The following is a 71,368-nucleotide window of genomic DNA, read 5'->3' on the forward strand; positions in this document are numbered from 1 at the left end:
GAGGTACTTTGAGACGTATGTATGTTTTTGAAAGTGATGGAGCTTTTGTGACTTTCTTCATCCTTTGATGAATGAAATATGACGAAAAATTCACAGATATTCTCTCCACTGTAACCTGGTGACGTCACACTTGCCCCGTTACCTTGGCTCACCCGTCTTTTAAAAGAGGTTTACATGATATAAAGTTCATTCTGATTGAACCGATATAAAAGTGATGCTGATTTAACATTCTGGATGTAAAAAAGCGAACGAGAACTCACAAAACGCTAAATTAACCGCTACAGTAGTTACTTTAGCAATTTCAAGATGTAAAACTAGCTGCTGTGGCGGTTGATTCAGCGTTTTGTGAGTTCTAGCACACTTTTTTACATCCAGGATGTTAAATCAGCATTACTTTTTTTTCAGTGTGGAACTAATATTAATTTTAATGATTTGGAGTCGGTCACTTTGAGACGAGCTTTTGTTAGTTTCTTCAACCTCTGATGAATGATTTGTGACGAAAAATTTACAAAAATTCACAATTCCCTTGATAATAAATTGTTAGCTAGTGACATCACACCTGGCCCCATTTGCTTGGCTCACCCGTCTTATGAAAGAGGTTATATGGTATGGGTTTTTTCCTGATTGGAATCAACGTTGAATTCGATGTTTCGAGGAGTCTGCCTCTTTGAAATGTGTGTTTGGAGAAATAGGTGTATAGCATGCCTCCCAAGCTCACCCGCGGGCTGATTATTGAAATTGATAGACAAAGCAATCGACAAAGAAGACAAACGACATTAAGCGATGCTATTGATGGAATCGGGTGGTTGGAATGACAAATAAGGCAAGTATTAGACTAACTAACAGCAACCAATAAGAGACCCTATGGTAAGTTTATCTTATCCCCCTCAGAACCCGTATCTCAACAATATGATTGCTCCATTTTCCCGTTGTCAATTTTGTCTATTACCTTGTCTACATCGACGATGTAAGTCGGCAATCACATTACTCGGTTTGCGACGTCGCATACTTTCTGTCATACTTTATTTTTTAAACGGAAAACTACTCAACGGCTATTCTTTAAAACTGCCGTGATTTTTCTTCTCCGTGCGAAGAAAATTCTGCATAAATTTCAAGGAACGATGTCAATTTGGTATTTCATTTGAGTATTTCAGACACCGCAAACGAGTTATGTGATTGCCGACTTACACCGTCGATATATTTTAATAATTAGCCAAACCGATCAGATGAACACTCCAACTCTATTGGTAAGTTCTTTCAAATATATTATACCTATTCATATCTGGTTTATAAACACAGTTAACTGGCAAAAACTAACCGCGTCCGTGTTGATGGCCGAGTGGCAAAGTTTTTCTGCTTCTCCCGCGTCTCAAAAGATCAAAGCTCGCGTGGGTTCAATGATACACCAGAAGGTCCAGAAGCTGCCTTTATAGTGGCAGGACAATGTGCCCACTCTAAACACCGTGTAATTTATCCGTCGCATAAAGGATTGTGTTAATTACATGCGCATATTTAGCTACTTGTAACGCGTATCACTGTAGAGGAAGAAACCTATTCTACCGTGCTAAGGAAAAACGCCGTATGAGCTTTCAGGCGTTGCCAAATTTCCCCTGACAAATCACTAATTTTCAGGAAAATTTTTGAATGTTTGTCTACCAATTTCTCAGATAATTTAGTTCGCAATTTTATCTAAAGATTCTGAAAATTTCAAGGAAAAATATTCATAACTTTCCTAAAAAATAAACATTTTATCGAAGGAAATTTGGCAACTCTCAAATGTTCATACGGCGTTCTTCCTTAGTACGGCAGTATTAACGGTGCTCCTTTCTGACATGACTTTTTTGGTGATCCTAAATTTTCTTTTTTATTCAACAGGATGAATGATAAGGTCGTCGTCTATTATTTGAAGGGTATTTTAGATGAAGGAGTTAGGAAGCCTTTTATGGAATTTTAAGAAAAACTCGTATCAAACTGAAGATCATGACACGAAGTTTTAAGCTTGAAAAGTGAGAAGGAGAAATGAGCTTCGGTGCGTCCAATATTTTTTCTAACCTGAGAGGAGTTCTGCTAGAAAAGATTCTTGCATGATGGCACACAATTTCCTGGTCCGTGATACCCTCCTTCGTGAAAGTGATTACAACTTAAAGGAGGTGCTGCTTTAAGACGGACTAATTCTTTGTTGAAGGATATGATTATTTAAAATGTTTACATCTTCATCAAAAGTCCTCAAAAAAACTCGTTGAAGTTGAGTATTATCACATGAAAGATGTGTTATCACATGTTCACTAAAAAAGAAAGCCATTCCTAAATATTATTTTTAGCAATTCTGTTTTCCTTAGGGGGCCGAACATGGTTTACATCTTGATTAAGGGACGTTTAAAGAGATCCTTGACATGGCAGCATAAAAAGGACAATTTTTGCTAACCTTCAAGTAAAAATTAAGCAGTTTAATTTAGGTAACGAATCCTTGCAAGGAATTATATGATTTGCCACAGTAGGAAGTACAACATATGGAAGAAAATATGCTATGACTTAGACAAACTTTCAGGTAGGTGCGCAAACCTACATAATATTTACAAAACTTGCGATATATTTTATTCCGCATTTTGTATTATTTGTGATAGTTAATGTAAGCCCTTGTAAGTATCCATTTCCAATGTTACAATGCTGAAATTTACTTGAAGCTGGCAAAATTTGTCCTTTTCATGATGTAAAGTTGAGGTTCTCTTGAAACGTCCCTTATACACAATTCAAGCCATATAGCGACGGTAAAAATCTCAAATCACGTACTTCGGTTTGTGACCATGGCGACGTCTTACTTTACTTTATTTCTTATATGTAAAACTACTCCAATGTCGATTCTTAAAAAAATCTCGCGATTTCTCCTCTCTGAGCGAAGAAAATTCTGTGAAAACTTCCAGGAATGCTGCCGATTTATTCCTTCTCACAAAAATGAAAGGAACGACTCCGAATGCGACACTGGAAAAAAAAAAAAACACATTGGATCTAGAGTCCAAACTCTTGAAAACATTGACAAGAAAAAGGACTCTTGATTCAATCAGATTTAAGCTTAAATCAAAAGGAAATCCGCTCAAATTAAGAGGCTTGGTTCTTGATCTAAGCTTAAATCTGATTGAATCAAGAGTATTTTTTCTTGTCGATGTTATTAAGAGTCTGGATTCTAGATCCAATGTGTTTTTTTTTCCAGTGCTCTCTGGGCGAAGAAAATTCTGTGAAAACTTCAAGGAATGCTGACGCTTTATTCCTTCTCACAAAAATTAAAGGAATAGCTCAGAATACGATCCTTACCCTCTCGGCAAGCCTGCAGTTACGAGGCGCGAATGATCGACCATCGATTTTTCCCCATTTTAAGCCATGGTAAATAATCGATTATTTAGGTGCTCGTTGCAAACACTTTGCTAATCGATACTTTTCCATAGGTTTAAATGGCAGATCAGCCTGCAATGGCGAGGCGCGAATGATCGACTATCGATTTTTCCCCATTTGAAGCTATGGTAAATAATCGATGTTCAGGTGTTCTTTGCAAACACTCTGCTTATCGATACTTTTCCATAGGTTTAAATGGCAGATCAGCCTGCAATGGCGAGGCGCGAATGATCGACTATCGATTTTTCCCCATTTTAAGCTATGGTAAATAATCGATTATTTAGGTGTTCTTTGCAAACACTCTGCCTATCGATACTTTCCCGTAGGTTTAAATGGCAGATCAATCGATATATCGCAAAGCACGTCACGCCACTGTTGAGGAGCGGCACGCGAAGAGCTGGTGCTTTGCATAATCTGGAGCACGACACGACGCACGCAAACGCAAACGCAGGCTTGAGACACTCGGAACTTGCTGGAAGCTCACTTCCGAAACGAACGCGTCACGCGTCACGTTCGCGACGTCGACGTCGACGCCCGCCCTCCGCACCCGGATTACATCAATCTGATCGGCCAGGACGAACAATGACATCGTCGCCGGCTCATCTGAATTGTAAATAAAGTAGAGGCAAATCGTAACCGCCACACATAACTGCTACACATATTCGCGTAATATTCACTGTTGCCGTTTCCACACCGAGAAAAAAACTTCGTGCGAGGGACCCGAAGTTTAGGCCATAATGGATCTCTGAAGTTTTCGGATTGAGCATCTGAACGCTTTAGGTCGAGCTGTCGAGGTTCGGATCACACGTCTGAAACTTCAGTTCTTACATCTGAAGTACTTCAGATGTGAAAACCGAAGTTTTTCGGATGTGAGAACCAAAGTACTTCAGATGTAAGGACTGAAGTTTCAGATGTGTGATCCGAACCTCAGCAGCTGGACCTGAAGTCGTGTTCAGATTTTCAATCTGAAAACTTCAGAGATCCATATGACCTAAACTTCGGATCCCACGCACGAAGTTTTTTTCCTCCGTGCACCAATCCTCTATTCAAATTCCTATATGAAGAGGTGAATACTTTTAAAATAAAACAAAAATAAAAAAATCCTCAATTTCCCTGCCCCAAGTAACAGTGATTGCGATAAGTTGCAATTTGATCGGAGAACGTATCGCAATTTTATCGACCTAGATTTATTGCCATATTATCTGATAAAAAATTGCGATAAGTTGCAATTTCATCGCTTGCAATAAAATCGCGATTGTATCGACGGCGATTCGTCGCAATATTATCGAACGGAAAATCGTAATAAATTGAGATAAAATTTCGATTTCATTGGACGCAATTTTATGGAGATAAGTTGCGACAAGATTAAGGATAATCGATCAGATGTAGATGATCCGAGCGATTTTATCGCAGAAAATCGTGTGAAAATTGCAACGTAATTTCAAATTATCGCGATTTTCCCGCGTTGAATAATGCTTCTTGGGCACGGGGGGAAAAGTGTGCATCATATTGAACTGGTGCTCAATATGAATCAAGCTTTTTTTAGAGCTTGTTTTCGAAGTTTGGTAACTTGTTTGGTCCAAGTTACCGAAGCAAAATTTCGGTTCAGCTTACCGAAATTTTGTCGGCGTAACCAGTAGTATGCTCAACGGTACAACTAAAATCCAGAAATAAGAGGGAACATCATCACGTCCTCTCATATTATCTTTAAGGGAAAGAATATGTGTATAATATATTGGGCCTTAGGAAGGTCACGTTAATAATAAGTCGTGACTTTCATGTCAAAATTGATTAAAAAGCATACATTGCCTTTCAGAGTCCGCGACTCTTGAAGGCTCGCATCGCACAGTGGATCGATACAATGGGAGAGGTCGGACAAAATTTGGAAACTTTAAAAGCTTATAACTCCGCCCATACAAAACTTTTAGGTATTAATAGTGATTTCATCGGTTTCTTCGTGAAATTTTCCTCTAGGAACACCCTTAAAATTTAAAACAAGCAGGAAGCTCCAACGCATTGGCGTCGGAGAGCGGCTCTGGGGGCAGTAGTTGTAGTCAAGAATGAGGGCCTAGACACATTTTGTCATTGATGTACAATCCGACAACTGTCGATTCATGTTTTGTAACTTAGCAGATTTACGTAGCCGGTGTATAAATGTGTATTGGGCTTTGATATGGCGAATACATGGCATTATCACTTGTTGTATACTTTTAATTTTGAAAGCTCTTTGGAGGTCCGCTTCCTAAAAAATCTCTGGTTGATAAGTCGTTTAGCGAGGCTGCAAAAAATTTGCATTTTTATATCTGAAAGTGTAGGTATTGGTTTTTTGTATAATTGTTTTTTTGGATTGCTGGAAAAGTAACGCATACTTCTATAATTTAGGACTGAGTCAGGGAAATATAAGGTTCGTTAAATAGTAAATATTCCTAGTACCGTGTGACACTATTGTTAACGAAAAGTTTTTGCAACTTGTCAAAGAGGTTGTTGAATGATCTTCGAATAACTTTTGATGAGCTAGAGGTAATGGTTCTATCTGCAGCTCGTGGACTTCTGTACGATATTGTCCAGAATCATCTAAATTTTCAAAAAGTGTCCGCTTGTTCGATACCCAATTTGCTCATTCATGCATACAAGGAGAAGCGCATGAAAGCTTTAGCAGACATTTTGGAGATGAATCAAGAATTAGATGAAGAATTTATGACTTAAATCACGGCACCTTAATCACGGGATGACCTTAATTACGGCAACTATTTATTGTCCATGAGATGCAGATGGTTCCATTTCCCTAGCTCATCAAAAGGTATTCGAAGATCAATTTCATCAGCCACCCGTACGAACCACGTTTCTAGTGACCCGTACTTGCTTCGCACGTATGAAACATACAATCAGAGAAAACAGAATTCATCTTACAATAATCAATAATCAGTACGACATGAATCGTTGCGATGTATAATACGACATTATAATGCGGCATTACTATTGTAATTCATTTTAATGGATTAGGGGCATTATAAATCATTATTGCCACGTCGGAATGAAATGTTGTAGACTGAATTGAAAAGCATGTTGGCAAAATTTATTATAAAAATAGTATAACATGTAGGTACATAACATAAAGGTAATACAAATTAAATGATTAGAGCGTGTATATTTCATTACATTATAGGTATATTACAATCATTTTTGTCATTGTTGGAAATTTTGATAGTTTGAATTTTGATAGTTGATAGTTGATAGTTTGAGAGTTGAAAATTTGGTTATTTTATTTAGTTAAGGTGATTCGATAGACGCCATATTTTGTGTCAGAATGGCATGCGACTTTTCCATCAATGAGCCTCTAGACAGGGTAAGAGCTGGAGGCTCTAAGCACATGAATCTGCATTAGAATTTCGCGTAGAATTCAATGGTACAAACGGGAATTCATGAAACCAACTAATAAGCGAGATATTTGCGTAAATAGACTGCGCATTTTTGTAAATCCCGCTCGCCTAATATACGAATGACGTCACATTTGTAGCCAATAGGATTGTCGCAGCGCTGCGCAGCGCCGACTGGGCATCGGCCATCGAAAACGTCCAACGCTCCCAACGCATTGACGTATATACGTCAATGTCCCAACGCCGGGATCGTAAACAAACGAAAATTGATAACAGGAAGGACCCAAGCACCCAAGCAACTCGAAATCTTTTAATTTTCATTAATTACAGTCCATGTTCGACTTCAAGAAAGCATTTGACAACCATTTTCCTCGTATTTTATAACCTGGAGCCACAGCCTATCGGCTCATTGTAATGTGCACTCTGAGAATCAGTTCCACAAGTCCAAACCCTGACATTCTTTTCTTTGACCATTCTATTTTCATTCTCGCCACAATTTAAGTGTTATGCAGTTTCTTTATCTAAAATATGTGGTCTTGAATTCATTCAGGAGTCAGAAGTTTACCTTTCTTTTAGTATTACAGCCCTTTGACCCCTCAAACTTCACCGATATGACCTCATGTAGTTCAGGGTTTCTCTGGCCCGAACCGAGTGATTACACATCTGAGGTGTGTCTCATGGTTCTTCAAATTAGCAGTTTAGAACTAAATTAGGGACTACAGTGACTCAGTGTTTGTTATCAGTGTCTGTTCTTTTTCGTGACCAATCTAGTGCATGCACTGTTACGCTATAAGTACAGGTATTATTGCTTTTTTCCTGCTGTCAGACCTTTTTCTTAAGCCTGCTGATTCACCACAGAATCTGCCCTAGTTGTGTAAATAATTTGGTGTGTAGTTATTGAGTTAATACCTCCTTGCGGTGATGCAAACTTTCTCAGATCCGTCATAAGTGGGTATTGCATTTAGACGATCACTCGGACCAGATGAAATCACTGCCCTAGCAGCTTCAAATTTATACTTTGATCTCTGATTCACTAATAAATAACACTTTATGGTGTCATTTATATTTAATCAGTTCAAAGCTAATTCGACAATGAATCATCAATGGACCGATCGAAAAAGGAATTTTCTGGTGCGTGCTACGGCTGAATCGACATTACTTACAACTCAGCTTTCGAAAGCATGAACCTTAAAAATATTCATCAGGAACTGGTACTTGGTAAGTAATAATTATGTTAGCACTCTCCTATTTCTGAAGAGATGTGTGTCCTGTAAATTTCAGAATATACTCTCCTGCCGTATATCTAAAGAGTAACACAACATCTCAAGTGGGTGAAGTTATAAAATTGTGGAAATTGGTCATATAAAGGGCTTTTCTGCTCGAAGACATGACTGAACCAATCTGAAAGCTGTGAGTTACGAATGATGGAGGGTCCAAGGTGTCTTCCCTGCTTTAAAAGATAAGGAATTGGCCTCAGGCCTTAAATGCTATTGGAAATTCCAAACATTGTGAATTCAAATGCACGCTACACTTCATCAATGAATATGGAAATTTGTCTCAGAGAAAATCTGATAAGACCATTCTGGTAGTTATTTATTCCTGGTTTCTTAATTTCAGAATTTTTGTATTCTAGTTATCATCAAATGCTAATCAACAGATATTGCACAAAACAGTTGCTAATTATTTGAGGATTCATTTCTTAATCAGTATGTTTTATGTGTTTCATGCAGCGACGAGCCTTACTGAATTTCATGAAATGAAGTGATCACACCTACTTACCTGCAACATAGTTAGATCATCCTCCAAGCGTTAAGAAAATATTTTTCCTCTCTTTTAAGAATTCAGGGCGAGTAAAACCTGCTCAACAAAAGTTTGTGTAAGATTGTTCCATTCAAAATCACCTAAGAATCATTTCAATGGTAAAGTTGCCAACGATTCCTATTGAAAGTCGTTTGGTTCACTGAATTTTTCAGGTACCGAAAGATGAAAGGATCTTGAAAAGTCATAGAATTACATCCCACCATGAAAACAAGTTGGGAAAAACAGTTCAGATTGACCAGGGATGACATTTGTAACATTTACTTCTCAAACCAATCTAATGGCCAAACATAGGTATCATTTGCAAAACGTGTAAATTACATATCCTGAATACATTGCTCAAACTTTCTACATCCAGTTCAGATTTTCAAAGGGAAGCAAGTCAGCATATTGTTTGAATTAATTACTGAATTTTCTGCCCATGTAGAGGAAAAATATCACATTTCAGAGATTTTGTTGAATGATTTTTTAATTGAGAAATTAAGAGGAACAGGAAGTCTGAAACTTTGTGAATTTAGGTAAGTGGTTTCCCAGTTTAGCCTTGTCATTAACATCCTCTTTTTGCCATGAATGATTATCCACAAACGTAAGCATACTCACACTAACTGTCCAACAACAGATCCGTATGTACCCTGGTGATACCTTAGTAACTTCAGATATCTTACCTTTTGAACTACTTGAATGGTTGAAAAATATTTTCACTTCAAGACGGATGGTCATGTCCTGATTGAAGCTTTCGAAAATTGAATGTAGTGTCGATTCAGCCATAGCACGCACCAGAAAATTCCTTTTTCGATCGGTCCAATGATGATTCATTGTCGAATTAGCTTTGAACTGATTAAATATAAATGACACCATAAAGTGTTATTTATTAGTGAATCAGAGATCAAAGTATAAATTTGAAGCTGCTAGGGCAGTGATTTCATCTGGTCCGAGTGATCGTCTAAATGCAATACCCACTTATGACGGATCTGAGAAAGTTTGCATCACCGCAAGGAGGTATTAACTCAATAACTACACACCAAATTATTTACACAACTAGGGCAGATTCTGTGGTGAATCAGCAGGCTTAAGAAAAAGGTCTGACAGCAGGAAAAAAGCAATAATACCTGTACTTATAGCGTAACAGTGCATGCACTAGATTGGTCACGAAAAAGAACAGACACTGATAACAAACATTGAACAAGAAAGCAGAACTGGATTGAGTCACTGTAGTCCCTAATTTAGTTCTAAACTGCTAATTTGAAGAACCATGAGACACACCTCAGATGTGTAATCACTCGGTTTGGGCCAGAGAAACCTTGAAGGTCTACATGAGGTCATATCGGTGAAGTTTGAGGGGTCAAAGGGCTGTAATACTAAAAGAAAGGTAAACTTCTGACTCCTGAATGAATTCAAGACCACATATTTTAGATAAAGAAACTGCATAACACTTAAATTGTGGCGAGAATGAAAATAGAATGGTCAAAGAAAAGAATGTCAGGGTTTGGACTTGTGGAACTGATTCTCAGAGTGCACATTACAATGAGCCGATAGGCTGTGGCTCCAGGTTATAAAATACGAGGAAAATGGTTGTCAAATGCTTTCTTGAAGTCGAACATGGACTGTAATTAATGAAAATTAAAAGATTTCGAGTTGCTTGGGTGCTTGGGTCCTTCCTGTTATCAATTTTCGTTTGTTTACGATCCCGGCGTTGGGAGCGTTGGACGTTTTCGATGGCCGATGCCCAGTCGGCGCTGCGCAGCGCTGCGACAATCCTATTGGCTACAAATGTGACGTCATTCGTATATTAGGCGAGCGGGATTTACAAAAATGCGCAGTCTATTTACGCAAATATCTCGCTTATTAGTTGGTTTCATGAATTCCCGTTTGTACCATTGAATTCTACGCAAAATTCTGATGCAGATTCATGTGCTTAGAGCCTCCAGTTCTTACCCTGTCTAGAGGCTCATTGGTTCCATTTTTTCATTTACTCATCATTTTTCTCCAATTTTAAGTTTCGCAATTCTGTTTTCAGGAGACTAAAGCACTCACTTATCAATTTGTATATTTATATTGAGTTAAGGGTAGAGACGTATTCCTCACCGGAATTGAGGAATGGAGGTGTTACAGTATGTCCGGCATTAGGTTCCATTTCGACATCAGCGACGATCAACGCTGCGATACTGGAAGCCAGTCTTCCGATATTAAATCCCTAGCGGGGAAGAAAAAAAATGCCTAGATTTCGCTAAAAATCCCTAAATCCCCAGATTTGCTCAAATATACTTAAAAAATCCCTAGATTTTGCAAAAAGCGCCATTTTTTTATGAAGAATCATGATGTCATTCGATGTAGCGATTTGCAATATTTAAATCTGATTGGCTCGTTTGAATTTTGGCGCTCTCTGAAAGCAGTGCTAATCCAGACCAATAAAATGAAAGAATATTAGTTGATTTCTTATTATTAACAGGTTGAATGCAGTTGAATGTCAAATACATCGAAGGACACAATCGTTTTAATTTCCGGCTTATTTGCGGGGAAAATAGTGTTGCCAAAAAGGCCTACAAAATATAGATGAAAAAATGTTTTCGATTGTCGAAGCTATAATTGAGGTTAAAAAGTTGATTTTTGGTAACTTTACCTCATCAAAAAAAAATCCCTAGATTTCCTGAAAAATCCCTAAATCCCTGGAAATTCCGGAAAATCCCTAAATCTAGGAATAAACCCTTAGACATCGGATGGCTGTTGGAAGCATTAGAGTCAACATTTGAAACGCTGCTGCAGAATTTGCCGGGAGTATAATCGAGTGTTGAAAGTCAGTAGAATTGAACAATGTAATAATTGCTTTCCGAAATAAGCGTTATAATAAAAAAACAACGAATCTGAACTGTTAATACTGGAACACACCTTCTGTAAATGTACCTTGCGAGAGATAAGTAAAAAAATAGATGTACTGGAGGAGAAGTGCTTCTCCACAGAGTTTGAAGAAGGAAAAAAAATGCCCAAATTTACTTACTTCAGCATTTTCGGCAAAATCACTGCAATTTCCGAACCTTTTTCTGGCCAGGGGCCAAAATTAAATGATTATGAAGGGCCACTTAGATGTTGTAGATAAAAATAGGACTGTTGAAAAAGTCGCCGTTTTCAATAAATATGTTCCCGGAATGGAAGAGTTAGGTTAAAAAATTTAGAGTTAAAAAATTCCCATGAGCCGAGTGCCGTAGGTTAAGGGCCCGTTCGCCAAAACTAATCGGAAGTGTATGAATGAATTGCTCCTTTTAAAAATCAAAACAATATCGAATTGCGATATATTACCTAGTTAAGATAGGGCTATGTCCTGTCGTAAGCGGCGACATACAGTCGATATCATTTCAATAATCGCCCCAATGGCCACGATAGTTGTTAGACGTTTACGGTTTCCCTGGTAACCTTTGTTTGCTATCAGCTGATATCGAGTAAATGACTAGGAAGCTCCAACCCAGTGGTTAAAGCTTCCTTAACCGCGAAAACTTTAAAATTCAAATTTTCAAATTTTGAACGTAAAGTACATTTTTTCCATCACGAGATAAAAGCACAAACAAGTTTTGAATTGTTGACTGTATCACCATGATTCCAAAAATACAATACACAACATAGCATTGACTAACAATAAAATAGTATGCAATAAAATAAAGTCATGACAAGGAACATAGCCGAAAATGGCGCCGATTCCCATCAACCAACGCGCGGTCTCTACAATGTAACATGCTGCATTGATACTCCCCAGCTGGGACCGTCCGGAATAGCAGCTCTAGTGCAAGCACCAGAGCCGCTAAAATGACGAATTAAACATCAGAATTTGCAGTTTTAGTTAAAAATGTTATGTTCGACCTCTATGATTGACTTGATCCACTGAGCGTCGGTTTTGAACGATGTGCCTTCAGCAAAGTACAAAAAAATAGTTCAAAAGGTTTTTTCAATGACATTTTAACATCCTAAAGACCTGAAAAAACTTAAAAAGGGGAATTTTTTTTGCGCACGACTTTCAAAACCACATTCCCGCTAGAGTCCCTGTAGAGAGAGTTGAGACAACGCGGCTTGTGGATGTCACAAACGGAAATAAAGATTACACAGATCGGGCGTTTGCTGTAATCTTTGATCAACCCATTCCCGAACTCCTGTCTCCGTTCCCCCTTTAATCCCATTTGTCCCTTTGCCGCACCTCCCATTCCCCGGCCCGGAGAATTTGCAAGGGTCTGAAATTTGATGAATTTCCTGTTTAAGTGGAATCCTCTGAGTGAACTGAACACGAAGATACCCTTGATTCATAAATTGAGCGATTATTAGAGGAGATATGACAAAATAACCGATTCTGCTAAAATACATGTGTTTAAATGGGAAATGCCGCCAGATGACGTCACAAGGCGGCGCATTTTCTCACTTTGAAATCAATTTTTCTCCAATTTCCCATGTCAGAAAAAAATTATGAAAAATATTGCGAACTCAGCTCATTAGGCACTTTCAGATGAAGCAATAAAAAAATTGCGTGCAAATTCTCTAATCTTTATTCCCGTTCGTGACACTGTGAAGGCCTAAAATACAGGAACCAATCAGAAACGGATTCGCAATGTCTTTACTCTCAGTGTAAAGGAACTCCAATCTCAACTATTTGGCAAGATATGACAACCTGCTACATGACAGAACTAGATTATGTCAATCGCTTCCTGCGCAGAAGTCGTAAGTCAGCGGGAATTGGCCCTGTTGTCGTCAAATTCCTCGAAAAAATCGTTCCTTGCTTGTAAAATGGATCGTCTCGCGGATAGATCTGGCTACGGCGTACTGGCCCGTGGAAGTGGCGTGTGGTATGAGGATAGCCCGCGAATTTTAAAGCAGGAAGACAATTGGCGTTGAGCGGGGGCCACACCCCCCGAGTTCGGCTCGGGCTTGGAGCCAGGTGCTTTCTTCCCGAATCGGAGACAATGAGCTTTCACCCGTGGTACATTCGCGAGTGTCGGCGGGGGCGGGGTTGGAGATGCAGGGAAGGGAGCGAGTTTGCTGCTTTGAAGTTGGAGTATTGCTAATCGACCATAAACTCACACACTAGTCGACTTCGAGACTTATGGCTCTGCAATCCGGATTGTCAGACTTAAGAACAGCGTTAAGAACATAATTAATTTCTTTTATTGAGTATTTAATATATTTTGTGTTATTTCACTGAAAAAAAACTCCGGCCGTGGGAGCCGCAATTACGGACTATACAGACATACCGTCCGTTCCGGGCTCAAAGGCCGAAAATCCCGGCTGCTGGAGCCGTAGCTTCGGCCTCTGAACCTGGAGCAATCGAAGCTATATACGCCTCCAGCAGCCGGAATTTCCGGCCTTTGAGCCCGGAACGGATGGTATGTCTATATAGCTCATAATTGCAGCTCCCACGGACGGAATTTTTTTCAGTGTTTAATAAAGAAAAATAATTAAGGCCACGATATATTACTAGTTGAATTAAACTACGAAAACTCTACTGTTTTGAGAAGAATTTGAATTATTTATTAGGAGATCGTACAAATTGAGTAAAAATAAAACAAACCAAAAAAGAAAACAATTTTTGGCTCGAAAATATCCGAGGCAAGCATTTAAGCATGATCCCGCTATATTTCGGAACAATATAGTGATAAACTTTATTTTAAACTTTACGTTTTTCATTCTCAACCTATCGCTCGCAGTTCGTTGGTCACTGCATTAATATAAGATCGACTGGTGCCGAACGGTTTTTGACTAACTTTTAATTGAATATGATATGCGAGATCCATGCTTGACTCATATACGTAACAAGGGAAAAGGATTTTATTATATAAACTTCTCGTAGAAAAACGTTGCCATCATTGGCTGTTACTTGTCACCAAACAACAATAACAAAGTTTTTAAGATGAAACTGCATCAAATCGAAACAAAGATTAATGGTTTGCACAAGCGTTTCCCTACTTGCTTGCTCCCTCGGTATCAGTTTGTGAAATGCCTCATTTTCGTTCAGCCAACGGAAAAGGCAATTCAATTGCTTATTGCACGATTACCCAGAGATTTAGTTCCTCGAAAGGTTTCATTTTCGATGAGAATACTTCATGGAAAAAACGAGAAAAGCTGTGTTACCCTAGTAGCACAACCCACCCATTTTATACGTGTGGTATGCATGTATATATACACTCGCTTCAGTCATGTTCGTGAGTCGGTCTAGCAATCCGAGATACAGTTGCCCGTAAAAAGTTGCCCTGGACTGAAGACATTTCGTCACCTTCCAGGCAAAGTATCACAAGCGCCATGCGACGTATAAAAATTTCCGCCGCCATTTTATTTCTTTACTGAGAAATTGTTGGTTGAATCTGTTTGGAAATTTCACTAAATTTTATCGGCAGCACAAAGAAAATTCAGTGAAATTTTCGGACAGCTTCGTTGAACAATTTCTCTGTAAAAAAATAAAATGGCGGCGGAAATTTTTAAACGTCGCATGGCGCTTGTGATACTTTGCCTGGAAGGTGACGATTTGGTCTTTTTATGAATCATCGGATGAGGTTATTTGAGGTTTCCAATCAATATTCCAGTAAAGTTATGAACTCTTATCAACAGATTTTCATCTTTCAGTTATTTTTCTGTCTAAGTTCCTTTTTTCCTTCTAAGTTACATTGTCTTAGCACAATAATGATAACGCCGTAATGCTGAGTTATTCTTTTTCGGACCTTCTGTCCTTTTATTAATAATATTTACTTGAAGATGGTAAATCCCACCTCTCTCCCGAGCGCGAATGGAGGTATGTGCGGGCCGGTCCTTTTGACCTGGCACTTTTGTCAGGTTCAATGTAAGTTTTTTCAGTCGGGAGAGCAGACCGGTGGGCAACCCATATCAGACCTCAGAGCTACCTGTCATTAAACTTAGCCCCGGACTGGGGAGGGGGGGCAGACTTTTCTCGGGGGTTCTTTCTGGGGATTTTCTGGACCATCTGTAAATAAGTCATTTTTATGTTTTTTCAAAATTTTTGAATTTTATCTCTTGTTTAAAAAACAAAGTTATTCTATTTCTGGACTTTGCCTTCTGTAAAGTCATATTTTCACAAAATGACCTCAGAGGTTATAGTTAAGGGTGCGCATGCTTATCATAGTGATTCCACCCAGTTTAGTTTGTACTTTAGGCCTTCCGGGTCGGGGTATCTGTCCGCCCCGGTTCCAAAGCTGTTATTAAAGTCAAATAAACGAAGCCCAATTGGGTAAAAAAAAAAAAATGTATATATATACTGGTTTATCCCACAAGCATTTCCCAGTAATCGGGGATCTTAACAGCCAATCTCCAGCGTGGGGGAACATCGAGCTAGTCACGCGTGGGAGAATATTCGAAGAATGGATTTTTGCGAATAATATAGCGATCCATGACGATTGCATGAAATGCGTGCCTTCGTTTCAACCACAAAGGCCAACGTGTCCCCGATTTGGTGATCTCTTCTCAAAAAATAGCCAAAAATATCGTGATGGAAGTGCTGAACGACTACTTGTTAAAGGACCACAGAGGCATTCTCATAACCTACAGAGAAATCGCTCAGATACCTCGGTTTCCATCTTAACAAGGGTCTGAGTATGTCCTACCACCTTAATATGATCCGAAAAAACGAAGACTGTGAACAATTACTTCAGATTAATTATGCCAAATGTAAATGGTCCAACTTTCCTCAAAAGCAAACTGATAATCCATGCTATTTTATCCATACTGTGGTGCGGCATTGAAATCTGGGCATCGTCCTGTAACAAAAAGAAGGACATTATTCTAATCAAAACAACGATTAGACCACTGAAAAGAGGACTAGGATGTGCTTACAAAACTGTAAGCAACAATGTTCTAAACATCATCACAGACTTACCGCCAACAGACCTGATGATAGAGAAGAAACTGCGGACGATCCAGAAACTCGAAGCAATTCAGAAATTGAAACGGACATCAATAGAAAGTGGAATGATAGATGGCAAAAGGAAGGAGCTAAAAACAAGGACAAGTGGATGCATAAGTTATTTCCCTCACTTCAACCTTGGATAGAAAAGACTCATGGAGACACTGATTTTTATCTCTCAATTTTTCTGAGGACATGTGTCCTTTAATGCATATCTCTTTAAATTTAAACTTGCCCTTATTTCGCAGTTCACAGTCACCTGAGCCGCATCTCTTTCCGAATTGAAATATGCACAGTGGAAGAATGCATGAGCAAGATTATTAATCTCTGCGCACCTCCACACCAACTTGACACCAAACTTTATTAAAGTGATACATCTTCATTCTTCGCGAGAGAACTTTTACTTCAGCCTTAAAAAAAATAAGGAATAAAATTCAACACAGTTCGACAGAGCGCGGATTCACGGCATCATGATGGACAAAGGACCACGGAGAAAGGGTTTTGGTTCTTTTATACTGGGTGGGACGTCATTTTAAAGACAAACATCCGTCGATCTCTGATTGGTTGCGAGGAGATGTGACAAAGCGACAAATATGACAACGGGACGTTAACTTATCGGGGAGCATGATCATAACGGTTGGTAACTGAAATATAGATAAAAATTATGTAAAAATCCCATAAGTCGCGAGATAAGTAAAGGAAGAAGTAGGTATGTACTTGGCTTTGACCCATCACGCCACAGGATTTGAGGGGCTTGGAGGACAAGGCGCATAAGTGCAGTTTTTACTATTTCGAGAAATACGCGTTAGAAGTTTCGAAATAACATGGCTCCTTATGGCGGAAAGAAAGTTCAAACTGACTTTTCGATGTTTAGAAATTGGAATTTGGGAGAGAATTTTTCACAAAACATGCATCAAGACTAGTTTTACTGGAATCATTCATAACTCAATTTTTTCAAAAAATGCACTTGCCTCGCCCTCAAAGCCCTTCATTTCGTCTGTAAAATCAATGTGTTATTCATATAAGTATTGACCATCAATTGTTGATGAATTTGTAAATTCTTTACTGAGGTACAGATTTACCTAGCGGTTATTCGCGGTGAATGAAGATTTTGGTACTACACCGTGCTTTCTCGTGTGTTATGCTATTCTCGTGAATGTCACACGCGGAAAAAAGTGAAATTGCTGCCTTAACGATTTTGTGCTCGGTAAACTTTGGTTACATAGTTCTGTCTCAAAACCATTTTCGTAAATTTTTAGGAACACTTTTTTTCTCCCTCTCTTTTCCCTTTCCCCCCTTTTTTCCTTCTTCCTTCTTTCTTTTTTGGCCCGAGGGGGGGGGGGGGGGGGATGCCACCACGGCCCCCCTGGATCCGCCACTGGGTGACACGCGCGACAGGCGCCAAAATACAAACATTGACCGATTTTAGAGACCTACAGGTTGGATTTTGTCCCGATAGAATGCACTTGACCCCTGGACTTCTCCGATCATCTACCCTCGTTTCTCAATCCGCGTATGAATAGTGGCGGTCCGGTGAGGACTTGCGGCGTTGATCATGGTCACTGCTAGCCGGCTGGCGTGGCGGTCGGGCGCAGCTCTGCGATAAGTTATTAGCTGCCCGAGGGCCCTGGGGACAGACTCAGGAGTCAAAGAACCCTGATGGCGTGGCGTCTCTGACGCAATGCAGCGCACTCTGCCACGCGATCTGGGCTCGAGTCTGCATCCTCCAGCTACAGTTAGCATTTTCCCAATCGCACCATTGAACCTGATTTGATCCCGCAGCTCCTCCACCTCTCCCACTGTTGCCATTTTGCTGGTGAATTGAACGCATTTAATCAAAGAAAAGAGACCCTTCGTTGGTATCTTGGCAGTGGTGGAAGCTTTTACTTTTGACGCACATGTGAAAAATACTTGAAAATTATACTTCTGGGAGATCAAAAAAATCAAGCAGATATTTTTAAGCTAAACCGGTCTGTTGTCATCGTGCGATCTGTGCACACGAAAAAAATAGGGTAGTCGACACAACCAGCGGGTAGTTAAAAATGAGCCAGCTACCGTTTGGTAGTTACATCAACATCCTCATCGTGTTGATGTAACTATCGAGTTAGTTGTGACCTCCACCGTGGTAGTTATTGTAACTACTGCACGGTAGCTGGCGCATTTTTAACTACCTGCTGGTTGTGTCGACTACCCTATTTTTTTCCGTGCACACCTCGTCAGGCGTCACTTGGCTTCCCTCACGAATAAAAAGTGCCTTCATTTTGACGATGATACCACGCGATGGCACCGGAGTGCGATAAGTTGCATTCTCAATTCTACCTTCAATCGATGCAGTTTTATCAATTTTAATTCTAATATCTCTACTGCCCTTTCCAGTGAGGGTTTACTGTTTCTGGCTCATTTAGGAGCTACATATGGGCCATTAATTTCCTTACGTAAGGAGGTAATTTCATGGATGGGCTAGAAATATTGATTCCTCGTGGAAACACGTAGCCAATCTCATGCCTTATTTTTACTCATACATCCATTCCATTTGTTCTATTTTGTCCAACCTGTTTCGCAATGAGAAAGAAAAGTCCGATAGAGATGAACCGTAGAATTTCAGACACATGAATCTTAAGCATCAAAAAAATACCTCATACATTGTTTGCGACATTTACAAGAGTATACTGTACATAATTACCGTAGACTCAGCGCACGCAAAGCAATACTAACATCACTGTATTACTTTCATTGCTCACTGTCTTTTTGGACACGACTTGGGTGTTGAAAAAAAAGGAAAAAAAGAGAAGAAAAACCCCTGGGAAAAGTGGCCAAAAATGTGCGTTACAAGGTATCAAAGTAGTGCCCGGCCCATACTATTATGTGGGAAAAAAATAAAAACCCCAAAAAATACAAATTTCAATTGGAGCTAAAATTTTGAGCTCTAATGAGTACCATTACAAGATTGAGCTAGGGGAGGAGAGTGTTCAGCTCGGGCAGAATGCATTGAAATATTATGCTGAGGTCGTACCGAGGGACCTATTATAGACCTATTTATGATATTTTAATGCATCTACAGGCGGAGCTGAGATCCCCCTCCCCCCTTAGTCTTGTACTGTTACTCAGAGCTCAAAATTTTTACTCTAATTGAAATTCTGGAACTTGTGTGGACCCAGCATTGTTTCATCACATTGAGTGATAATTGACGCTGAAATCTAGAGTCAGATTAATTTCCAGGGTACGTGCTAACAGTAATTTTCATCAGGGAAAGCAGGGATCGCGGTTATAGGACATTTCGTCAACGATTTTTTGTCAGCGCATCTGTTTTTTCCAGTAATTTACGTCCACGCGTTTTTTCGGCTCGGGAGTTTTTGTCCACGTGCCAGTTGAGACTCAAAGTTAATTGTCCCACATGTAAATACAAACGGCAATTGCTCACGACGTTTTTGGATGAAAATGTATAATATCTTGGAAGAATGAGGGTTTGCTTGTTTTTTTTTGTTTTGTCTGTTTGGTCCAACTGAGATTAATATATAGTTGAGAGTTTTGGTAAAAATGGGGGAGCGTCAATTCCATAAGACAAAATTCACTAAAACTTTCTACACCTCTTTGCTGTAACAGGACTTAATTATCTTTCAAGAAATTCCCACCTTCTTATACCTGAACCGGATAAACCTCTATATTTGCCTCAGCTAAAGGCGCTTAGATTTTTCCTGTGTACGATAAGTATCTTGATTTATATTGCGAGGAAAGATCTGTATTTTTAAAGGATGCCTGTCATTCTTAATACGTTCAATTTCGTATAATACTGTGCAACACTTCTGTTGTGAAATAGTTGCTTCAGGCGCCGCAGCACAGCGGGGCGGGCGGCCAGGCCGAAACGCGCATTGGCGCCTACAAACCTAAGTGGATACTTCAAGCATTGTGCAATGCGTGAAGTATCCACTTAGGTTTGTAGGCGCCATGGTGAGCCTCTCGCGCTGGCAGCACGCCGCTCCGCTCTGTTCGGCTTTAATATTTATACTCGCATAGTCAGCGTTTTTTAACTCATGATTTTGAAATGTTAGCACACTCCGCATTGATTATTCTCATTTAAATTGATGGGGAAAAATATGTATAAATTAATCAAAGGAGAATAATAATATAATGTGTGTTTTTTAAATATTGATGGTTCCGTGACAAATTTAATGATTTCCAAAGCACTTTAATTTTTTCTTTTACATTTTATGCTTTTATTGTGCTGCAGCAAGGTGTACGCGCAACGAAACGCTCAAAATTTGACGTATTTGACTGTAAAAGATCGATGTACAAATGGGTTAAAACTAAAGATTGCGTGCTTCTTGGTTTTTTTTCTCTCCTTTATTCATGTTTGCAGTTTCTGTCGGCACAACTGCGGCTCATTGAGATTAATGTCGCTTAAACGTTCACCAAAAATATGTCACGTTTTAAAAATATAAATGTTTTCAAAATGAAATAATAATTCCGTAGAGAAAAAATAAAAAAAAATAAAAAAAGTACCCATTCATATATAAGGTATATTGTACAATCAATATTTTAGGGATAGAAATAAAACCAAATATTCACCAATGACAATTTAAAAAAGATGATTAAAAAGGAGAAAGTAATAACATTTCATTTAGAAAATGAGCAACCATAACAACACCTCCTTCTCTCTCAATTTCTCATTTCCATATTGTCAATATAATTTTACAAATCGACTAAAATATAACGCTTGGACCAAGTCACTGTTGCTTATTTTACGTGTGGGCGTAAACTACTGGACAAGAAAGGTGCGCGGACAAAAATCGTCGACAAAATGTCCTGAAACCAGGATCTCTATCTTTCCTCCTCTCTCACTATCCGCATAATCCAAACTCTGGCGCTCTAAGCATGCGATTCGATTGTACTTGAAGCGAGTTCTCTGGATGTGTCCAGTCAAGCTTGATAATGAGGAGCCAAGGGGTGGCGTCCAGGTGTGATTTAATTTCATCCGAATGACCTCGCGAAACGCGGCGATTGCAAAATTTTCTAATGTGCAGGGATCGAGTGAGTGTACTTGCACTTCGTCGTTGAGACTTGGAATCAATCGCTCCAGGCTTTCGGCTCTAACCACATCTGACAGGGCCCGTAACCGTTTACGTCCATTGAAGCTTTTGCCGAGCCACCCGTTGCCATATTTGCACGAAAAATATTAATTTGAGCTTCGATCGTTCATCCGTAATTTGTGGAAAAGCTCTTGTTTGAAACTTCTGGCTCTGAGGACGAGCGTGTAAAAATTGAACTGATGTGATTTTATTGAATTTAAAATGTTACACTGCGTCTCACGGTTTCACCCTCGAAAACGAACCATCATACTAATTTTAGCTGTCACCATCGTTTAATAGTTACAGAGGCTTCCTTATCACAGTAAACGCGCATCTACGATCATACTTTTTAAATAAATACATACTTATTACCTCACGAGTCCTCTTAATTCCGTTAGTTTTTTTCTCTTTCTCTTCTCTTTTTTTGGTAGAAATTAGGCGTTAATAATAATTTTGAAAATGCCATCTCAATAACACTCACTCTCCTCTGAGTCTCTCTAGGTCTTGAAGAAGATCTGGCATGCTGATTTTATTCATCTTTTCGCTCATCATTCACCGAGGAAAAAAGATTGCTAATCTATAACACTGAAGATGCTAAACATTTACGATAACTTTCAATGCTGACTCAACCCCACCTGTGGTTCATTTTACATTAAAAGATGTAGACATTACGTCCTCCTGAGTATTTAAAGTCTACAGAAAATATAGAATTTCTCTGTAAGAAAATAAAATGGCGGCTGAAATTTTGAAACGTCGCATGGCGCTTGTGATACTTCGGCCGGAAGGAGACGACATAGACTCCCGCGCCGAATTACTCCTCGATTTTTAACAGTACATGGAAAAAAAACACGAGGTTGTCGGATGATATGAACATTTCCAATTAATTGCGGTAGCACCCCAATTAATTATGGTAGCACCCCAATTAATTATGGAAGTACCCCAATAAATTAGGTTACTAACCCAAATGTTGCGGTACTACCTTAACTTGAATTTCGGTACTAATACAATTAATTGAAAATGTCCGTATCATCCAACGAATTGGGGCAGTACCACAGTTTTAGGGGATAACCCCTGACACTCTTTTTTCTGTGTATGAAGCTGAATGCTCGACACCGGAAAAAAAAAAACACAATGGATCTAGAGTCCAGACTATTAAAAACATCGACAAGAAAAAATACTCTTGATTCAATCAGATTTGGACCGCGTTAAGCAGAAAGGAACCAAGCCACATCAGCTATTGCCAAATTTCACTAGGTTATTTAATTTTTTACGAGAGAACGTTTGTGTGGATTCCGTTGAATACTTTATGGAATTTGCTTCGTAATCCATTGAAATTTGCACGAAAATCCGCATAACCGTTTTCATGTAAAAAATTAAATTGCCCAGTTAAATTTGGCAATTGCTGATGTGGCTTGGTTCCTTTCTGTTTAACGCGATCCATTTAAGCTGAAATCAAGAACCAAGCCTCTTAATTTGAGCGGATTTCCTTTTGATTTAAGCTTATATCTGACTGAATCAAGAGTCCTTTTTCTTGTCAATGTTTTCAAGAGTCTGGACTCTAGATCCAATGTGTTTTTTTCCAGTGGATGAACAAATTTCACGTACTCAAAAAAAAAAAAAAAAAAAAAAAAAAAAAAAAAAAAAAAAAAAAAAAATTAATAGCGGCTCCGAATTGGCAAGCCCGAACAACGAGGACCCAACAAAGTGGACTGACCTGATCTGCCGTGACGGTGAAGAGAGCAGTAAGTGCATGCTGGGATGAGCCTCAAGACGCATAAAAGCATGTGCAAACCGTGGCTCATACAGACATGCACTTATACTGCTCTCTTGGCTGTCACGGGAGGAGAGTGCCGCGGGAGCTTCGCCTGCGCTTTTTCACTCTTGATCTTCCAGTTACCACCGACAAAACTCGATCCTTGCGTCATCGTCCGCACTTGGACTACAGCCGAGCGCCGCCCTTCAAATGTGCGCCCACCGCCCCACCCCCTCCGCCCCCCGCCTGGCTCAGGGGTAATGATCCTCGACATTACGCAGTTGCGATCGTAGATGCCACAGGGAATCGATGTTCGTAGACATTATCCTCGTTGATCGCATCAGAAGAGGTACTGTTCATAGTGCCTATCGTACGGGTAAGTCGGTAATTTTGGAGGTTAGGTCATGGAGCTTTTAGGGCCCAAAAGGAGCAGCCAATTTATGAACTCAAAGTATCCAGAATGATCTATTATTATACAACTGTTACGACCTGTCGTTTGTAAAGCACGCATTTGATTTAGTTTTTTCATGAATTTACTCATTTTTGCGAAAGGACACACACAATTATGAACATTCTTGGCATAGGTGCATCCAAGAGGGGGGAGGGGGCCTACGCCCCCCCCCCTTTTGTCCGATTAAAAAGTAGGAAGAAAAGAGAAGGGAGAAAACAGGAAGGAACGGTGGAAAGAAGGGAAGACGATTACATTTGGCAATTATTCGTCACTGGAAAAAAAAGTCGCTTGGATCTAGAGTCCAGACTCTTGAAAACAACGACAAAAAAAAACACTCTTGATTTAATCAGATTTTTGCTTGAATCAAGAGGAAATCCGCTTAAATTAGGAGGCTTGGTTCTCGATCCAAGCAAAAATCCGATTGAATCGAGAGATTTTTTCTTGTCAATGTTTTTAAGAGTCTGGACTCTCGACCCAAGCGACTTTTTTCCAGTGTGATCAAAACGAATTGATACTCAAACTGCACATTAAATGCTTGGAAAATGAAAAAAAATTCTGGGGGAGGCCCGCGGACCATCCTTGCGCCCCTCCCCCCTCATTCGAGATGTCTGGATCCGCCTATGATTTTTGGCCATCTTGGTTTGATATTGGAATCTGAAGGTTGGCAGCGGAACTATTTGGGTACTTTTCGTGTTAGAAGGTTGGATACCTTTTTAGGCCCTGAAACCTCCATATTTCGACGTGTCCATACTTTTCTAGTTACTTGAAATGTGTGAAGGAAAAGTGTCCGATTCATAAATATTAACTGTGTTTTACCTTTGTTGCGTAAAATGTATCCTTTCAAAAAATATTTCTTTTATTTCACCATCGATTTTAAAATTCAATGTTAGTAGGGTTGGAAGGGCCGTGAAAACCAAAAAAAAAGGACGTAAAATACGAGCAGCTTGCAGAAATCCACGCGTACAAGAAGATGCATGTGGGGCAATTAGGATTACCCTCTGGTTTATTATTACTTTGCGTAGATTAATGGTCATACGCTTACAGCTTTAATGCATTTCAATGTAACGAAAGGCCATTATTCAAAAGGTAATACATCCAATGTTGAATTGCAGCAGACTGCCCCTGGCTACTCCGCGGTGCGGTGCGGTGTACGTAAGTTCATTATCCTCAAGTCATCACGTGCGGTGTTGCTTATTTGTTTTAAGGCCTCTGGTTATTCCTACATTAACTAGTACACACAAGGTGAATTAAAAAAATGAGCCCGAGCTGTAAAAATAAATACTTTTATTTTCAATTTAAAAAAAGAGAAAAAAATCTCGCAAAATTTTACAAAGGGATGCAGGTAAATAAATAGAAATTCTCTAATGGCGTGAACCCAAAAATCAAAACACGGCGGTGGTGCACTTCGGTGGCGTGGCATGCTTTGCGATCTATCGATATTTCCCCATTTGAAGCTGTGGTAAATAATCGATTATTAAGGTGTTCGCTGCGAACACCCTGTTTATCGATACTTTTTCATAGGTTTAAATGGCAGATCAGTCGATATATCGCAAAGCACGCCACGCCACTGGTGCCCTTTGCGAGGAGAAATGTTTTACTTTTTGGAGCTGTAGATAAACCTTAAGCACACATCAAATGGCAGTTCCGTTGTGGCGTTTTTTATGTTTCTGTCATTTAGCCAATGTTCATAGAAAAATTTGTATCTTGTTCAGAAGTTCATTTTCAGACTTTTCGTTGTGTGATTTATTTTTTTCGTGAAATTTTGAAGAAAAAACGCGTATCGTTGTGCTTCAATTCATAACTTGTCTATACTGGCCCACTGTTTTCGGCTTGGACGGCGTTGTTCCCTAGAACGACATTACTGCCGTGCTAAGGAAGAACGCCGTATGAACATTCGAGAGTTGCCAAATTTCCTTCGAAAAAATGTTTAGTTTTGAGAAAAATTGTGAATATTCTTCCTTGAAATTTTCAAAAGTTCTAGATCAATTTACACACAAATTTAACTGAGAAATGAGTAGACAAATACTCAAAAACTGTCCTGAAAATTAGCGATTTGCCAGGGGAAATTTGGCAACGCCTAAAGGCTCATACGGCGTTTTTCCATAGCATGGCAGATTAGACTAAGACTCGCTGACCATTGTGCCAATTCGTCGTTTCTCCCACAAAAGAACGTAACTCCATTTCAATGTTGTCAAATTTCCCCGCGAAAATTGAACTTTGACCGGGAGAATTTTGAAAATTTCCAATCGAAAATTTCACTGATTTTTCTTCTAATCTCATGCAGTGATTAGACTTCCCGAAAAAAAAAACTGTGTAGGTACATGCGTATATGAAATTAAATTGTTTAAGTCAATTTTGCAACATTGTAATTGAGTTACGTTCCTTCGTACGGGGAACGACGAATTTACATGGCCACCACGTCACTATCCAACGCAAAGCAAGTTTCGTTATCATAACGATTCTTTCGGCACGCAATGCGGCAACAGGGCGTCCACTCCGGCGCCTAGTCTGATGGAGCGCCGGCATGGCTTCGACTTGGACACGTTTTCATTTTTTAACACTTAATGGGGCCTATCTAAGTCAAGGTGTACCTATCACACGCGAGTCTTACCAATTTACTTCTCCCATCGCGACGCCGCATCCACACGCAAATGTCTGCAGATTCCCCGAGCAAAACACAGCTCACGGTACATATCAGAGTCCGTAGCTGTCCAGCTTCGTTTAATAGCCGGTCGGCGTCGTCGTCGTAAGATTGGTCACGGCAGTGGAAACGCCTTCATTTCTGAATGATGCAAAAAGATTCACTCCTTCACTCTAACTATTATTACTGTTGTGAGCTGCACTAGAGTCCCTTTATACTGAGAGTCAAGACAACACCCCCTCATGGAGTCACAAACGGGAATAAAGAAATTGAACGTTTTTTGTAATCTTTGATCGCCCATTCTCAAATTCCTTTCTCCGTTCCTTCTCTCATTCCGTTTGTTCCTTGCCGAACCCGTGATTCCCTGGTCCATTCCAGATTATAATCTTTGCAATCTGTGAAAATGTAATCTTTATTCCCGTTTGTGACACTGTGAAGGCCTAAAATACGGGAACCAATTAGATATGGATTCACATTGTCTTGCGACTCTCAGTATAAAGGGACTCTCCGGTACCTCTCTTTGTTGGGGGTGGGAAATAATTCATATCTCGCCTCAGCTCATGCGTGAAATTTGTTGAAATTTTGACAACATGGCGTATTGATCATTTACTCTCTTTTATTAAAGTCAAAATTGTCCAATATTCTAAAAATAATTGAATACAGCGTTGCTAATTTTTCCCAATGTGCCGTTTTTTTCATTTAATCTAATGACATAAATACATCATTTTTGCGAAGAAAAAGAATAAAGTCAACCTACGAGATCACAACTTTATTTTTCAAATGGAAAACTACTCGACGTCAATTCTAGGAAATTTCCGTGTTTTTTTCTTCTCGGTGCGAGGAACACTTGTGAAAATTTCAAGAAATGATATTGATTTGTTCTCTTTCAAAAAAATTAAATGGAAGCGCGGAGATTTTTTGACACCACTTTTTTTTTAGGTTCACCGTCGATATGTATCAGGATCATAGGAATCATGCAACTTAAATATCATGAGAGCCCCTCAGTCCTGGACGATGTTACTTAATTCGACTCACATGTATATTCACGACCTTCGCAAAAGCGTGAGCCAATAAGTAAGAAAGTAGGTTTATACATAGCTATGTCAAAAGTGCGAAACCACGTATCTCCTTCGCGTTGTGTCAGAATCTCCGCTCCTAGTTTATTTTTTCGAATAGAAACAGGCTAACCTTATGGCTTGACATTTATACATACTATTTTGCTCATGGAAAAGAAAAATCAAGGAAGCTTTCAAGAAATTACGTCGAACAGTTTTTCACAGAAAAAATAAAGTATAGGTATGACAGTGAGTCTGCAGTGTCGCAAATGAAGATAAGTGGTTTGGTAATGGATGTACCGTCGAACGAATTCCGGAGAACTGTCGTCCTAAGCATAAACGCCACATGAGCTTTCAGGCGTTGCCAAATTTCCTTTGGCAAACCACGAATTTTCAGGGAATTTGAGAATATTTCTCTTCCGATATTTTTAAGGATTTTGTTTGTAATTAAAAAGTCTAGAAATACCTTCACTGAAAAAAAGTGAAGTTGATTTTAAATTCCGGGTGTAAAAAGAGTGTGCGGGAACTTACAAAATGCTGAATTACCTTCTACAGTAGTTACTTTAGTAATGTCAGTATGTCAGACTACCTGCATGCCGTAGCAGGTAATTCAGCATGTTGTGAGTTCCCGCCCACTTTTTTTACATCCAGAATGTTAAATGGATTGCATTTTGCAAAAAGGAACCACTAGCATTGCAATGTTGTTAAGATATTGTGCAACTTCTTTTGTCTTGGAGGAAAACCCCGATTATCCATAACAGTTTCTATTTTACTCGCTAAAAACTGTAAATTTAAGACAAAAATTACCATCTATATTTCATAGTTTTTCACGATTTCCGCAATTTTATTGCAAAAGATGAAGTTGCACAATCTTAGCATCATTGCAATGCTAGTGGTTCCTTTTTGCAAAATGCAATCCAAATCAACTTCACTCTTTTTTCGGTGAAGGAAAAAGATTCGCAACTTTTTTCAAAAATAAATATTTTTTTGAGAGGAAATTCGGCGACATTTAAATGCACTTACGGCGTTTTTACTCAGCACGGCAGAGAAGTCATGCAGGACCCAGCACGAAAGTCACGTGTCATGCGGACGGCAGGCTCTTCTCAGCTCGTAAAATTGTAACGTTAATGGCGAAAAATTACCCACCGAAAGAATAGACCGTAAAACCATCGCAGTGAATTGTGCGCGGCGAGTGTTGTGTTGCAACCAGGTGGATAATTAAAAAATCTGTGCGCTCGTGTTGTTTATTGACCGGAGTAACTGCGAGCCGGCACGCCAGAATCGCGTTATTCTCCATTGTGATTCGTGCGTCGGCATAACGCTGATTTACGAAGTTCGACAACGCTTCCACTGAAGAGGAGCAATCGTAATAAAACGAAAGAGTAAAGGGTGCTTGTTGAGTTTGAGCTTTCAAAGACAACCCGGTGGCGTTTTGCGATATATCGATTGATCGGCCATTTAAACCTATAGAAAAGTATCGATAGACAAGGTGTTCGCAGCGAAAACCTTAATAATCGATTATTTACCACAGCTTCAAATAGGGGAATATCGATAGATCGCAAAGCAAGCCACAGAGACAACCCTCATCACTGAGGGCTTTTATATCCCATGCCATTGCGAAGCATGTATGGAGCATTCCTCGAAAGGTCAAGTTTTATGATTGGCTGTGCTGTGTGCTGCCGTGCTGAGGAAAAACGCCCTATGAGTCTTCAGGCGTTGCCAAATTTCCCCTGGCAAATCACCAATTTTCAGGAAAATTGTCGAATATTTGTCTACCAATTTCTCAGATAATTTGGTTTGTAATTTGATCTAAAACTTCTGAAAATTTTAAGGAAAAAATCCATAAATTTTCTTAAAAAATAAATATTTTATTGAAGGAAATTTGGCAACTCTCAAATGTTCATGCGGCGTTCATCATTAGCACGACACTGTGGGTGAAATGAAAGGGCACCTTGCAACTCATGTCCAAAATACCCAATTCTGAAGTCCAGGCACAACGAGATGAGCATACTTTATCGTGAGCTGATGTTTCGTAAAGCTGACCACTGAATAGGCAATAATTCTAGCTGGAGCGCAATTCAGCTATGCATTCACGACTGCAAAAATGTCGAAGGAAATCGACAAGCCCAGCGTCCATGGAGGCTATTTCCATTGTAATCTTCCGTCAGATTCTTACGGCGCAATGATACAACTATTTGAACTCTCCGGAATGCGTAAGGTATCACGCCGCATTTGAAGGCGTTTTCAAAACAGCCAAGTTCCGATACCCGGATCATCGTTTTGCATAGTTCATATTATTTTGTTTTCATTTCTAACCACTTGTTTCTTCTTAATTCTCGTATAAAAACCACCCATTTGCTAAATACTATTCTAGCTGGAGCGCACTTCAGCTACGCATCCACCACTGCAAAAATGTGAACGGAAATCGAAAAGGCCAGCGTGCATGAAGGCTGTTGAAATTGTAATCTCCCGTCACATTCCTACGGCGCAATGATACAACTATTTGAACTCTCCGGAATGCGTAAGGTATCACGCCGCATTTGAAGGCGTTTTCAAAACAGCCAAGTTCCGATACCCGGATTATCGTTTGGCATAGTTCATAATTTTAATTTCATCTCTAACCACTTTTTTATTCTTAATCCTCGTATAAAAACCATCCAATTGCTAAATACAATTCTAGCTGAAGCGCACTTAAGCTATGCATTGATGACTGTAAAAATGTGAACGGAAATCGAAAAGGCCAGCATGCATGAAGGCTATTTATTGCAAATTGGAGACCGCAGGCCCTATGAGCCGGTTTTGCTGGAAATAAAGAACTTGTTACGACTTGATAAGAAATATTTAAAAAAATTCAAATTTCATGAAATTAACCAAGCCTGCATAGAACTTCACTTATAACCATCTCTGCCGTGCTAAGGAAGAGCGCCGCGTGATTGCCGCATTTCCTTCGACAAATCACGAATTTTCAGGAAAATTTCTAAATATCTGACTTCTGATTTTTCACGGAGGACTCCGTTCGTAATTGGATCTGAAAAGTCTGTATGAAAATTTCAAGGAAAAATATTCATTACTTTCTCTTTAATAATTTTTCGGAGACGACAATTCAGCAATATTGGCTCATACGGCGTTTTACTTAGCACGGCACATCTCGGGGTTGATCTTGAGGAGTGTAGTAAGCAGTCACGTTATTATTCAAAGAAAAAAGTACTCATTGCTCGAGCGGTCACTTCGCACCATCGCGCCTTCAATTTTGCAGATGCAACACGGACATACATCACCTACGAATAGTTGTATCTCTGCGCCGTCATCAACTCGCTTCCTTTAGCTTGCCGAATTTCCACATTCCGTTGGTTTCGTTTGTCTTCTGTAGAGGTGCTTCAAATTCTAAGTGAGCAATACAGCCGAAGATAGTCAGTGACGTATTCGAGCCTCATTTTTTAACATTTCCAACGAATACACACCTGACACGAATACACACCCAAATGACACCTCGATGACAGCATAGAGGAGTGTTGCAAGTTAACACCTCCTGCCTCCTGCCATCGCGCCTTCAATTTTGCACATGCAACATGGACATCCATCAAGTACGAATAGTTGTATCTCTGCGCCGTCGTCGACGCATGTTTAGGTGTCTCTTATTTTTGAAATATGAGCGAAGATAAGGGTAAGTTGCTCAAAATATGCTACGATGTGTCCAAAATTAATGATCATTTCGAAAAAAAAGAAAAGAAGTTATAAAAATTAAATTTCTCTCAAGGCCCTAAAGGGTCAGTGGTTCATATGTGAAAATCGGCATTTTGGCGAGAGTTGCCTTGTCAGGGAATTTTTTTTGTCGACAACCGCTGGAAATCCCAAGCAGGGCCAAATTGACACGACTATCTCTTCTGGGGAATTTAAACATGGTGGATGAAGAAGGGGAGGATGAGAAAGTTCCAGTATGTTGCCAAAAAGGTGAACATTTCAAAAAAAGTATTTTCTCCTTTCAAAAACAAAGAAATAAAATAGATAATGTTTCAAAAACTTTTAAAATCAATGTGCATACTTGAATACAGGTAAATTTGACCTGACTTTGGCCTCTGTATATATAAAGTCTTGGGCATCGAAGGGTTAACTGATGAAACGACAACATTCTTATCATTGAGGAGAGTTTGAATACCTACAGAAGTGTGATTCTTGCACTGCTGTGCTATGAAAAACCGCTGTATGAACATTTGAAAGATTCAAAATTTCCACTGATGTAAAAATCATTCCGGAAGAAAGGTACGCATTTTCTTCATTGAAATTTTCAGATCTTTTAGAATAAATTAAATTGCGAATAAAATTCCCTAAAGAATTCAAATACAAATATTCACAATTTGCCTTAATAATTCAAACTTTATCAGAGGAAACTTGAAAACGCCTGAAGTTTCATACAGCTTTCTTCCTCAGCATGTCAGTATACAAAAGCAAATGTGGAATAAATCACTCATCACTTGAGCTGAGATTCATTACATTATGGATAAGGAATTTAATTTTGATTTATGGACACAGCTGAACTGTATTAGACATGGGTTACCAAGAAAATAAATTATATGAATATTCTTCCAAACAGTAAAAAAATAAAAGGAGAGCAATTTAAAAATATTCGATTTATTTTTTTTGTTACTGATGATGGGAACATTTTTAGTTTTATCAGTAAGATTTGATGCCTGCTGCAAAAAATTAATCAATGATAAAAAACATTATTAATGAAAAAGAAAGAAGAAACGTTTTAATACCAACAATGATAGTTACATCCAACAGACTTAATACACATGGTTTGAAAAGGACAAAAGAAAAATAAGAAAAAAATTATGGTACATTGATTTAGCGGTAACTAAAGAACTCGTGACTTCATAAGAGGACAAGTAGATGCCCTAATTTGGACTAGAGAGAATTTTAGGCTGATGAAACTTATTAAACTTAATTATTAGACCTGTTGGTTTGAGCAAAACATTTTAGAGATGAGTATGTACGTTCCAAATTAAGTATTGTGAAAAATAAGTTCATGACACTGAAATCAATGATTTTTAAATACATAATAAGTTACATATTATTTGATTAATGTGAATCGGTGTTTATTGGAGAGACAAGTTCCATCATTTTCACGTTTTAGGATAATGGTAAAAAAGAGAGAAAAGGATACAAAAGAGAAAAAACAAATAAAAAAACGATGGAAAAAAAGGAAAGACCAAAAAAAAAAAAAGGATTAGGTCCTGACATGACTAGAGACTAATACACTAAAACTACACTGATGTTTGAATGTCTTACAAAAATTATAACTAGACAAAAAAAAATGGGAATACAGAATGGGAAATGATATGAGTGAGAGGACATGGCCTTTGTACAATAATTATTGCTAGATAGGAGAAAATATTGATACGTCGTGTGAAGTTATGGAAGGTAAATGACAGTCAGTTGATTCACCCTCTGAAAGAAACTATAATGAAAATTTAACAAGATCTCAAAATCTAGTTTCATTTTCTGTCAATCAAACTAAACTGGTCATTTGGGATAGCAATAGCGAACTTATAAAAACTAGCACAGATCATAAATGGCAAATATTAAGCATTTTAGTCCTCATCTAGAACGTTCAATAACGGAGGAAGACAAGGAGCTAGAAAAGAGTTGGAACAGAGAGGATGACGGAAAGAAAGTAGAATGTAAAGCTGGGCTGTAGAATGACAGGAGTATGCAGTTTGAGAACAAGCAATAGCAATTTTTTTTGACAGAAGTCTTTGTGACAGATCTCATTTTACATTTTATCATCTGTGATTCCTAATTCCAACAGAAAATACATATTTTTTGGTTTGGAAGCAATTTCCAGTATCAAAAAGTCAATTACGATGGTCAAGTTTCATAGAGAAAGGTTGAGAGGAGAATTTTAGAAAAATAAGAAATGGCAAGTTTTTGAACCACACACTTGAATTGATATTCATATGCCAGTAATATGATCTCCGTCCTTTGATTGTACAGCTACATTGTTGATATTTTTTTTAGATGTGATGCATGATTAATTTAGAAACTAGTGGTTCCCAGACTTCCTCTCTTCTAAGTCTTAGCAGACAATCACAAAACTTCGAACGGGAAACCAAAAATTGTTTGAAAGAGTATTTGAAAAAAGAAATGATGATTCTTTTTCATCCTTTTACTCATGCATCTATGCAGTAAAGGAACAACTCCTGATGAGATGTAAGGAACAAAAAAGAAACCTAAAAGCTACAGGACAGAAAAGAGCAAGAACAAAAAAATACGAGCAGACTGAACGGATGCACTAAAAAGCAAGCTAAGAGCGGAAAAAAAAGAACTGAAAAGGTGAGGTACACAAAAATATATTCTAATAATTATAGGTCCTTCCTAACCACAGTAATATGTTTACCCCGGATCAAAGTCTAAGCTTTAATCTCTTCAAAATTATTTTAAATTACAAGCAATTTTCAAGGTAACTTATTCCAGATACCCCAGTCTCAAATTATGGTAACACATTACTGACTTTCTTGAACCACAGCTAAGGAGGGTTCACCCTTTTCACAAAATATACAAAAGCAAGTCTTGAATTCAACACCTAAAATAAAGTTAGGTTTGAGTCATAATTAAAATTTAAATGGCACCAAAAATAACCCTGTAAGTAAAAAATGACTAGGTCAAGTCATAGAAACAGAAGAAACAGAGATGTCATTACATCACAAGACTTCATACTGCAGCTGCTGGTTGACTTCCATCAAGCCAATTAATGAGATTATGCTCAGGCATACCAACTGCGGTAAAATGGTCTTCGAGAAGAGTTTGAGAGAACTTTGTATGCATCGTTTGAGCTTCGCTTTCACGCGCAGAGTCATGGCACATTCTATACAAATCTGGGGGAAAAAATTAATACAATAAAAACATGTCAGTGATATAAATAAAGAAAAAGATGGTAATTAGAACGAGGAAAATATTGATACATCATGCACCATGTAAAAACTCAACCTCCAACTTGGAGACAGTACATCAAAGTCGTCTTGCTCTGTTTACGGGTGCGCCTGACATTCCCCTAAAAATCACTTTCCACTTTCGTTGTCCATCGAATCCACACCAAAGAAGTTTGCGCGCTATTAGAATGCAACAAAATATCCACAATCTTGATTCTTTAATTGATTTTTATTTTTACAATTAATGCCAACTGAAGACAGCTGATGTTCTATCGCACTCTAACGTGTAAACTTATTTGGCACAGACGCTGGACCTTTTCAACCTGTATTGCAATGATGCTACAAAATTCATGTTACGTAAGTCATTAAGTAGGTTAGGTTTTCGTGAAAAATTATGATGGAAAAAAGGGGGGGGGAAGGCAGCTGCTGAAAGACAAAAAAGGGATGAAAAAAATTGCAATATCTTGATTTATTAATTTATATGTCAAAATTAAGTCAAATTATGTTTGAAAACCTTATATAAAATTAAACTAGACACTCCTCGGACCTTTGTAATTCTTAAAAATTACTCTAATCTCTAAATTGGGCTACATCCATCCACTTCTCAGAGCAATTCATGGACAACACTAAAAGTATTGGATAAAAAGTCATTTAAAATTGCTCAACTACAGTACAGAAATGATCCTCCATCCATTTGCAGTAAACTAGTGTCAATTTAACTGTTCACAACAAAGTTCTTTTTCGGAATTTATTTTATTTCAACGAGTTGTTTTTCTTTGCAGGGGAAAAAAGATCTATGAAAGCAGCTATTCCTTTCACACTGCTAAGCAGGTCTGTAAAAAAAAAATTAAAACTTTAGATGTTGGGTAGTGAGGAGAGATTACCTTTTAAAATAGCCGAGGCCCATAACTGTACGTGGACATCAGGTATTTTGCTGGCAAGATGCATTGCAGGAGTCACCATATTCATGCTATCTCGGCTATTATGTAATGACAAATAAATATGGCCAAGCAAAACCAAGGAACAAGAGGTAAGTCTGTTCAGACCCTCTGCATCAGCCATGTTTAACATCTCTCTCAAGTACCTCCTGAAAGGAACAACAAAAAGTAGATTAAGAATTGAAAAATGAAATTCATAAAAGGCCTACATTTCTTTGAGTGATAACTACAGGTAAAGGTCATCCTGGAGAAAATAATATTGAGCCTAAGATCAATTTAATTCTCCTACAAGTTCCTGCAAACACAATATTAATTTTGTTAATAATCATTAGACACAAGTTATGATTACATAGATCAGTCAAGGTGATGTCATATCTCTGAATTACAAAGAGACTCACTAAATGATCTGTTCATGATTTCTCTTACTCACGATTTTCTCTCTCAAGCCCCATTCATCATAGACTGATTTTGACAACCCAAGAAGATATATTTTATGATATGTACGACCAAACAGTAACAACCCTTAAATGCAGCTAAGCCAACTTTACTGATCAATCTACAGATCACCTTATGCAGTAACAGAAATATAAGCACTCGGAAAGAATTGAAGGAAATCCACTTCTAAAAAGGATATATTCACATTATGAGACTTAAATAAGAGAGAAATAAAAGTAAATATAAATAAAAAAGTTTAGAGTCATTGTTACTGTCTTGTCATATTTCTTCGTTTGTTTTGTTATATCACATTCGACAATTTTTTTTAAACGGTGGCATGAGATACTCACTTTGCTTCATTATAGCGTGCATTGAAAAATGACTGAAAGCCTTGAACATAGTATGCTCCGGCCTGCAAACTGTGGGGTTGTTTTTTCAGCTGTTCTGGATCGATCCTTTCGAATAAAGTTGCAAAATCTTGCTCTCGCCTTCCTCTTAAGTATACTATTGCCAAATTTAGGTACACAAATGTCCATAGGTCTCGATCTTTGGATAACTTTGAACAGATAAATATGAACAACTTAAAGTACAGAAGAAATGATAAATAATCACACAGAAATCGAGATAAAATCTTAGATTTTGCCCCAAATGAAGGGAAGAAAAATTCTTAGAATTCTTAGAAAAGAAATGTCAAATGAGATAATAGTATCATCATTTTTGTGTGTGCTCATGTGTGTAAAATCTAGACAATATCCTAGATTTTTTAGAGAGATGTTCTTAAAAAGTGCACTGAGACCAGCAAAACCAAACTAATCAACATTAAACTATTTTCAAAATTGAGACTATTACGAGTACACCTACTTGCAGTACAGTTGAAAACTGCGCCTCAGCAGCTTCCATGCAATTCATGGACATTGCGTACAGTCCGAGCAGAGTGTGAAGTTGCGGCCTATGCAGCAACATTAGCCTCTTATTCTTCTGACACAATTGAACTGCTTGGGTCACCTCCCTCAGTGCCTCTGCTTTCTTGCCCATGACAAGTTGACACATAACCATATGCTCTAGCAAGTGTTGTTGAAACACTACCAGTATTGGTTTATCATCTGCGACTAAAACAAAATTGACAATTCAGCAGGTTTAATGGATTTGAAAATGGTTTTGAAATGGATCACTTTAAAATGAACAAATTTATGCATCAATGATACATGTTTTCTCGTCCGAATTTCAGATAGAATACATTTGTGCAACAAAAATTATGAACTAACATTTTTTGACACTAATTGAAACTTCATGCTCATGAAAAAAATCGTAATCTATTTCAAATAAATTGCACTTTGAGCGTAATAGTAGTCAATGTGGTGTAAAAATATGGCAACCTCAACATCCTCTCCTCAGCTCCGCTGTTGCCTTGCTGTTTACACTTTGAACAACACAGGTCAGGAAAGGAATATTGCTCCACAGAGAGTTGTAAACTCTAAAAATACAAATTTTAAGAACATTTTTTTACAATTTTTACGCTGTCTTTTTATGTGTAAGGGAAACAAATCGACTTTGTTCCCAGTAAAGTTTACAGAAAACAAATTAGATTTTTCTTTTTGAGAAAATGTGTTGATTTGTATTCTTTTTAAAAAGTAAATATGAATGAAAATTCGTTTTTTCTGAGTTAAGCTGCAGTTAACATCAAATTCTTAATTCTCTTTAGTTGATTATGTCAAACTTCCTTGAAATTTACATTCATCATATGATGGACAGAACTGAAAAAAATAAACTTGCTCAATGTATTCATTCAGAGTGGTACAATTCGTCTCTTTCCACGTGACATTCAAATGCACGATTTTTAATAAAATAATTATTTTAATGATACATTAAATTTTATTTTTAATGTTATCCTTAGCCGATTTCCTGTTTTTACAAGTTTATTTCTGGATTTTGAGGAATTCTGATAACAGGAATTTTTTTAGACTAAACATTGAAATTAATCACATTGCATGGTATAAATAGAGCTTCTCCATCTATTTTGTGCTGACACAGTTTCTACAAGTTTGGAGACATAACTCTCGGAGACAATCAAAGACAAAACAAACTTACACTTCAACTTCTCTATTTGTGAGCGAGCTTTGTTGGTATACTCCAGAGCTTTGTCCATGTAACCTGCCTGCATACTATGCATGACTATAATTAAATAGACAACAACGTACAAATGACCTTTCGGCATCCACAAAAAAGTATCTCCCGTGTTAGCGCCACAAATTTCTGAAATAAAGAAATATTCTACTTTAAGTTTGAAAAAATTATCTAAAGAATGATCAAATTATGCATGTCTAATTAGCAAGAGGAAAAAAACAAGTACACATTTTAAGCTGCTGAATCTTCCACCTTCGTAAAGGGTTACATTATGAAGAAAAATTATCCTAAAAGTAAAAACGAACTTCAGGATTTTTTTTTAAAAAAAAAAATGGCAACTTCCTTCCGAAAAAGTATGAAAAATCGAAGGAATACCTTTTATTCGTTGCGCACAGAAATGTATGCCAAAAGAAAACAGAAGAGGCACAATTTTGTATGATTAATGAAGAAATCCAATACTGGTAACTATGTAGATTAGAGCTTGAAACAAAACTTGCTCATTTTTTTGTAAATAATAACACTTTCATTGCCAATTCAGACATATCTTTCTGTTCGTCATCTTGGACTGGAGCATTAATTATGACCAGCACTTTGAACAACGCATTTTCATCAAGTTGCAGTAAAATATAGATACAGTCATTGGGTGCTCCAAAAACTGATTATAGAGCCCTAATTACAAATATAACTAACAGGAGGTGCAACAATTTGCCAAGCCCGTGGTTTGAGGTATTTAAATCTCGCATGTTTTTCTACCTTGAAAAGAACATGACTGCAAAAACACGTTCGAAGTGAACAAATTTAACTGAAACTATTTTTTTGCATTAGGCATTGGTATTTGAATGAAACATGAATTGTGCTTCAAAGAAACACTGGAAAAAAACGTAGGGCTGTACAGTACACCTACTTTGGACTATATTGAGAACGTATTTAATATTTTAGAAGGTGCTCATTACTTTGGGCTCAAAACTGCTTACCTTCATCTGTTGGCCAGGACGGAGACATGATTGATAAAATACTCTGTTGAAGTTGCTTCAAACAGGGTTTAACACTCTTGACTTGTCCTGCTGCTAAAAACCAGCATACCTGAAGGAAAAATAGACAAATTGAAAAAAAGTTGAGACATCATAATGTATGAAAAGAACTGTAAGTGGACTAACCCTAACTTATGCACTTGCTTTCCATACGACTAACAAATGGGACGACAGTAAAAAAAAAATGCCATTGGTACTGAGCAATATTGGGGACCTTGCCCCTTGAACATGAGTCCACTTTTTCTTCCGAAAACTTAACCTCAATATATGACCCTATAAACAGCTATCACACGTACCATTCGACTGTACAATCAATGACATTCTCTGCCCATGCCCGCACTGTCAACTAAACAGTCGGAGAATGTACGTGTGATAGCTGCTATTATTTGCATCAGTTAGAAGAGACAATTTTTGACAGTGACACTGGGACACCATGATGACATCGTGTGCCAGCTCCGGCTTTTATGGACAGCTTTTGTTTGAACTAAAACAACTGAGCCCTTGAGACAGGGAAGAGGTTGTAGCCTCTCTGATAGCCTCCAAAATGGTTTAGGATGTAAGCCAAAGTCTACAGAATGGGACAGAAATCTGCAAGATGATTTTACGGAAAGGAGAAATAGGTACCTGCAAAACAAGAAAGAAAACACGAAGGTATTCTTTTTGGTTCTGGTTTCCTTGCCAATTGTCAATCAGCATTCCCGACTGGACCAACAATGGATTCACATCATTTAACTTCTTTTCTGCAAGGAGCAGCTGAAAAAAAAAAAAAACAAATTAGAATGAATTTGACCAAGGCTAAAAATATAAATTAAATCAAGGAAGTAAAATTCAAGAGATTGAGACATGTTTGGTGAATTTCAAAAATTGATGGCCAAATGCGAGAAATGCATAAGTCAATTACAATTTCTAAAAATCTCCTATTATTTTTATTTTCTTGAAGAAAAACCAATCATTTGTTCTTGCAATGTTGAGTGATTTTTTTGGATAAGTGAAGAAAATTCACAAAAAAATTTCAATTGAAACTGTTGGTTTGTTTTCCTTTGAACAAGTAAAACAAGAGCAGAGACTTTCAACCTTCCGATCTGCAATACACATTTTCCAACTTTGTTCATTGAGGTTTAGCTTCCATTTCAGTAATTTCCTAGAAAAGGAAATTGAATGAAGCCTTCTCTGCATTCCTTTAGACATGACTTTACATGTAATCTTTTTACATATTATTACGTAAAGCTTCTCAACAATTATTGCATGTGAATTAACGAGGACAAGAACCATTATTTCCTCACTAATGAGTTGAATTTGGAAAATTGCAATACGTTCATTTTCTTCTGCATGAAATGATAAAAGGGGTACATATATTGACAGTGAAACGGCCAAATCACGTATCTTGTTTGCGGTGCTTATTTTAAGTTCTCTGCTGCAGCATTTTTTTAAGGGGAAAAAAATCAATATGATTTCTGGAAGCTTTCACAGAATTTTCCTTGCACAGAGAGGAAAAATCATGGCAGTCTTCAAGAACTGCCAATGAGTAATTTTTCATTAAAAAAATTAAATATGAAAGGTAGTCTACAACGTCGCAAATTGAGATACATGGTTTGGGGATTCCAGCTATAGTAATTCTCACTTTCATATGCTGTCTTGTGATCCATTGCAGAAACCGAGAGAGCATTACAGCATTCTCTAATTTATTACATTTTTTTACTATACTCCATGGTTTTTTACTAATTCAAAACAATTTTTCAGAAGTACAAGGCATCAAGGAAATAACGAATAGTTTCATTATTTTCTGAAAAATTTCTTTTGCATTAAAAAACTAGGTTTACTCAATTCGAGGACATCTTACCATACACCTGCTCAATAGGAACAAAATTCTTGTGTAATGAGCCGATGAAATGTGGGCATAATCAACACCAACTCCTAACAAACTGCAAGCAACTTCATAATTCTTCTCAGTGGCATGGATTTGCTGAAATAAGTAAAAATACATTAATTACGTTCTTGGTAAAAAAAAAAAAAAAAACAGACGAAAGGCAATTAAGGAATTTCTTCACTTCCTCGAGAAAACAGGAGAGTTTGGCACAGGAGTGCAGAAAGTTCTTTGCCTTTACATTGCTATCCACAGAAGACTAAATGCTTTTTCATTTTCTTCGTACTTCACCATTTTTTTGCATAAAAGAATGCGCTACACAGTTTCCTTTGCAAAAATTAATGGGCTTAGCAACCTCACCTAGTTTCCTTCTAAAAAATAATGTTTCTAATAGTTTCCTTGACAAAACGTAACGCATTCATAAAAAAATAAGATTAAACTTTAAGAAAGAAAAATCCACAATGCCCTCTATCACAATTTTTCTCTTATCCATGGCTTCACTTTTCTTTCAAGATCCACTGATTGAGCACTTTCTACATTCATGGTTTGGCATGTACTTGCGTGATAATAAATTAATTTTTGAATGGATGGCTGGATGAAACACAAAAAGAAACTTCATACCTAGTGCTATTGCCAAAACTTCTTACATTAGAGCCTTCAGCGGCAGAGTCGATTCTGACAGAGTGGCAAAGTGACCGAGTGCCCTATGAAAGTAACTTGGTGATACATAATAAATTAAAAGCAAAAATAAACTTACAGCCAGCTGAAATATTAGTCGACAATGCCAATAAATGCAATGTTGGGAAAGTTCAATAGCTTTGCGAAGAATGGGTTTTGATAAGTGTGATTGATTCTGTTGCTCATAAAGGTCTGCTAGTATGCTGGCTGCTTCAAACTTCACATCGTCAAATGCATTGATACTCTGAGATGAAAACCACTGAAACAATAAAAAAAAAAAAATAAAATAAAAAAAATAAAAAAAAAAATTGAGACTTCGATGTTCTGAGAAAATTACAGAAGTGTGGAATAATATTTGTTGGAATTGATGAGTTCCTCGGAAAAGTTTTCTAATTAATGTCACATCTAGTTTTAGAGGTTTATTTTGGCTACCTTTGGATAGAGGTTTTGGAGCTTGTGCTGGATGGGTCAGAGAACTGATATCTAAACATGTTTGTTGATCAAAAGTAAACAACCATAAACTTATACGATGAGAGGTCATATGCTAGTGATTAATTTGTTTCCTTCTTGCTTGATTCTTTCAGAATGATTTATAAAATACATATTTAATATTCGACAGACTCATTGCAGTTTAGTGTAAATGTAACCGATTGTAAGATTATTATTTTTCCTCGATGACTAACTTGATGACTACCCTTACAGCAGGTAAGAAAAATCAACATCTGAAGAACAGGGGTTGAATCGGACAGGGAAACTCGAGTTGGCGACTCCTTATACCTTGAGTATATCTGAGCAATATGTACCTAATAGAATCATAAGGTGCATTGTTGAATTAACTTGTTCGATTCAATTTGTTTTTTATGTTTGTAAACGCAACTCAATAATCCCATCTACATCCAAGATCTTTAGGCATTTGGTAAAAATGTTAAACTTTCATATGTTGTCACCTTCCGGCTAAAGTATCATAAGCGCCATGCAACGTTTAAATATTTACGCCATCGTTTTATTTCTTTACAGAGATTGTCTGATGAATCTGTTTCAAAATTTTACTGAATTTTATCTGCAGCACAGAGAAAATTAAGTGAAATTTTCGGACAGCTTTGTTGAACAACTTCTCTGTAAAAAATAAAATGATGGTGGAAATTTTTAATCATTGCATGGCACTTGTGATATGTTGGCTGGAGGGTGACGATGTAAGCACACCAATCATCAGGTAATTCTAACGGAGTTCAACATTGCTTAAACGGTTTGGAATCAGGTAATTCCCTTCCCAAACGGACTTCACTTTACTTAGACAATGCATTTAAAATGATGCATGGACAAAGTGGGCGATGCAGAAAGCAGGGAACTCACGGCTTGCTCAAGATGATGTCGGGCTAGATCGATGTTCTTCGTGTAAATGAGTAGAATGTTGCCGAGCTGGAGATGAGTGCGGGCCTCAACTCTGACTGGTGGTTTAAATGAAAACACGGCTTGTAGACACTGTATAGTTAATTTAATATTAGGAGGTTCTGATCTCCGAAAATTTTCTGCTAATCCTAGCAGTGATAAGTACCAAGCGTCCTGAGAAGACGCTTTGGAGGACGCCATGACTAGTAAACACTGTACTCCTTGAGTTTCACATCACTATGAGAGCTTGAATCAAATTTTTTGCACTACATAGACTGACATTGCTCATTACAACTTGTAGGTACCACGATAGAATTGAATGAAACGTCGGCGAAAAGATAAGATAACAGAGCCGTCAGCGAAATCAAAATAAACAAATCGTAGACATTTTACAATGATGCACTTGTGTTGGAGTGAAACGAATTTATGAAATGATTTGGAATGGAGGTGGCAAAACGAGTTTGTTTCCGGCTTGCTTCGCCTTTTTTTTTAGGTATTTTTACTCTAGAAAACTTAAGATGTATGATTCTAGAAATTTACATTTATGGAAGATCATTCCAGTATGCTGAAAATCTTTAAAATTGCAACTAAACCCAAATTTCGCTCTGGCAAAGCGGCGCAGCTTGGTACTCAAACCGCGGTTCTTTTCAACTGGGGACAGTGGATTTTGGATTGTGTTCTGGCGATGATGGTTGAATTTTTAATTTCTACCGACTTATGGGTGCTAAAGTAAACGACGATTTGAAGAGGACATTTTCCAGCGTTTAAAGATTCCAGGGATAGGGATAGGGATTAGCCAATGATGGCTAACGCAGGTCAAAAGTGACCGGAAGCTTGTTAAAAACACGTGTCCCGCGCGTTGTATGGGGCTGGTACAATGGTGCATACGAGACACCGATATAAGTCTACAAGAACATCCTATGAAAAAAATCAGACAACCGATTGAAAAAAAAAAAAAATAAATAAATTAATGAAAAAGTCGAGTGTTGACACAGCAAAACATAGAATAGGTATTCGTGTAGTCTGGCCTCGTTTTTTACTTTTCTTCCGAATCCGCGCCACACCGCATTGGCAGCATAGAGCGGAGCACTGCGAGTTTACGCCTCGATCACCTCGCGCCTTCAATTTTTTAGAAGCAACACGGACATCCACCGAGTACGAATAGTTGTATCTTTGCGCCGTCATTAACGAGCATCCTTTCCTATGCCCTATTTCAATATTGCGTTGGTTCTCTTGCTTGGTCTTATTTGAGGTGGTAGCTGAAGGGCTACGTAAGGAACCGACGTGAAACAATCAATATCGATTCGATCAAGAAATAATAATACATAAAAAAGACAGTTTGGTTTTTATTTCTAGATTGAATCAAGTCGATCGAAACAATCTCGGTCAATCGCCCCAGTAAATTCAAGTAAATTACTCAATCAATGAAGTGAGCATGTATTATAATAATTATTTATTTGATTTATTGCAAACCATCTACATCCGTGACTTTCACGGGCTTTTTTCCGGTAATAAGCATAGGGAAAAAAGGGTTTCAGGACATTTTGTCAACGATTTTTTGTCCGCGCACCTTTTTTGTCCAGTAGTTTACGCCCACACGTATAGGTAATAAGCAACAGTGACTTGGTCCGAGCGTTATATTTTAGTCGGCATGTAAAATTATATTGACAAATTGGAAATGAGAAATTGAGAGAGAAGGAGGTGTTGTTATGGTTGCTCATTTTCTAGATGAAATGTTATTACTTTCTCCTTTTGCATCATCTTTTTAAATTGTCATTGGTGAATATTTGGTTTTATTTCTATCCTTGAAATATTGAATGCCTTATATATGTATACATACTTTTTTTTTATATTTTTTCTTTTTTCTTTACGAAATTATTACTTCATTTTGAAAATAAATTTATATTTTTAAAACGTGACAAATATTTGTAAAACGTTTTCCAAGCGACATTAATCTCAATGAGCCGCAGTTGTGCCGACAGGAACTGCAAAAATGAATAAAAGAGGGAAAAAAATCAAGAAGCACGCAATCTTTAGTTTTAACCCAGTTGTACATCGATCTTTTAGAGTCAAATACGTCAAATTTTGAGCGTTTCGTTGCGCGTACACCTCGCTGCAGCACAATTAAAGCACAAAATGTAAAAGGAAAAATTAAAGTGCTTTGGAAATCATTAAAGACACGGAACCACCAATATTCAAAAAACACACATTATATTATTATTCTCCTTTGATAAATTGATACATATTTTTCCCCCATCAATTTAAATGAGAAAAATCAATGCAGAGGGTGCAAACATTTCAAAATCCTGAGTTAAAAAACGCTTGACTATGCGAGTATAAATATTAAAGCCTAACAGAGCGGAGCGGCGTCCTGCCGGCTCGAGAGGCTCACTGGCGCCTACAAACCTAAGTGGATACTTCACGCATTGCACAATGCTTGAAGTATCCACTTAGGTTTGTAGGCGCCGCGTTTCGCGCTGGCCGTGCGGCGGCGCCTGAAGCAACTATTTCACAACAGAGGTGTTGCACAGTATTATACGAAATTGAACGCATTAAGAATGACATAGGCATCCTTTAAAAGTACAGATCTTTCCTCGCAAAATAAATCAAGATACTTATCGTACGCAGGAAAAATCTAAGAGCCTTTAGCTGAGGCAATTATAGAAGATTATCCGGTTCAGGTATAACAAGGTGGGAATTTCTGGAAAGATAATTAAGTCCTGTTACACCAAAGAGGTGTAGAGAATTTTGGTGAATTTTTTCTCATGGAATTGACGCTCCCCCATTTATATCAAAACTCTCAACTATATATTATTCTCCGTTGGACCAAACAGACAAAACAAAAAAACAAGCAAACCCTCATTCTTCCAAGACATCACCATCACCACTCCCAAGCTGCCTAGTCTCGGAGAGTTCTGAGAATTGAATCGGCTGGGGCAAGTCTGCGAGGTTAGTAAGATTGAAGGGATGATATATTTTGAAGATTCCGACTTCTGGGTGGATCTGAATCTGCCCACTCTTGAAATGGACCGATTTAAATACACATCCAAACCAAGCGGGCAGCCTGGAGCGGTCTAGAGCTGCCCAAAAATTGAGATCTGCCCAACAGTATAATATTAAAAATTATTTTCAGCTTTACTCCCGTGGTTGCACAGATGAAAAAGCGAATAATGATAGTTTTTCAAAGCGTGAACGGAGGCATGAGAATAAAATTAAACATAAATAAAAGAATATGTATTTCTAAACGTTTATTTGAAAATCAAATCAACTATTTGCACGTATTGTTGTAATGGATATTTGTCAACGTAACAACATCATTTTTTTTAAACAGAAGGAACATAGGAATTCAATCTCAAAATTAAGTGGCATGGATCATGGGGGAAAGGCTAAAGGCTCATACGGCGTTTTTACTTAGCACGGCATTATGCCGTTCAGTGCAACAACTCTCATTACTTGGATCTACGCATTTAACTAGTGTGTGACTGCATCAGATGTTGCCTCATTTCCCTTCATGTCTCATATTTTAAATAGGAAACGACGACAGATTCGGGCTGGAAATTTTGTAGGTACACCTTTAATTCACGAGAAATTCGTAGGACGTTTCCAGATGTCATGTCTTCGAATAACTTCGTAGGTTAAAAACAACATGAGGGGAAATTAAGCAATATAAAATTCCGTTATAGGCTTTCTCTCTCTACGGCGAATCCAGGATAGATGATTCCAGGTATCTATATCCCAAGACAAGTGCTCGACTTTAATTATTATCTGAGAAATAAAATAAATTGACTACCGATCACGTTTTTATTTTCGTTCGATTTCATGTCGATCGAATACATACCCTGTCGTTACATGCAGACTACCTATCATATTCTTTTTTTCTAACTGAACAATTTGCCTTCTATTACGTCTGCAGCAATTGTTGTTACGAGTGTGTTGTGCGTGCTGATTTCAGCCCATTACATACTTGACTCTCTGAAGGCGTTTAATGTGCGGAGGTAGAGCACCCTGTTGAAGAACAACATAAGCGAGATTGAATGAATTGCTCCATCATCCCCACTTCGTTCGTTCTCCGATAGACTGCGCTACTTGTGCACATAAAACGCCTTCAGAGAGTCAAGTATGTAATGAGCTGAAATCAGCACGCACAACATATTCGTAACAACAATTGCTGCAGACGCAGCAGAAGGCGAATTGTTCAGTTTAAAAAAAAAGAGTATAATAGGTTGTCTGCATGCGACGAGATGTGATGTATTATTCGATCGACATGAATCGAACGAAAAACTCAAACGTGAACCGATCAACACCGATTCAATGGACAAAATTAAATAAAAAAGCGGATCAAAATCAGTAGAAGCCTTGCATTTAAAATTCCACTACTTGCAATTAAACTTGCCTTACTCGCATTTACTATAAAAAAATCAAATTGCGATATCTCGGAATTAGGATCAGCCAAGATTTCGATTTTTCGCGATTTTGAGTCCACACGTACCAATAGACTCACCACCTGCAACCTGTTTTTGGTACAAACTCGTCCCATTTTTTTTGCTTCGAGACCACTGTGTAGTGTTGACTGACTCAATATTTTTCCCAACCTCGAAAGTGAGATTTTCCCCGGAACAAATCCTATGAAACGTCCCGTAGAGACAGAGTGTTACAAAATGCCAAACACTCCAGTTTCACCATAGAGTACATAGAGTCGTAATGTAATTGGGAGAGCTGGCGCCACTTTTAAGCATTTTCCATGTCCCGAATTCCGAGACTCCTGTGTGACGCCGGGTCACTTTTTCGATACATAATCGATTGTTTGCGTTACACGGGTACCGGCCATCCGATGACAACAACAACAACAACATCAAAGGAGATAGGAATTACCACGTATTCCACACCGCCATTTTGGATCGAAAATGTATCGAAAAAGCGACCCGAACTCGGCGCACACCGGGCTCGGAATTCGTCGAGCAGAACATGGCGCCAGCTCTCCCATTTACATTACGACTCTATGTACTCTACGAGTTTCACAATCCTGACGTCTGACTCTTTCCCGGTTCGTAAAAAGTATATGGAGAGAAAAGGAACGAGGAAATTTTCTAGATGCGGATGTGGAAAGTAGAGATGAAGTCTGGAGCTCGGAGGATGACCTGCTCGAATTCCATGTAGGACAGTTTCCCGTCGCCGTCCACGTCTGCTTCCTCGATGACCTTCTCGGCCACTTGGGCTATCTCCTCCGCGTTCAGCTCATTTCGCGTCAACAATTTCGTCGCCTCCTCCAAATCCCGCACGCCGATGTAGTCGTCACCGTCGAAATCTGCAACAAATCGGTTTGAGGCTAATTACCGCGAAACTGAAGCTGCATGGAAATGGCTTAAGGGCTTCCTATCTTTTCTGCACAAAGTACACGTGTGGTAATTTTTTCGATTATCGTTGCCGCACAAAATCTTCGCACAAATAATTTTCTGTAGTATATGGCAACGTCGAGGAAATTATGAGAAATATATTTCTTACCTTACTCAGCAGCCCAACAGGGATCGTCAGGGTCCAGATTTTGGTCCGTGAATTTTCCATTATTTTCATCTGCGTGCTTATACTTCAACTCCTTCTTAATTCTTGCTATTTCTTTCAGAAATTTTTGATCTAATTTGTGCGAAAATGATTTTTTGCGGCAACGATAGTCGGAAAATTACCATAAATGTACTTTGTGCGGAAAAGTTATTCTGCCGGCTTAAGTGCGAATCTCCGTGCTACCGTGCCATAGAGTACACAGAGTAAGAGTTGTAATGTAAATGAGAGAGCTGGCGCCATGTTCTGGTCGACGAGTTCCGAGCCCGGTGTGCGCCGAGCTTCGGGTCACTTTTTCGATACATGTTCGATCCAAAACGGCGGTGTGGAACACGTAGTAATTCCCATTTTCTTTGTTTACATCGGATGGCCGGGTCCTGGAGTATCGAAAAAAATTGATTAGGTATCGAAAAAGTGACCCGGCTTGAACAAGAGTCACGGAATTCGGGACCTGGAAAATGCTTTAAAGTGGTGCCAGCTCACCCACTTACATTACGACTCTATGTACTCTATGTGCCAGGCTAGAGAAGTTTCCATGAGACGTAGTCAAATTTTTAAAGGTGGATCACGAATTTCCGGGAAAATTTGTAAATATTTTTCTTCTGATTTTTCAAATATTTTTTTTTTTGTAATTTTATCGAAACTATGTGAAAATTTCAAGGAAAAATATTCATAACTTTCGTCAAAAATAAATATTTTTTGGGAGAAAATTTGGCAATATTCGGATGTTCATACGGCGTTTTCCCTTAGCATAGCAGCGAGGCGATGTTTCAAAATTACTTCCCCTGTTTTATTTTTCGAAGGAAAATGAGCCGATTAAATAGCTCGAAATTTTTACAGAATATTGTGCTAACAGGGAAAAAATTAGGGAAGCTCTCAAAAAATCACGTCGACTATTTTGCCAAAGAAGAAATAAAATGATAGGAAATGAAGAAAGGCATTCAACTTTCTCCTTAAATATGCTAGACTAGACTGGAGTTAGACGCAGGAAATACTGCTTAAACTAACTGGAATCTGTCTTCAATCGAGAGCAAAAATCTTAATTTACTGGTCACGAATCTAAAATAATCCTCCATATTGGGGGCGAACCTACCGTAAATTTTAAAAGCGTAATAAACTTTTATATTCCTCGGCGCTTGCTCGCTGAAAACCGATAACATGTCCAGGAAGTCCTCGAAGGTTAGATCCCGGATCCCATCGTCTGTAAAAACTTCGCAAATTCGACGACGAAATGGGTTCTCCTGGAACCATAATTGTGAAAAAAAACCATGTATTTACAGTTTAGAAGAGAGGCTTTATAAACGTTTTAAATCCAACTGCATGTAAACATGATTTAGTCCATGCATGCCGCCCAATAATTTGACTATCAGCACTCGGCCGAGATAAAAATGAAAATATTTTAGACAAATCACTCTAAAATATGAAATATGAAAAGTGATACAAAAATGAGTACTTTTTCACTATGTTGTAGCATACTGCACAAGTCATCAGTCACAGCAAGTCAGTCATACAAGTAAGTCATCTAACTATAATCGATTTTCGAAAAAGTTTAATCTGTATAGAAAATAAGAGTACTTTTTCCACAACCTACAACTCAAAAAAGTTTTTGGTTAAAAAAAAGTGATTTTCAGAAAAAATATTATCTAATATGTTTGATGTGGTATGTCTTCGGTAAAATCTTTGTCAAGTTGTGATACGTGGCTTTTACTATATTCACAAGCATGAACCAAACCCATTAAATCCTGTTATTTAGGATATTGTAGAATGTTTTCTGTCGAATACTCAAATTCCATATTTTACTATACTCGTTGGAAAAAAATTGTTCTTGGAAAAAGTTACCATTTAGAACCAAGGTTCCTTTTCATGCAGCCAACGAAAAGAAAAAATAATGGCATGAATCCATGTATCTATGAAATCACAATTTTCGTACAATGCTGTAAAGGGGCGTTTTTCTTGAGACATTTATAATTTATTCAACACTTCATGGTTCATCGTAATTTAGTTCAAACAGTTACTTGTTTAATCAACATATCATATCAAACGCACGCTCTAAGAACAATTCTTTCTACGAATAATAAGACCAAAAATATCACATTTATCGATGCCGTAACTGGTAAACCTGCACAAGGAACAACTTGATCTGTTTTCTGGATGACGGTGCCAATATAGTTGCCTATCTACATTTTGAAGGCGCCGCTGATTCGAGAAACGGAACAACTCTGCCACGAACTGGCTTCAAGAGATCGGCTATCTTGCTCATTGTATGTAAGTACTGTACTGAAAAAGAGTGCATCAAAAGATCATTTTGTGGAATATTTCGGTTTTTTCGTGATACACCAGCAAACTGAATGGAAATCTTTAATACCTTAACCCTTGGATGCCCAAAAATTTTTAATTTTTCGCTAGGTTCTAAGACGGGTCGAACTGACCCGTATTTAAATACATTGATTTTGATAGTTTTTGAAGTACTATTTATGTTATTTCTATGTTTTCAAAGGAGGAAAATACGTTTCTTTAAATGTTAACCTTTCCACTTGTGCACTGGCTCTTTATCACCTCCCCTTTATCCTCCATATCCGATGTCCAAATCGCGAGACTACGTATTTCCATTGCGGTCCTTCAAAACCTCTGTTCCTTTTTAATTTTTTCGAAGAGAAATAAGTCAAGTATATAGCTTAGAATTTCTATGGAATATTCTACAGATAGAGAAGAAAAATCGAGGAAGTTTTCAAGAAAATATATTGACTGGTTTTCCAAAAAAAGAAAAAAAAAAAAAAAAAAACTCAAGTATGATAGGAAGTTTGTGACGTCGCAAACAGAGATACGAGATTTCGCACTTTGGCCATCGATATATAAATCCGCCAGAAGAGGTAGTTGGGCTCGGGTCAATATAACTTGCGGCTGCAGGGATTACTAGAGGTAGTCATCTAAGGGGAAAAAAATCCTTGACACGACCCAACTCTCGCCAAAATAATAATTTTTAGTCGTGCGTCCTTTAGGGAGTCTGAGAGACCTTTAACATGTTTTTACTTTTATTTCAAAATGATTGTTGATTTTGACACATCTTAGTATATTTTGAGGAAAAACCTTAGCTTTTATAAAATTTCAAAAATAAGAGGCACCTCAACGCGCATTGATGACAGAGCAGAGATATAACCAGTCGCGCTTGATGGATGTGCAAGTTGCATTGGCAAAATCGGATGCGTTAGGCGTTCACTCGAAATGCGCCTAGTGAGGTGTCGCTCAGGAAAAGTTAAAAAAAACGAGGCTGGATTGCGTCTTTTCTATCTTTGGTATGTTGCTCACGTAGCCTTTGAGGCACCACTACAAAAGTAAGAGAACCGAAAACAACATAACATCGAAATAGAGCTAGGGAAAGGATGCGCGTTGATGACGGCGCAGAGATACAACTATTCGTACTTGATGGATGACCGTGTTGTATCTGCAAAATTGAAGGCGCCATGGCGCAAGGCGTGAACTTTCAATGCTCCACTCTATTCTGCTAGTGAGAGGGCGCTCGGATTCGGAAGAAAAGCGTGAAAACGAGGCCGGAATACATCTCTTCTATCTTTTTCCTGTGTTGACACTCAATTTTTTTAAATTGGATGTCTGATTCTTTTTATGGGATGTTTTTGTAGACTCGTCTCTGAGATTTGTATAAGTATGTACCAGCCTTATATAATCTGCGAGGCACGTGTTTTCAGCAAGCCTCCGGTCATCTTGACCCGGCTTGGGCATCTAAAGGACCAGTTACGCGATCAAATTGAGCCATCAAACTGGAGCTCTGATTGGTGGAAAAAGACCTGAGGTGAGGATACGACCAATGAGAGGCCCAATTTGATGACTCAATTTGATCGTGTAACTGGACCTTAAGGGTTAACTTTTCCTTTTTCCCTTTCGAAAGAAGAGTCCCTCAGACTTCGGTGCGAGATGATACCACCATGATACGAAGCGATGGTCTACCTTTAGATGAGAATGCGGTGGCAACTTTGATGAACATACACATTAATTTGGTCCTTTGATATCTGTCAAGCATGAGATATCTAAGATTTTGGTATTATCTTTGCCGTTTCTTTGTTTTTTTTTCGAATGAAATAGCATCTTTGCATTATACTTTCCAATCTTACGAATGTCCTTGAAAGAAACGAATTTCTTTGAAACTTGCAATGAAATATTTGTGGCTAAAATGCTTGATTTTTCGTTTTTATTTTTTATTTCTCCAAGTCATATGATGTAAAAGAATACACCGTCACTTTACAACACTTTATTTACCCTTCAAGTTTCAACTTAGTCAAGAATATTCGACTTGAAATGCAAACATGTTTTTTTTTTCCTTCTCTTCAAACAAAAGGAATAGAACTGATACAATAACTTAGTGAAAGGCGGACATTTTGAAACATGACAACCGCAATAGTTTTTTTTTTCAATTTTTAAATACATTTTTGGTTTGACAATTGGTAAAAAGCAACTTTTTTGGTGTGTCTGGGATGTTTTGCACACTTTTAAAGTATCAATGTGGGGATTCAGGCTTCTTTAAAAAGTAACATGGACGGATCAAAGTCGTTGCAATGGCGTTGTGTGCTTTACGATTTATCGATTGATCTGCCATTTAACCCTATGGAAAAGGATCGATATGTTTATCGCAACACACCTCAATAGTCGATTCCGCACCATAGCTTCTAACGGGAAAATATCGATCATCGACCATTCACGCCTGCCACTGGTCGGGTGAACCAATGAAACTCTTTTTGGAACCATGCCAATGATTTTCATGAAGAACATGGCTTGCAAAGCACTCTCTGTGCAACTTCATTAACGCACTTGCCACAATTGATTCTTTACGTTAAGGGCAGAGGTTTAGAAGTTTATTTCACTTGGAACAGAACCAACGGATTCACTTTTTATCACTGTTTAAAACCGCCTTGATAGCGAAGCGAGCAGTAAGTTCATCTCTGTATGAGTCATGGTTAGCATGTGCTTTATGTGTATCGAGGTTCATCCCAGCATGCACATACTGCTCTCTTCCCTATCACAGCAGAAAATTGCATTAAACTTTCGATTAACATTCTTCGCATCAGTTTAGCACTTCTGTGGTAGGGGAAAACGCCGTAAGTCAATTCGAATATGCATGCCAAATTTCCCCCATGTAATATTTGTTTTTCAAGGAAAGTCATAAATATTTTTTTTTGAAATTTTCAGATACTTGAAGTCAAATTGAGAATAAAATCCTATTTAACATTGAAAAAAATTCACAATGAATTTTTTCAAACATTTGTATTTTTATAACAGAAATTTGGCAACAACCGAAGAAGCATACGTCGTTTGTCATAAATAACAATTTGATGGAAACTAGATTTCGACAATTTTGGTCGTTACTGCTCTATGAAGCAGAATTTACCTGTTAGAAATGTTCGATGCCCATAGACGCGTTCATACTTTTTCCATGGCTAAGTTCAGGCAGTAATGAATACGTATTCATTTTTTCCTTCAAAATACTTAAAAAAACAAGATATGAGCTCTTATCGTTCCGTCCAACGCGTATAGTTTTTCCTGGTTCCCTGTTCTGTTCCGGTGGCATTGTGTCTACGCTAATCTCTCCACGGTCACCTCAGTGTTAACGTTGACGGAAAATGTAGATTTTTCGAGGCATGTGCACTAATGCATGTGTGCATGTGCATTAATGTGCACTCGCAACTGCGGTAATACAACTCAAAGCGCTGATAGGTGCCGCCAGATAAAGATTTTCTACTTATTTCATCGATTTTTATTAAATTGTTGAATGAAACAGTTTAAGTTATAATAAGTTAGAATATTCATCCGGAAAGATGTGCGATCACCATGAAGGAAGAACAAGGAGATAGGTATATTTTTTAGAGAAAAAGAAAATGAAAAACCGAATTGGCCATATTTTCGTTGATCAATACCTACTCACATAAAAAAGCTAAAAATTAACAAAATTAAATTTAACTGGTTACCAATGGCTAAAATCCGAATGGAAATAATGAATTCGTAACTGAACTTGAGTCGTAACGATTTGCCATCATTCAGATCTTTCAATTTTTTCTTAAATTAACTACACAGCGAAGGTGAACTCACAGAAACGCCCGTGCTATGATTGCATGTGTACTTCAAAGTCTCTTTTCGGAGAGGATCCAGTGGATATTTTAGAAGAATTTTTTAAAGAATAATTCAAACGAATTAAGCAAATTGAATTGCATTAATGAATTAAGAATAATTAATACATTAAAAGAAAAAAATTACAAACGTCGCATAAATTGTAAAAGAAATATTTATCTTGGACGCTTTCTATTCTCGAATGTAGAATTGGTCAAATTTGTCTCATACTGACGTTTTATTTTTAATTTTTTTTTATCATCAATATTTTTCTCATTTTTTTCTTGCGCGTGAATGTTAAAATGATGAAGGTCTCATTAATTATATGCGTCAATCATGACCTAATTCCACTATCATTCTTTAAGCTCTCTGACTTCCAAAATTTTCATTTTTTCGCTCCAGTTTAAGAGGAAACATCTATGGAGCGAGTTCTACTGTTTTGAGCTTTTGATATTAAGGACGAAGTTGGTATAAATACATAAAACCATTGCGTACGGATTCTTGAGTTGAGAATGGTGAAGCAAGTGGCCTCTAATTTCAATAAATCAAAACTTAAAGAAAATAAGTGCTAATGACACATGTCTCTTATCAGCAAGGTTAGGTTCACACGTATTTTTTTCAAGTTTTAATTATTATTGGAGCCTGAAATAAAATCTAGAATTATGCACGATTGAACTGAATTTTACTAAAAAGAACCAATAGTCACATTTTAGGGGAGGTAAGTAAATCAGCAAAAAGTTTTGAGTTCAAACTACCACTGATTTTTACCTATCAAAAATTTAAATTTATGTAGTTTTCCTTTTTACTTCATTTATTTTATTCTCTATTTATAGATTGTAATGTTCATAGTATTGTAAAATTAGCCAGTAAAAAAGGAGTCGGTAAAAAAAAAAAAAAAAAAAAAAAAATCCTAGTCAAACAAGAATATTTTGAACGCAAAAAGGTCTTTAACTTAACCTTTAAAACTCTCTGACGGAGAAATAAAACTTCGAATCTCTTTTTCTCGGTTTGACCATGACGTGACTTAATTGTTTCCTTCCTGTTAAACTCAGTTTAATGTGAGCATGAAGATGAAAATATTTACCCTTAGCTCAGGAAGCTGTTCCACATAGCGAGTTGGTATCCCGATGGTTCTTGGCTCATCGTGGGTCATTTGTTTTGGCACAATATCCGGGCACATGTCTCTGAACCTCTTAAATACTCTAAAAAAAAGGAATATATATATTCTTCTCAGATAAATTAAGTAAATGAACTAATAAGCGTCGGTAGATATTAGCTTGCTGAGATGACTCGCAAATTAATTTTCGTGGTTTAAATAATAATCAGTGATCGAACTCCACTTTAAAATTTTCGAACCCATTGAGTGAAGGAATAATTTTTAGGCATCATCCTAAATTTTCGCTTGATTCCTTCATCTTTTCTAACATGTTTCCATGTGTTTTTCGATCACGCACTGAGAGGTTAACACTCAATAGACTTTGTAGTTGTGTTCCTAATAAAGGTTTTAAAAAAAAAACAATCAAACAACACTGTTCTTTCTCAACTTGAAGCCATTATTAATAAATTATATTGGGTGAAACTGCCTGCCTCCAAACATCAAAATATGCCTGAATGCGAAAACACGTATCTTAATCGAAACGTTTTACAAAATCTGATTATGTTTTATTTCCTTCAATGAGAACTAATGAAACTTTTTCATCGCAATTCTGTAAAGTTTTTTTGGAGTGAGTGAAGAAAATTTACAGAAAATTTCAACAGAAACTGTTGATTAATTTTTCTCTAGAGCAGTGCATTATGCGCCAGGATCAACGTCGTAATCTGAGTTATGAATTTTTTTTAATTCAGCCATCGATATAGCAATTGTTCAACATAGATTTAAATGGACGAGTCCCTGTGTTGCCGATTTTTGAGAATCGCCATTGTATTGAACGAGAATGATATGATGCCAAATGTAAAAACTAAAAGTTGTTTTAAGTGTCAGTTATTTCCAGCCGTCCCATTTACAAACTAGACTGCAAGTAATGAAAATATACCTGTGTAGAAAAATGATGGTCGGAGAAAAAGTTACCTTAAAATTTCTTTCCGCGTGAAAAAGGTGCAATCCTGCAAAAAGAAGCGACAGAAACATTGAATGGAGGTATGGCTTTCAAACGAATTATTAGCGATGCACGCTCAATTTTGTCGCACAGTGTATTAAAGCATTAATGTAATCATGACATTGATAAATAAAGATATAGCGCAGATTGCTTGATGACATATCGACGGTGAAAGTCGGCAAACACATAACTCGTTTGCGGTGTCTGAAAATCTCCGCCTCTACGTCATTTTTTAAAGGAGAGCAAATTGACATTATTTCTTGAAATTTTTGCAGAATTTTCTTCGCATTGAGAAGAAAAATCATGACAGTTTTAAAGAATTGCCGTTGAGTAGTTTTCCATTTAAAAAATAAAGTATGACAGGAAGTCTGCGACGTCGCAAACCGAGTTATGTGATTGCCGACTTGCACCGTCGATACGCATAATTTTTTTACAGCCACAGTCACACAGGCCAAAATAACCAGCTAAATATACCAAGTTTGACAAAAACGCACATAGTTGTATTTTGAAAAAAAAAAAAAAAAAAAAAAAGTATAATATATTAAATCAGAAGATACCTGACGGGAAATGTAGCCATAATGAAGCGCTTTGCTATAAATGAAGTGATAAAACAACACAAGAAGGTATTATGGCTACATTTCTCGTCAGGTATTTTATGATTTAATAAATTATAACGGACTAATCCAACCCTCTCATGAAACTAATTAAATCACAGTTGGTTACTTACCTGGTAATTTTCGAGTTGTTGTTCAGTGAAAGTAATTACTTGATTTCCCATCTAATGTGTTCAAGTGAACAGTGAACTTATTTTCTCGTGAAGAAGTTTCTGGAATCGCATAGGATAATGTGTCACCGCCCAAGGATAAAATAAAAGTAAGTATACATATTAATGGAAAAATTGCAATATTACTTGTTAGCGGCATCAAGCGAATACTCGAAATAACAAATATCTCGTAATCCTTTATGGCCTAGGCATTCGGATTAAAAAAATTGTCTCACATGTAAAAGGCCATGGTCAGTCTACTCCACTATTTATACATTAAATATTTTAGAATAACTTCAAAATTTCAGAGAATTGTTCCAAAATAAATTTTTCAAAAATTAAATCAGCAGAGAAAATTAGCGCTCTAATACGCATGGAACAAAATAACACCCAAAAAAATTATAAAATGAAGTTAGCACATCTTCCTCCCTGCCTGTATCAAGGTGGGAATAGATATATTAAGCGCTCAGCCGATAGGCGGCGCTTTTTGATTTCGATTTGCCACTAGAGCTCTAGTATAGTAGGGCGCTCAAGCGGTCAAATGGCGCACCAACTCATCGATGCACGGAACGTCATTTAGGAAAATTTATTTTTTGATTACCTCATAATAGCTCTGTGAATACGATTAAATGCAAATTAGCGTGAGAAATAAATAACAGTCCTAAAACTCTCTTCGCTATGCGGTTTATAGTTATTCTATAATTACTTTCGAAAGTTCAAGATGCGCGTTCTGATTTCCGAAAACTTTTCCACCGGTGATAACTTTATTCGGAGACCTTAGTAGAATTCGCTTACATCTAGGTTATGTGTCTTTGACTTATTTGTCTTTGGCTCTGGCGACGGTAGGTAGTTGTTACGCGTTTACGGTTTCCTTGGTAACCTTTGTTTGCTATCAGCTGATGTCGAGTAGTATGACTATAGGAAGCTCCAACCACGGCATTCTTCGAAAAAAGCGCGAAAACTTATAGATTTGAATTTTCAAATTTTAAGAAAAAAAAAAATTCTATTTAAGAAAGCTTTAATTTAGTTTCTGTAATTTAGTTTTTAATAAAAATTCTGAAATAAAGTAAATATATATTGGTTTAAAAGTTGAATATTTCTTCACTTCAGGCAGACCCTCAATGCTGAGCGCTTCTCTAATACCAACGTATTAGAGCTTTCCCGCTTGTTTACCTAATGTTAATCATTAATAATAGATCATTCGTTCTGTCAAAATAAAATTTCAAGAGCTAGTTTGCGTGAAAACAAAATTAATCATAAATTATTTCAACAAACAACTCACCATTTTCCGAAGAAAAATAATGAGCGACTGACGAGCCCTACCGATTTTCTTGGGCAACTGCGTCACGTCCTCTCAGATAATATTTTTTCTCAAACGACTCAGGTAATTTGCCAAAAACTAATCGTTAGCAGAAGATTTGAACGGACATAGCGCCATTTCCACTATGTAACGCGTAGAGCTCTGAATTAATTCCAATGTTAAAAGTTGTAATAAACAAAGTTCTATGGCGATTTTCCAAAACCAAAAATCTCAATTGTGACGTTTTAAAGTTTCCTTACAAACCTAGATTTTTTTGCTGGCAATTTTCTCATCTCAAAGCCAAGCACTTGCCCTTATTTATGAGGCTGAAAATTTTCAAGCACTAATTTTTTCACGCTCTATCGGTGAAAAACTCAATATTATCCCTTGCAGCACGATTAACACGATTTTTTTGCAGCACGATGATTGATTGTCTCAACTTCTTCGCCCTACCTACCAATAATATACTCTAAAGATTTTAAACTAACATTCTGCCAGGTTTGGGATAAGAAAAAAATAAAACACAAAAAACATATATTAGAGAAATTGAAGAGAGAAGCACCTTCAAAAGAAGAGTAGATACATTTTGTAAGGAGAATGTATTCTACAGTATTGATGAATATTTAGAGTAAATTATGTATATTAGATTTATAACAATTTTTACTTTGACTTTGTAATCTTTTGTTTTAAATCAAAAGAAACAATAAATTTAAAAAAAAAAAAAAAAACATCCCCAAAAAACTTACCCTGCATCTTCGTTTGAAATATTCCAATTTTTGTACTCATTTTAGTGGCAGGATACCAAGCGATTTTAAAATATGAAATTTTGCATGATGCAGATTTGTTCATTTGAAACCACTCTCTAAAAATGGCACGCAACAATATTACGTTATATTTTTAGTAAATAAATTATATAAAAACAAACATTTTGAGATTACAACCAAAATATATTTATTCCTGCATGATTTTTCGCACACAATTTTTGAACCTATCAAGCGCATGCATTCTGATTCAGTTTTAATATAATTTTGACCAGTTAGACGTATATAGACCATGAAACTCCCAAATCACGTGTCTCGGTTTGCAACGTTGCAGACTTCCTGTCATTATTTTTATTTTAAATGAAAAACTACTCAACAACAACTTTTTAAAATCCCCGTGATTTTTCTTCTCCGTGCGAGTGAAGTTCTCTGTGAAAACTTTAAGGAATATTGTTGCTTTATTGTTGTTTGCTGAATACTGTTTTTTTTTAAAAAAAAAATCATTAAAAGGGAGTGGAAACTTTTAAACGCTCAAACGTGGCATGGAATTTTCACCGTCGATATGTTTATCTGATTCCAATACATATGGATCATGCGTGAAAAGTGTAAGAAAAAAAAATAGATAAAAATAATAATTACCTGGTTCGATCCACGGTATTGGAGATCTAAGTCCTTTGCTGAGGTGTTGAAAATGCGAGTTAGGGGTTGGTATGAACACGAACTTAACTGCAGGAAAAATTACCTAGTTCCAGGGGTCCGCGGGCCGGCGTTGACCAAATGAGAAATTTCTGACGTGCGGCGGAAAATTAAGCCCATGGGTGCGGTCAACCCATTACTTAATTATTTTTTTTCGCACGAAGCTTTCAACCCATGCTCCGCATTACACGTACACGCTATTAACATCTTTCAATTTGTTGGACGGAAGAACTTCCTACTGATAAATTGCTCTGGTATTTTGTCAGGCTCCTTCATGCGGCTCTTTTATTCCGATTACGATTAACTTAGCACCCACATCGTTCTTTTGATCTCTTCCATGTTTTGGATATCTTTCATTCCGGATTTGTTTTCCACTCACTTGTTGAAATGTTGACCTATTTCATCTTTACATTTCGTCACTTGGCTGACATAAGGGCGCAACTACACATTGAGATGAGCCCAGAAAAGCATTGAATTGTATTGAGGACAGGGTTCATTGCAGAGTGTATTCACGCCCTTATGTCAGGTAGGTGACGATTTATTACAATGAACATTCCTTTTCGATCATGCCCTCCTCGATCATGAGAATTTAAGTTGAGATTATTTTTTACACACTGGAAAAAAAACACATTGGATCTAGACTCTAGACTCTTAAAAAGATCGACAAGAAAAAATACTCTTGATTCAATCAGATTTAAGCTTAAATCAAGAACCAAGCCTCTTAATTTGAGCAGATTTCCTTTTGATTTAAGCTTAAATCTGATTGAATCAAGAGTCCTTTTTCTTGTCAATGTTTTCAAGAGTCTGGACTCTAGATCCAATGTGTTTTTTTTCCAGTCGTGCATGAAAATGGTTGCGTGGATTTTCGTGCAAATTTTAGTGAATTGTTAGCATAGTACGGAGCGAATTCCTTAAAATTTTCAGAGGAATCCGCACAAACGTTCTCTCGTAAAAAATTACATTGCTCAGTTGAATTTGTCAGCAGCTGATGTGGCTTGGCTCCTTCTGCTAAACGCGGTTCATTTTATTCAATTATCAGTATTCATCGTTTTTAGTTCCCTGTAAAATAATATGATAATAGATCACTCCGTATACACATAAATTCTAGCAACGTCTTTGCCAGAACATATGCGGATCCGGGGGGGGGGGGAGGTTAGGGGACGTCCTCCCACCCGTTCGCCCGAAAAAAAGAAGGGAGATAAAAGGAAGGAACATACTGCGCTGTGCTAAGGAAGAACGCCATGTAAGTCTTCAGCCGTTGCCACATTTCCTCAGACAATTTACGAATCTCTGGGAAAATCTGTAAATATTTTTCTTCCAATTTTCTGGATAATTTTGTTCGTAATTTGATCTGGAGAGCCTGAAAATTTCGGGGAAGAATCTTAACTTTCTTCAAAAATTACTTTTTTAGTAAGAATATGGCAACGTTCAAATGTTCATACGGCGTTTTTCCTTAGCACGGCAGCATAGGGAAGAGGAAGGAAAGACACTTACATTTGGTGATTATTCATCACGAAATCAACTCAAACTGCATATTAGATGATTCAAAAACTCAAAAATTTTCTATCCGTTTGATGTGTCTGTATCTGCCTATGTGCTAGACAGCGGCGTAACTATATGTAGAAATCTTTGCGCGCCCCCGCCAATCTGAGGCTGCGCCCTTTCATATCAGGAATTTTGAGCGCCCCCCCCCCCTGCCCGTCTAGTCATTCAGATCTGAATAAATGGTAGAAAATCAAGGTATCGCTATGAGAATAGAAAGAAAAGTGAAGAGGAAATTCTAGTCCCAAGAAAAGTATGAAAAAATGTGAAACTTACATGAAATGTTAGCATGATCAAAATTTTTGACGTGGGAGTGTTAAGTACTTGTTCTCCTTGCTTTCCTCTTTCTTCATCTTTTCTGCCTCTCTTCCTTCCTCTCTCCCTCTTTCTCTTCTTTCTTTCTTTTCTTTCCTTTTCTTTTTTTCCTTATTCTTCCCGTTTTCTTTCCCCAAAATTTTGCGCCCCTCGCATCTCTACACCCCCCGCCCGGTGGTGGCGGCAGGTATGCTAGAACGTTCGAATTCGGAACGAAGTGGCGCTTAAAAATCGGAAGAGATGGATTATTCGGTGCTATCTGTGCGGGCCAGCCCTGTGCCCTCGCAGAAAGGGAAAGGGAGGGAAACAAGCGGGAAAACAGCTCGGAAGAAAGTCGGAAGCTCCGGCAGAACCCGCAGCACGAATTCCGTTTCGCCTGGTTCAAGGCCAAGTTTTCGGGGTCCGCCCCCCGCTCCTCCCCCGCCCCGTTGAGCGACGAGAATGTTCAAGTCAATTAGACGAGTATTTTTTTAGCATCGCGTCCGAAAATACACTCGGCGACTCGAAAAATAGGCTGAGCCGCATCCCGCCGACCGCTCGCTGAAAATTTCAGCCTCAAATTCGGGACCCGTGGGAGTCGGGAAATCGCAGCTCGAGAAGTACCGTTGCCAAATCTACTATAAAATAATTTATGTGTTTCATTTTCCACATTCTCAAGATTCGTGTAGAGTCCCTTTAAACTGAGAGTAAAGACAATGCGAATTCATTTCTGATTGGTTCCCGGATTTTAGGCCGTCACAGTGTCACAAACGGGAATAAAGATTAAATTTTCACCAATTGTAGAGAATGGGCCGGGAATAGGGGGTACGGCAAGGAACTAATGGAAACAGAGAGGGAACGGAAACAAAAATTTGGGAATGCATTGATCAAAGATTACAAAAAACGTCCGATTTGTGTAATCTTTATTCCCGCCTGTGACATCCATAAGCCGCGTTGTCTCAACTCTCTCTAAAAAGGGACTCTAGATTCGTGCTGCTTCCCTAGCGGCAGCGTTGACTCTTAAAGCTGGTCTTGAGAAACCCGTAGAAATTGATAAAATTGTTTGAGATAGGAAACGTTTTTTGTTCTTTTTAAAGTGTAATTTGTGTGAGACTTACGTTAAAAACAATTATGAAAAAAATTTCCATCAAAATTGTATTGAGTCCTATCAGTGACTCTTATTGATCTGAATCACAATATAAATTGCAAAATATGCAACATTGTAGGTTAACTTTACGCAAACATTTTCTAAAAATGAGTGAAGAAGGCGATGGAAACTTAAAAAGAGCAGGGTTGTATTTTTACGTAGAAAAGAACAAAAATTATATTCTTCCTGGAATAATTTGAAAGAAGGCGCCAGCGCGTACAGCGATCTGGCGCCTACAAGACTGCATGGATACTTCATGCATTGCGCGTGCGCACCATGATGAACGCGCAATGCGTGAAGTATCCTCCGTGGAGTACGCGTAATGCATGAAGTATCCTTGCAGTCTCGTAGGCGCTAATATAGATTTTGCGCTTGCCGCACTGTGCTCGGCTCTAATATTTGAACTCGCGGAGTCAGCGATTTTCAACTCATGATTTTGCACACTCTGAATGGATTATTTTTGTTTAAAAAGAAAGATTGTACGTTTTGGAATTTGTAAGGTTATTGGTTTTTATTTCAACAGCATATGTTACCATGATACTACTATTATTTAGTTTAGCTTTATTAAATCAATACGTAATATCAACAAAACAACAGCAAACATGAACTTATGACAAAATTATAATGTTAATTAGATATTATAATTATATATTACAATAACATTATACTGTTAGCAATAAACAAACGACCCCCTTTCATAATTTGACCGCCGATGTTGCAATGATTGAAAAGTGACAAAACAACCCTTTGTTTGGTATAACGTCTACCGGACTGATGATTCAGTAATCGAGGTTTTCGATTTTTTTTTTGAATTTCCTTGAATTTTAGATATGTTACGCGGGTTGAAGAAAAAATAAAACATAATCCTTCGAATTGTGATAGAAATGATGTCTAACCGGCGGATGAGTAAATAACCGAGGTTTAAAATAATAAAAAAAAATAAAAAATCCGTTGATTTTAGGTGTTATAAACCCATCAAAGGAAGAAACAACCCCTTTGATCAGTAACAGGAACAATGTATATCCAATTGATGATCGAATCACCGAGGTCTTGTGGAGCTTACGTGGATTTTAGACGTTACGCCTGTGGACGACGAAGTGGCAACCCCATGGGTGCCGAGACGGTGCCTAACCGGCGGATGAGTAAATAACCGAGGTCTAAAATAATGAAAAAATAAAAAATCCGTTGATTTTAGGTGTTAAACCCATCAAAGGAAGAAACAACCCCTTTGATCAGTAACAGGAACAATGTATATCCAAGCGATGATCGAATCACCGAGGTCTTGTTTAGCTTACGTGGATTTTAGACGTTATGCCTGTGGACGACGAAGTGGCAACCCCATGGGTGCCGAGACGATGACGTCCCTTTCCGAGTTCGCACGGTGCAGTTCGCAAGCGGTCGCGCACGCACCGGCTCTTATCAACCGTTATCCGCAGCGGAATTAGGTCATGAGCAAATTAATGAAGTCTCTGAATTTGAAACAAAGGAGGGTATGCTCTATCTCGCTCCAAGGCTTAAGGTCAGAGTGAGCTTTATCACTTGACCACGGTCACAAATAAACAAGGAAAACCTCCACCTCACTTCCTCTTCATTTCCTACCAGACATTTCGCAAATTTATTATATTGCAAACTTGAGCTGGAGCGAAAAGAAGAGATTTTTCTTACTTCTCACAGCGAATGGCTCTAAAATAACGATGAGCACATCATAAAAGTCTGAGATACACTCTAACATCACAATCCCATGAACTTCGTATTAATTTTGTAAAAAATACATGAATTAGCAAGGGAAATTTGGCAATTCTCGAATGTTCATACGGCGTTTTACGCGGAGAAAAAAACTTCGTGCGTGGGACCCGAAGTTGAGGTCATATCTCTAAAGTTTTCGGATCTCGTATCTAAAAACTTGAGGTCCAGCTGCCGAAGTTCGGGTCAGACATCTGAAGTTCGATATGTACCGAAGGGTTCGGGTCACACATCTGAAGTACCCCGGTGCATACCGAAGTGCCTCGATGTCTGACCCGAGCTTCTGCAGCTCGACCTCAAGTTTTCGGATGCGTGATCAGAAAACTTCATAGATCCATATGACCTCAACTTTCGGGTCGAAGTTCCTTTCTCCGTGTACGCCTTATGAGCCTTCAGACGTTGCCAATATTCATTCGACAAAAACCGAATTTACAGGGAAAATTGTAAAGATTTTTCCCCCAAAATTTCTAGATAATTTCGTATGTATGAGAGGGTGACGGCAGGAGGTCTCAGAAGAGATGAGGGAGTGTCAACTCCCTGATGAATTATGGGAGGATCGAGTTTTGTGGCGGTTAGGTGTCGCAGAGCGCCAGAGAGCGCTGTGAGAGCGACTCACTGTATGTATGAATTGTTTCCACTAAGTTTATTCTCTAATTTTAATAATCAGACTTCTTTTTTAAAAAAATCGCACACACATGTTAGTCGCAATTGTTTTTTCGTGTGCCGAATTCATCAAGATGGCGAGATCCATTACTTTAACTCTCCTTTTCTCTCGATAGTTTTCAAGTTTTCGAAGCACCTACGCACTATTTCGTTTAAACGAGATCTAACATATAGCGGTAAGGGTCAATTAAGATCCGTGCGGAATTCACCGCAAACCAAAATTATTAGCTGGAAGACTCAAACTTCCAAAAACAAGACTCGATGAATTTGCTCTAACGACAGGCGAGAACAACAACACAAGCAATCTTTTGAAACTACCCAATCGGAAATTTGACCTTAGTATAAGCTTAGTATGACATTTTTTCACATTTGAATAGAGTTGCCAAGCTTATCTTGCTAATATTCCCACAATGTTAGCAGGACATTTATTTTACCTCTGGGACAAGCTTGAGCCCAAAGATTGTGCCAAGGTTAGGTTTGTAAGACTGCTCCAAGCCTATCCTGACAATATTGCCACAATATTGGTGGGACATTATTTTACTTCCGAGACAAACTTGGATATTCAATATTGTGACGAAGTTATGTTAATAATATTGCTCCAAGCTTGTTCAGCGAATGTTGTGATCATGATGTTGCCATAGACTTGATGTGAAAATATTGCCATAGTATTGGCAGAATATTTATTTTACCTCTGAGACAAGTTTGGATTTCCGATCTTTCCTCTGAGGCAAGGTAGGCGATAGAACGCCGTATTACCTGCCGTCCTCGCGGAAGAAATTTCATAGCGTCGCAGTGCCTAATGTAGGCATACGGAACATTGGAGTGCCGAGGAATCTTCCTAGGTCAGCTACTTACTTGGCTGCTTGCACTGCCTGAAGTATTCAACTTGGGACCCACTTGTAACGAGCACTGCCCAGGCGCAACGAGAACCAGCCCCATTGACGGGCGGCCGCGCGCGGACCGTTGCCAAAAAGCTCCATTTGAGCCTTTGGCCTAAGAATATCGGTAAGATGGGTTAGACGCCTATGAATCATGTGCCTATTACGTCAAAAAGCGAAAGGTCGCAGTTTTTGCCCTTTAATTTGCCCTTAAGGGGACCGCAACGGCAGATCCGCGGCGAGCGCGCCCTGGTGGCGGAAATAGCAAACGCGGTCGAATTGTGCTCGCCGCGCACAATATTGTGTTAATATTATGACAATATTAGAAACAGAAGCCTAAAATGTTTATTTTCTTAATCTTGTGACAATGTTAAAGTGCGAATATTACCACAATGTTGTAAAAATAATGTTAGCATAATATCAATTCAGCAGTTTTAGATATGCAATATTGTGTCAATATTATGACAATATTACGAACAGAAGCCTGTTATGTTTGTTGTTCTAACGTTAATTGAATGTTAACATAATAACAATACCGCAGAATCACAGAGATAACATCGTCTCGATATTATTTTAGCAATTTTGTTTTCCTAATATTGTGTCAATATTGTGTCAATATTATAAGCAGAAGCCTATGTTCAGTATTTTTTTTTAATAATGTGCCAATGTTAAAACTAACATATTACTGCAATATTGAAAACATAACTCTACGACACTATTAGTTTACCAATATTGTATAACCAATATTGTGACAACATTGTGACAATCTTGGAATCACCGAGCACCAGCTGACCTTGGATTTCTAATGTTGCTAATATTGGTGCAATATTAAAATACTAAGGTTATATATCCAGTATTGATGGTATATTGTACCAAGATTCTCAGGCCAACCTTACTGTTGAAATATGCTCACAATCTCGCTAAGGTTGCCACAATATTATTCCGATCCGCCCAAGGTCAAATTTCCGATTGGGTATCTTCTTTACATCCTTAATGGGGGAAAAAAACACTGCACGAGGGATAAAAAAATAGCTGATCATTAACGCCAAATCGTCACCAAAATAACACATTTTCCCCGAAATGGCTCAGAGTGTAGTTTGGTGACTTTTCGCGATCAACCTGGCAGCACAGGGGCTATTATAACTGGTATAATGACGTGACTAGGTATACCGTTTGGATGTACTACGTCATAGATCATAATAGATCTAGCTCTACGGATTAGATTATATCATTACCAATGCTGGATTAGATTGTTATGGCGGAGATGATCTTCAGAATTAATGCAGTCAGAATTCTATTCACTATTTATCTAATAATAGCATGCTCTCAGGCGTACTGATTTAAATAAAATCCAGTCAGTAGTTCATCCATTTTAATGATATTGAAAAGTCTCGAGAATGGGCCTGTTGCATGCAAGAGATACAGCCGTGCGAATAGACTTTTTAGTGGTTAAATGACATGAAAATTACGATGCTTACATTAAAAAAGTCTGAAATACACTCCTTACTGCGCAATTTGCGTTGTTAGGAACGCGCTTTTCAAATTTCCCGCGTCTGGGGCAGTTTTCTAACGGAAACAATTAACGGCAACTCGCGGCTATTTCCGGCCAACTAAAACTGACAACATAACCTAAAAATCGGAGCTCGTGATATCGCGAAATGAAATGTAGAAGGATTGCGTTGGATTTTTAAAAGTTGATCGATTTGGTTACTGCATAAAGCGTATATGGACCACTATAAGAGATCACGTTGGGTTTGTAAATAAACTGAAGGAAAAAATAACAACAACAACAACGACTCGGCATCTTCCGGAAATCACCGAGCCCGCCGTTTGCTCGTTTCCGGTGATTAGAAAACTGCCCCCAGACGCGGGAAATTTGAAAAAGCGCGTTCCTAACAACGCAAATTGCGCAGTAAGGAGTGTATTTCAGACTTTTTTAATGTGATCATCGTAATTTTTGTGTCATTTAACCTCTAAAAAGTCTATTCGCGCGGCTGTATCTCTTGCATGCAACAGGCCCATTGACGAGAAAATACATTTGAAAGAATTGATTATAGAATTCATAACTGCCGGGCATAAAAGTGAGTTTTTTCGGGCCTATGCTGGGAAAAAAACTCGTAACATGTTTTGTTAAAAATCACCTGTATCTTGGTAATCGCTCAAAAATATCACCTACCTCTCTCACTTAAGCACAATATAGAAAATTCGGGAGTACACGCATTTCAGCCTCCTACCATAGAGGCTGAAGCATATTTTACTTGGTGGTGACTCGATAGTAACAGTTTTAAGACAGGTTTCTCGTCCAAAATTATGAAACCCTCTGAAAGAGTCAATTTTTGGAATTTATCGCGGGCTTGTCGACGCTTGAAGTCCAATTTTTACAGGCAATGCTACAACAGGAGGTCGACTGTTGAATCGCTATCGAATTGAGATGTTGCATGTGTGAGGAATTTGTGATTTGACTATTGATTCTTTTGTAAAAGTTGGCATGAAACACGATGGTGCCACTGGTTTTCTCTGAAATCAACTCCCAAGCTCAATAAAAGCTCTCAAGTTGAGGCCAAAATGTAGGGGGTATCCCGCGCTATCCTGAAAGTCCACCTCTACACCTAGACAAACTCTCCATCTCCATGCAAAGATAGGGAACAAATACATTGACAGGCTGCCTCTTTATTTGAGGACTCCAAAACTGAAAACACGGCAACCCTGCTGATGTATTTGCTCCCAATCTTTGTATGGAGAGTTGTCTTGATGTAGAGGTTGACTCTCAGGATAGCGTGGGATATCCCCTCCATTTTGGCCTCAAGTTGAGAGCTTTTTTTGAGCTTTGGAGTTGATTTCAGAGAAAACCAGTGGCACCATCGTGTTTCTCGCCAACTTTTACACAAGAATCAATAGTCAAATCGCAAATTCCTCACATATGCAACATTGCAAAATCTCTATTACCTTGATCGATATGTAGCATCGTGAAGATAGGGAGTTATCGCCCGAACTCATTCGATAACGATTCAACAATCGACCCAAAGGGTACGACAAGGATCAAACAGTTAATGAATCACAGAGCTTGAAGAATTGATACTATTCCTAAATAGACTACGTTTTGCAGCGAGGAATTACAATTATTTCTGCCTCATTTGGACCGCGTTTAGCAGAAAGAGTCCAACCCGCATCCGCTATTACCAAAAACTGGGCAATTTACCCTGGTAAAAACTGGCGATAGGAGCTGCGTTTCAAAATACCATAGAGTTCTTATAGCCGACTGAAGAAGGCGATAGAAAATCATATAGCTGGCTGTAGAAAGTGTAAAAAATCGTATAGCCGGCTACACGAAGCGATAAAAAATTAAACAGCCGGGCTATAGTTCCTGTCGCCGGCTTTACACTTTATCGCCTGGCTGTTGCTTCTTCGCCATCGGCTATAAAAGCCTATAAGAAATTGTATAGAAATTCGCACTGGCGCCTACAAACCTAACAGGGATACTTCACGCACTGCGCAATGCGTGAAGTATCCCTGTTAGGTTTGTAGGCGCCAATGCGCGTTTTGCGCTGCCTGCCCGTCCGCCGCGCTGCGCCTCAGCGTACCACGGCGCTTGAGGCAACTATTTCACACCAGAGGTATTGCACAGTATCGTACGAAATTGAAGGCGCTCCAACATATTAGGAATGGCAGGCATCAGGCATCCTTCAAAAGAACGCAAAATAAATCAAGATACTACGGCCCAAAAAGAGAGCGGTAGTCTAAAAACTCACTAAGTCCTGGTATCCGTATTTAATAACGTTTAGTATAAACTTTATCGTCCGGCTGTTGCTTAATCGCAATGTGCTATAAAAAGCTTTAAGATTTTGTACAACCGGCTGCAGAAACTATTGGAAATCTTACAGTCGGCTGTAGGTCTATGGTATTTTGGAACACAGATTCTACTGCCAATTTTTACCAGGGTACTTTTTCACAAGAGAACATGTGTGCGGATTCCCTTGAAAATTTTAAGGAATTCGCTTCGTAGTATGCAGAAAATTCACCGAAATTTTCACAATAATCCGCCCAACAGTTTTCATGTAAACAATTAAATAACCCAATGGAATTTGGCAATGGCTGATGTGGCTTGGTCCCTATCTGCTTAACGTGATCTACTTCAGAAAAAGTATGCGTGCCATGAGTTTCCCTAGGCAGATACGTGATTTTACGGATGAGCCTGAAATTTTAGTCCCTAATTGGACCGCATTCGGAACTATAAATATTGGCTCTTCCGGAAAACACTTATGTGCATAGGGAAACTAATGGCACATACGTTGTTTTTAAACCGGGCTAGAATTCATAGTTCCAAATCGAAAAATGTAGTCCAATTGTAAAGTGTGGTGCAAATGTGTGTCTCTCCTTTTCGAATTCGTTCTAGAAAGAGTGTGAAGGTAAGGCCTTGGCCTTAGATTCACCGTCAATGTTCTCGGTCTTGTCTTAGTCTCAAATTCGTCACGAGCGGCGAGAAAAATGAACTTGCGGAGCTTTGCGGTCGGCGATAGAAGCAACCATCACTGCATGTCAACGGAGTATTCACCGACTCTTTGCGACAGTCAAGTCCGATTTCAGATGACAGGAGGCGTCGACGCTCCTCACCTACATGGCCACGCATACATTTGCACTATCATTGAGCACGCCAATTCGGATCGCCACCTCGCCACCTCTGCCGCGCTGAGGAAGAACGCCGTATGAGCCCTCAGACGTTGCCAAGTTTCCTCCGATGAAAACCGAATTTACCGGGAAAATTGCGAATATTACTTTCCAGAATTTTCAGGCAATTCTGTACGCAATTTAATCTAAAATATCTGAAAATTTCAAGGACAAGTGTGCGTGAATGTTGTCAAAAATCCATGTTTTTTCAATGGAAATTTGGCAACACTCGAATTTTCATACGGCGTTTTTCCTAAGCACGGTAGACCTAGCCACCTCGATGCCGGAGTAATGGATAATGATGGACGACCCCGTGAAAGGAGCGTTAATCG

At 38.1% G+C, this 71,368-nt stretch overlaps 2 protein-coding genes across 3 annotated transcripts; both read right to left on the reverse strand.

Annotated features, from left to right (window-relative positions):
- Positions 1-32,038: 32,038 nt before the first annotated feature.
- Positions 32,039-43,184, reverse strand: Mau2 (Mau2 sister chromatid cohesion factor). The gene is made up of 10 exons (XM_019060990.2): positions 42,783-43,184; positions 41,509-41,688; positions 40,728-40,850; positions 39,512-39,640; positions 38,831-38,939; positions 37,821-37,985; positions 36,594-36,841; positions 36,083-36,288; positions 35,244-35,446; positions 32,039-34,305 (listed from the first exon to the last, which is right to left on the reverse strand). Exons 1-10 carry the CDS (start codon positions 43,017-43,019, stop codon positions 34,142-34,144), a joined length of 1,764 nt encoding a protein of 587 aa, XP_018916535.1. The 5' UTR covers positions 43,020-43,184; the 3' UTR covers positions 32,039-34,141.
- A 2,581-nt stretch (positions 43,185-45,765) lies between these two features.
- On the reverse strand, positions 45,766-60,285 carry Cib2 (Calcium and integrin binding family member 2). Of its 2 annotated transcripts, XM_072301631.1 has the most exons (6): positions 60,048-60,285; positions 57,312-57,410; positions 56,557-56,591; positions 55,573-55,690; positions 49,468-49,615; positions 45,766-48,123 (listed from the first exon to the last, which is right to left on the reverse strand). In XM_072301631.1, exons 2-6 carry the CDS (start codon positions 57,360-57,362, stop codon positions 47,906-47,908), a joined length of 570 nt encoding a protein of 189 aa, XP_072157732.1. In that variant the 5' UTR covers positions 57,363-57,410; positions 60,048-60,285; the 3' UTR covers positions 45,766-47,905. The 2 variants fall into 2 exon arrangements, with proteins under 2 accessions (XP_072157732.1, XP_018916293.1); XM_019060748.2 differs by lacking the exons at positions 57,312-57,410; positions 60,048-60,285 and having other exon boundaries at positions 56,522-56,591.
- Between the last annotated feature and the right edge of the window lie 11,083 nt (positions 60,286-71,368).

The sequence above is a fragment of the Bemisia tabaci genome, chromosome 6 (assembly GCF_918797505.1).
Source record: "Bemisia tabaci chromosome 6, PGI_BMITA_v3".
NCBI lineage: Eukaryota > Metazoa > Arthropoda > Insecta > Hemiptera > Aleyrodidae > Bemisia > Bemisia tabaci.

Excerpts from the sequence above, each read along its gene's own strand:
- Cib2 (XM_072301631.1), bottom strand. The coding sequence starts at position 57,362 with ATGGGAAATCAAGTAATTACTTTCACTGAACAACAACTCGAAAATTAC. Across the intron at positions 56,592-57,311 it reads AACAACTCGAAAATTACCAG|GATTGCACCTTTTTCACGCG; the intron begins GTAAGTAACCAA and ends TTCTTTTTGCAG. Across the intron at positions 48,124-49,467 it reads TTACGCTTTTAAAATTTACG|ATTTCGACGGTGACGACTAC; the intron begins GTAGGTTCGCCC and ends GATTTGTTGCAG.
- Mau2 (XM_019060990.2), bottom strand. The coding sequence starts at position 43,019 with ATGGCGTCCTCCAAAGCGTCTTCTCAGGACGCTTGGTACTTATCACTG. Across the intron at positions 41,689-42,782 it reads GACATCATCTTGAGCAAGCC|TGGTTTTCATCTCAGAGTAT; the intron begins GTGAGTTCCCTG and ends TTATTGTTTCAG. Across the intron at positions 37,986-38,830 it reads GTCCTGGCCAACAGATGAAG|AAATTTGTGGCGCTAACACG; the intron begins GTAAGCAGTTTT and ends TCTTTATTTCAG.